The following is a 72,089-nucleotide window of genomic DNA, read 5'->3' on the forward strand; positions in this document are numbered from 1 at the left end:
CCTTTAAGGACCCTTAAAGGTATAGTTGATCACACTCACCTTGCCTCATTCCAGCTCCAGTTCATTTGGATTCTGCTGAAGTTTTAAATCCCTTCTTGAGATTAGGTTTTGATAGGAAGAGCCTGTAGGGATGTCATGGATCTGAGAGGGAAGAAGGTCTTCTGCGGAGGGTAAAGGACTGAGAAATTGGAGGTTATGGCTCTGGGAAACCAATAGCCCATCTCCCTGCCCTCATGTCACTTCCCATGCAATTAAGGAGTCAAGACGACGACCGTAGCCTAACCATCAAAGCACGTTCTTGGTGATGCAAGTTCACGGGAAGTCATATACACGCACTCCAATGGGAAGCGGCAGTTAGGGCCAGACCCATTCAGACCTGTCCTGAAAATAACCAGAGACCCGTGAAGTGGTCTTAGGATTCCTGGGACCGCCCTTCTGGGGTCTGCTCACTGGATCTGCTCTGGACAGCCCCTGGTTCTGCCCTATGCTATAAGCAACCTCTCAAGGTAATCCAGGCAAGAGCAGACCCAGCCCCTTGGGAGGAAAGGCCACCTCCCTGGTCTACAGCCAAAGCACTGAAGGAACCCTGTCTGCCCTTGACGCCATGAAGACGTGACCCCACGAAGCCCTGGATGGAATCTCCATTGGTGGACAGAGCAAATATCCTGAGACAGTTTTCCTCACCTTCTGGCTCTGATCAGGCAGCAAGAGTGTGTGTTCTGACTTGGTCAGAGCTCACGCCAAAGAGTGGTTCTTACACGTTAACTCTGAGGAGACCGTTTCTGATGCTTTGCTGCCAAGTGGCCTTGAGAAGATGAAGAAATTACAGCATCTTCAGAGTCTGCTTTTAACTTTCAATGCAATGACCACTCTCTAAAACAGGGAGGCAATGTGCTCTCACAGGAAAAAGCCATGAACAAGGAGTCAGAAGACCTGAGTGGTTCTACCACTTAAGATCCAAGCATGCTTCACAACCTGGGTGTCGGTTTTCTAATCTCTAAAATGGGAATATTCGTGTTAAGTCACTTCAGTCATGTCCAACTCTTAGCAAACCCCATGGACTGTATAGCCTGCCAGGCTTCTCCGTCTGTGGGATTCTCCAGGCAGGAATACTGGAGTGGGTTGCCATGTCCTCCTCCAGGACGTCTCCCCGATTCAGGGATCAAACCAGCTTCTCTTATGTCTTTTGCTTTGATAGGCAGGTTGTTTACCACTAGCGCCCCCCTGGGAAGCCCCAAATGGGAATAGGAATACATATTTTAGATGTTCATGGGCTAGTTTTGAGGAGCAAATGAAACAAAAACATGAGCCTTTGAGGTAAGGGGTAGTAGGTTTTTTTTTTAACTTTAGGCCACGTGGGGTCGTCATTGCTGCAGGGACTTTATTTGTGGTGCATGGGCTTCTCACTGAAGTGGCTCCTCTTGTTGAGGAGCACGGGCTCTAGAGTGTGGACTCAGTAGCTGTGGTACTCAGACATAGTTGCCCTGCGGCATATGGGATCTTCCCAGAATAGGGATCGAACCTGTGTCCCCTGCAGGCAGATTCCTAACCACTGGACCACCAGGGAAGCCGAGAAATAGTACTGTTGGCTGCAAATCAGCTGGACTCCAGATATCTTCTGCAGATGCTTCCTCCAGATATCTGCTAAATCAGGCCACACAGGCCTGCATGCTGTGGTCCACATGGGTAGATGTGGCTGTGGGACTCTTTCAGCCCAGTTTGGGGCCCTCCAATAGGCAGCACTGCCTGCTGCCTCATCTCTCTTGCTGGTTTTGTCCTGTAGAAGAGCCAGTGGGGGCTTCCAAGCAGGAAAGGTTTTCATGGTTTCTGCCATGAGCAAACCAAACTTTCCTGGGCTGAACTCCGAGCCCCACGTTGTTGGACAGGATCGAAGACTGGCCTTTATCTCTGTGACAGATACAGCCTTTAGAGTCAGTCAGGCATTTTATTGTTTCCCCAGTGATGACATGGTTGGAATTTAGCCCATGTCTTTGTAGTATTCACTGCTGTTGAATTAATAAGGGAAAAAGCGAAGGAACTGCGTGCTGGACAATGAAAGCTGAGTTCTTGGGGCTTTACAAGCTCCCAGCAATTCTCTTTTGGTTGGAAGATAGCTGTGCTAGGAAGGGTTGAAGATCCTTTCTGATCTGGCTGCTGGGTGTGGGGCAGGGGTGGCATATAAGTCCCTGGTCATCTCCTTGTTAAAGCTCTCTTATGTGAAGCAGGCCAGCACCAGAGGAGGGTCTTTCTGAGCCTCTCACCATCTCTGAGTGGTGGCTAAGCCAAATTGTTTGCATTAGGACTGGAATTCAGCCAAAAATGCATCAGTTTCACACTGAGAGCAATTTTGAGCAGGGAAACAAGGATCAACAGCTTAGAATTCTGGCTCTCCAGGAGCTACAGGAAAGGATATTGAATGTAGCCACATGTGTTTGTGACCCGGGGGGAACTGTGATGACCACTCTTAGGGAGGTACCCACAATGTGTGAAGGGGGATTTAGAGCTTGACTGCAGTCTTAATGCATGTCCCCAGGATTCCTATGTTGAAGCATCCTCAGTGTGATGGTATTAGTAGATGAAACCTTTGGGAGGTGGCCCCTAATGCCTTTAGGGTGGAGCCCTCATGAAGGAGATTAGTGCCCTTATCAAAGAGACTTCAGAGAGCTCCCCAGCCTCTTGCAATATGTGGAGATACAACCAGAAAACCAGAAAGGGGCCCTTACCCAACCATGCTGGCATCCTGATTTGGAATTTCAGCCTTCAGAACTGGGAGAAATAAATGTCTACTGTTTATGAGATTTCTAGTCTCTGGCACTGTGTCATAGCAGTCCAAATGGACTAAGACAGGTATTGTCGAGAGAGTCCCAGGGGTCTGATGGATGATGAGTGGCTACACGGGCCCAGGGCTGCACAAGCACACCTATGGTCATGTATCTCCAGAGTCTCACATTGTGGCCACCATGAGCTGGTAGCCTGAGAGCATCATTTTATCAGTCTGGGTTTGAGGCCAATCTCCATTTCATAGGCCATATCAGATGCATGCCTGGGATGACCACCTGCCCTGGAAGACTGACCCAGGGACTGACTCTAAGCCTGTCACCCTCCAGTGCCTCCTCTGACTTGAACGAGCCTGTGTCCCAAAGATGAGGGCACTCTTATTTAGAAAAAGAAGAGAAAAAAATAGAGATCATCAGAAGTAACGTTTCCCCTTCCTGGTCATCAAAACTTCTCTTTGTTTGTACCCTTTGATGTTTCTCTGGGTCACAGTGGAAGTTGTGTCCATGCTCGCTCTCTTTTTTTTGTTTTGTTTTGTTCTAAAGTGTCTTTCTTTCTTTCTTTTTTAGCCACACTGCATGGTTACCACACTGCATAGCCACCACACTGCATAGCCACACACACGCATCTCACTGCGTGAGATCCTCGTTCCCTGAAACACGGTGGAAGCAGTGGAAGCTCGGAGCCTCAACCACTGGATCTCCAGGGAAGTCCGTGTGATCTCCTCTCATCCACCCCCACACCGGCACCCCCAGTTTCACTGTGTTGATCCCCTTAAACATCTCCTCTCTCCCAGGTCTTTAGCCCTTTCTCCTGGGCTAGTTTGTTTTCCATCTGCATTTAACATATTCAAGTCTCATTCATTTAAAAACAAAAAAAGCCTCCTTCCTGCCTTCACGTGCCCTGCCACTGTCCCTCCCACCTTCTGGAAGGCGGTTTCTGTACCTGCCCTCCCCACCACGTCGCCCCCAGGTTCTCACCTGGGCTCACGGCTCTCCGGTTTGTCCATCAACCACGCGGCCAGCGCTGCTCTCATAGCAGCACCAAAGGCCCGTCTGTAAGAGCCACTGTGTCCTTTCTCAGCGGACTTGATTCTTTTGACCTGTTTTTTTCCTACTGAAAGAAAAAACCCCTACTCTTCCCTTAAATCTTCTGGCACCACACACGTTGCTGGTTTTCCTGGGTCTCCATTTATTTTTCTGCTCCATCTCCTCTCACCAACTCCTGTTCTTGTGTCCTGAGCTCTCTTCCCTCTCCTTCTCACGTTCACCTCAACTATTTCCTGTAGTTACACAAAGTAAAACCCACCGCCTGCCGCAGATTCCAGCCTGGACAGCTTGCCTGAGCTCTGCTTCCATGTTCCTAGACTCCTGCGGGGAGCACGGGGGCCGGCTCCCTCTCTGGGCTGGGCCTCAGCCGACAGCATGGTTAGTAACTCTGTTCCTCAGAAACCTGACTTTGTGAGGAAAATGTGGGGTGCCTGGTGAGCACGTGAACATTCCCCTTGAGCCCGCATTTTCTCCCTCCCCTTTCTCCTCAGTCTTTACCCTTACCTTCCCGCCATCTTCAGTGTGAGTGTCTCACTCACACACACACACACACACACACACACAGTCACTCACACTCACGCTCTTCTTGTCTGGAATGTTCTCCTCAGAGCCTTGCCCCAACTTTTCCATTGTCAGGTTGCACTGCCTGGGGCAGGTCCCATCCCCTCTCAGAACCTCAGTTTCCCCACCCGTTAAACAGAGGAGGTGGACTAGGGGTCCACTGGGGTCCCTTTCTGCGCTGAAGTTCCTTAACTTCGTGGTGAGCTGGAAAGTCACTGGAGGACACGGACTCTGCCCTGTATACCACTTTGGTGCCCCTGCCAGAAACCACATAGAAACTGCAGTCTAGGTCATTGCTGATTTTGTTACTGTGACAGTCTGGCCCATCACAGGGACTAAAGGTCTCCCTTGCTGGGCTGGTGGTGGGTGTGTGACCGTGTTCTTGTCTCTTGAGCCGTGCATCTGTCAATAGGATGTGTGCATATAGAGATTTATTTTAAGGAGTTGGCTCATGTGATTGCAAAGACTAGTGAGTCCAAGATCTGCAGGGCAGAGGCCAGCAGGCTGGAGATGCAGGGAACAGCTGCTGGTCAAGCCTGAAGGCAGTCTGCTAGTAGAATTCCCTCTCCCCGCCTGAGACTTTGTTTCTGTAATCCCCAATTTCACAACCTTTCCCACCAACTTTCATCAGCTATCAGGCCTGATGGTGTGGGTGAGACTGAGTGCTTCTGTGGCATTGCCTCCCAAGCCAGAATGCAAGTCATCCATTTCAGGAATTTTTCTCCACGTAAGTAAGCCTCTCTGTGGGTGACTCAGATCTAGGAAAACTCATGAGCGGGTGAGATGTCATTTATAAATTTCAAAGTTTCAGTACCAGCCACGTGGAAGCAGTGCTTTCTTCTGTGACCTTATACAACCTTAAGTCAAAAAAAAAAAAAAGGATAAGAAATTGTCTCTTCTGACCAGGCATTTTGCCCAGGGCTATCGGTCCAAGCCTGACTTTACAAATCACTTTGCAGCCTGTTGTTCAGGCAAAAAGAAGCTCCAAAGAAAATAAAATAATGGTTTAGTGACCTTGGGTTCATCTTGAACAAGCCAGAGGGTGATTGGTTTCCACACTGGCAGGTGAGGTTGGTTGGCGCACATGTTAAACAGGAGGAAAAACAGCATTCAACTTTCTGTCGTCAAGTATGTGTAATAGTTGATTTTGCAAAAACAAACAAAATTCTAGAAAAGAGGTCCCATGGGGTAATGGAAGTCACCCCACCCCAGGTAATCAAAGGGGTGGCCAAGTGCACCAAGCAGGATGCTCAGACTGTAAGCTGCTTCTCTCAGAGTAGGTCTGACTCACCCATTCCATGTTCCAGGCCCAGGGTCTGTCTTGAGAGGACTGTCTGTGGCCTTGAACAAGAGCGTCATCAGTTTGCAAGGAACCCTACTTGAATCCAGCAACTCTAAACTCAGGGAGGGGAATGCGGCCTGAGAACCCCAGGAGAGCTTGTTGGACACACATACCCCAGTTTCCCCATCCCATGTGGTTCTGACTTGGCGGGACTGCAGCAGGGCCCCAAGAATCTGCATGTTCCCTGAGCTTGCTGAGGGATTCTGCCACCCAGCCAGGTATGGGAACCAGGGTCCTAACCAGTGCAGAGGGATTGGGGATGGAGCACTGCTTTCCAGATTGGCCTGCTTTCTGTTCCCTGGCCTCAGCGGTGCACCGTGTGTGTGCTCTCAAGAGCATGTGGTCATCAGAGGTGCCAGGTGTTTGACCCACCCTCCCCACAGTGAAGGACATCCACATGCACCCCTGCCTCCCCAGTTCTGAGAATTTATTAACTTCCATGTCTTTGGCTAGAGTGGGAGAGGAAGCTCCCCTGTACACACACCTGGGCCTTTGAGCTCTCCTCCTCCATTGCCTGCCCTTCCTCCTGGGGTCCTGGGGGACATTCTGGATATACACCAGTGGGGTGGGGTGTTCTCTGACCTAGATGCCTGTTCTGGGACTAACAGTTTTGATGTCAATAGGTACCGTAAAATGGGTCATAATATTCCTCTTGAGAGAAAGGTGCTGAGTTAGCTGAGAGTCAGGCCAGCTCAGGACAACTGCCTTCTCCTCCCGGTCTGTTCCTTTCCCTGGGAAAGGTGTGAGTAATAACAGGAGTGGAACTGGCAAACTCAGCTCACTCTCATCAGTGATGGGGTTGTGTGCCCAGGCGGGTGAGTGGCCCTGAGACAGAAGGGAAGGGCCCAGGGGTGGGGCACTGCTGGGAAAACTCACATGGGCATTTCTGCTCCTCAGGGAGCCCCAGCATGATTCCTCAACACCCCACCACACTCTGTCCTCTGGCCTGTAGGTTGGAAGCTGCCACCTCCCCTTCCACTCATGTTCTCATCTCTGAGCCCCTCCTCTGCCCAGAAGACGAGCACACAGCCTCTTTTTGTTAGAGGAGCTCTCTGCCCTCACGGCAGCCTAGGGCAGAGGAGCCCGATCGCACACCGGGTCCCACACAGGCTGCCCTGTGCTTGGCAGCCAGCTCCTGACTTCCTTCCGAGACAGCAGGCGGAAGCCCCTGGACAGAGCTCATCAATGACCCGCTATCCTAACCCCGGGGCCCTCTGTGTACAAAGATGTAACAGCCCTCCCTTCGCCTGTCTTTCCAGATCTTCTTTCTCGCCTGTGTGGTCTACTATTCCACTGCCTTTTTAAAATTTTTAAAAATTTATTTGGCTGCCTCGGATCTTCACTTGGATCTTCTCGTGGCTGCCCATGAGATCTTCGCTGCATTACGTGTGATCTTTCACCGTGGCGTGCTGACTCTACTTGTGGCACATGGGCTCCAGAGCTCGCAGGGTCAGTAGTGACGGCTGGCGGGCTTCAGTTGCTCGGTGGAATGTGGGATCATAGTTCCCCGGGCAGGGATTGAACCTGCTTCCCCTGCCTTGAAAGGTGGATTCTTAACCAACGGACCACTCGCAAAGTTCCTCTGCTGGCTTTTCCAGCCTCCCCCTCTGCTTCCGCTTTGGATGGATAGCGCATGCCTGGTAGCTGCCTTGCTTTCCGATGGGGCTGACTCAAGGCGCTGCCTCTCAGATGAACCACCTGAGTTAACCATCCATCCTCCACTCCACTCCCAGCCTTGTTCCTTATCCTGGCCCCATCTTTGGCTCTTGCTCACCTGGGTGGGGGAGCAGACATGGACAGATGGAGCCTGGCTGGGGAAGAGGGAGTAGGGAGCTCTTTCATGTCTCTTGGACACTCAGCCTCCTTCCTGCCTCCATTCAACAGCCCTGTTTTCTGCATCCTTCACATGCTCTCTGTTTAGGACAGCCTTGCCTGGGTCCCTTGAGCACTTACAAACTGTGTGTATTTACAGGAAAAAAAGCTTCATGTGGGCACAGTCTATTGTCCTAATTACATCAAAATGGCAGGACGTCTGGTCCCAGCAGTCACTGGTACCCTGCATTCTGATGGAAATTCAACCGGCTACTGACTTCTGGTGAAACACTCCTGGTTTCCCTCTGCTCTTGGAGGCATTGCAAGCAAAGTTTCCATCAGTGTGACAAAAGCCAACGGAAAGAAGAGCTCTCTTCTTGGGAAGAATTCTGGGTGTTCGAGAAAACTTTGCTCTGACCAACACAATACATATATTCTTTCATTTGTCCTTTCATCCACTGATTCCCAGTAGACCTTTTAAGTGCCAATTCTAGGCAATACACAAGCCATGGAAGCTTACCATCTTGATCAGGAGATAAGACAGTGAGACAGCATGGCAAATCAGCATGCAACTAAATGTCCTCCATTCTTGGTTTGAATCATGAATTGAGGAGGTAAGAGAAGGATCAGTCAGTCAGTTCAGTCACTCAGTTGTGTCCAACTCTTTGTGACCCCATGGACTGCAGCATGCCAGGCTTCACTGTCTATCACCAACTCCCGGAGCCTCCTAAAACTCATGTCCATTGAGTCAGTGATGCCATCCAACCATCTCAACCTCTGTTGTCCCCTTCTCCTCCTGCCCTCAATCTTTTCAAGCATCAGGGTCTTTTCCAATGAGTCAGTTCTTCACATCAGGTGGCCAAAGTATTGGAGTTTCAGCTTCAACATCAGTCCTTCCAATGAATATTCAGGACTGATTTCTTTTAGAATTGACTGGTTGGATCTCCTTGCAGTCCAAGGGACTCTCAAGAGTCTCCTCCAACACCGCAGTTCAAAAGCATCAATTCTTCGGTGCTCAGCTTCCTTTATAGTCCAACTCTCACATCCATACATGACTATTGGAAAAACCATACCTTTGACTAGACAGACCTTTGTTGACAAAGTAATGTCTCTGCTTTTTAATATGCAGTCTAATTTGGTCATAGCCTCTCTTCCAAGAAGCAAGTGTCTTTTTTTTTTTTTTATCATTCTACAAATATTTATTAAGCACATGGGATAATAAAATAACAAACAATTATATTTTCTTAGCTCCCTAGATTCACAGAGTCTTGCCATAAACTGGAATACCTAAAGCTGAGATTACAATCTTCATTTTACAGATGATGAAACTGGCTCAGAGAGTCTGAGTGACTCACCCAAGTGACACACCTGATCCCCACTTTCATAACCAGGGCTCCAACTTAGTTCTTTGATCTTTAGTTCTATGCTTTTTCCTTTCTATCACAGGTAGGAACTCAAAACAAACACACATAAAGGGTTAAATAACAATTCAGGATAGCAGTATAAGCAATATCAAAAGACAATATAAGTGCCAAATGACTGACATAGGCAATAATTACTGTAGGAGTGACCAGGAAGGTCACTGTGCAAAAGAGTCAGCAAAGAAGTCCTCAGAGGAAGTGGGACTTAAGCTTGGTCTTGGGTGTACATGCTAAGTTACTTCAGTCATTTGGAACACTGACTCTTTGCAACACTATGAACCATAGCCAGCCAGGCTCCTCTGTCCATGGGATTCTCAAGGCAAGAATACTGGAGTGGGTTGCCATTTCCTTCTCCAAGCAAGTGTCTTTTAATTTCAGGGTTGCACTCACCAACTGCAGTGATTTTGGAACCCAAGAAAATAAAGTCTCTCACTGTTTCTATTGTTTCCCCATCTATTTGCCATTAAGTGATGGGATGGTAGGGTTGCAAGTACTCTATGGGGGCTAGTGGTCCTCCAGGCCCTGGGAGGAATGGAAGAATTTAGATATGCAGAAGAGAATGTGGAAGACTTTCCAGGAAAAAGAAAAGAGCAAAAGTGTATTGTTTTGCAGCAAGCAGAGGGTGTTCTGGGGCAGTGGAAGGAGCTGGAGAGAATGAACGTTGGCTCCAGCTGCTTCGATGGATGTAGCAGGCATGTGGGCCCACACCGGCCATTCCTGACCTTGTCTGGGAATCGCTTTGGTAACCAAGAATGCATAAAAGAAGCTTCCTGGGCCTGCCCTCGCCTCCTCCCATGCCCTGCAAGCAGGCCTCGTCCAGACCACTCTCATGCACCAGCAGCAGAGGTAGCAAAGAGACTGGAAAGGCAGAGCTGTTTGATTTCCAAGGCCTTCCGATCCAGCCAGGTGGAAGGCAGCCAGGGAGGCAGCAGCTGGTGACAGCCTGCCTTACTGCCTAGATAGCAGGCGGCTACCCAAGGGAACAACTGGGCAGAAAGGGGGGTGGCCGGTCAGGGAACATGGGCCAGTGGAATTCTGAACAAGGTCAGAGTCCAATCTGGTACAGTGCTTGATTACCAATTTAAATCTCGTCTTTCCTCCCAGGGCGGCTGCCACCCTTGCAGAAGAGGCCAAGGCTGCCACAGGGGACATTTGCATTTAAAGAGGCCAAGTGCCCGGCATCCTGGCAGGGCTGAGGCCTGGCCTGCACGTTCATCCCAACACCAGGAGGTTGCATGCTGAGTATGCTCCAATTTTGCCCACATATGGATGCCCACTTGCTTGGGGGGAAAAGACTCCAAATTCTTCTTATTTCTTCCAATCTGAAGGGGGATCTTGGAGTGTTGCAGAGTGGAGGCAGTGGAGTCTGGAAGCTGGTGATCGGATGGTTTTCTTAACTGGCTCTGGAATGAAATCCTAAGGGAATGGCAGGCCGTGGATGACAGGGATAGTAAAGGGGCTAAACTGGAATAAGGCTGGGGTGGGGGAGAGGTGGAACGTGGCTGATAGAATGAGGCAAGAATCTGGGTTATGGGACTACCCTGGTGGTTCAGGGGCTAAGCCTCCATGCTCTCAGTAGAGGGGGCCAGCGTTCGATCCCTAGTCAGGAAACTAGGTCCCACATGCCACAATGAAGATGGAAGATTCTGTGTGCTGCAACTAAGAACCAGCATGGCCAAATAAATAAGTAAATAAATAAATATTTTTTAAAAAGAACCTGAGTTACAGTGAGGGTCCAGCAGGTGGATTCGACAGCAGTGTGGATTGATTTATTCTGGGCACATGATTCAACTTGAAAGAAAGCTCCTCTTCACGTCTCTTTCCTTGGGGCAGCTAATTCGCAATCTTTATCTCCATCTGGGAAGCGTTAGGAAATTTTAATGCATGATTACTAATGCCCCAGAGATTCTGCTGCAGCAAATCTATAACTTCTCTCCTTCCCCATCAAGCGCAGCATCTTGGCCTCCATCACCACCACCCTAAGGGAAGCGGGGAAGGGCTGGACAAGCCCTCCTCACTCCCATGTGCTACAGACACCCTGGGCTTGGTCTTCCTGCGACCCCTTTACCATTAAATCAGCTTGCACTTATTGCATCCCTAGGTGTTGGCGGAAACTTAGGCACACAGCTTGAAGTCATGGGTACCTTTGTGTTTGCTTTCAGCTGGACAGGCTGTCCATGAGAAGAGGGAGGACACGGTGCAATGGGATTGTGACATCAGGGTTCTCAGGGACAAGGACCTTCTCAGAAGATTTGCTTGTCTGCCCTCCTCAAAGGGAGAGCCTGGCTGTGGTTGGCTTTGGCTGTGCGCTGGGCTGGGGCATTAGGTTACCCAACACCCTAACACCTGTGCCGGGGAGCCCATATCTGCACATGTGCATGCACGCGCACACACACACACACACACACCTGCTGGAGGCACCCAAAGGTACATTCTGTGTATCCTGCAGCCAAGTGGATGGCCAAGCAGGTCTGGCTGGCCCAGACTCCATCTGAGCACTCCTGGGACTCGGGCGCACTGAGGCTTTGCTGTGAGCCTCAGGGCTTCCTCCCTCTTCCCCTTCAGCTGGCAATGGTGTGTGGGGCGGTGGTCAGAAGTTGATGTGACAGGAAGTCCCTGCTGTCTGAGGGCAAGGAACAAGGAATACTGGAGCCCAGCTCTTCAAAAGCACATGGGCCCTCTAGGCCTCCAGGTCAGGCTGGGGAGGCTCAGAGCTCCCTTGGGTGCTGGTGGGTGTCTGGGGCTGGCAGGGACCCCAGGAGAGAAGTTGCTTGGAGATGCACACTGGCTAAGTGGGCCACAGATGATCTTTGTTGGACACATTTCCCACATTAAAAAAACCCAGCCATACCCAGCCCATCTACCCCTCACTTTGGAAGCGGCAGGAAGCTGGTGGGCACATTTGGAATCTCCAGGTTCCCAGATTCCAGCAGGCAGGACACCCTACTGTCCACCTCCAGTGTCCCGTCCAGCCTCATCCGCCTCTCTGCCCTCACTCAGATCTGCCTCTCAGACTGACCTGCTCTCTGCCCACCTCTCCCTGCTCACCTGGATGTTCCAAAGGCCATCGGTCCCAGGTATCAATCACCCCACAGGTGTGGTGCACCCACTTCCTCCTCAGACACCGATCACATCCTACCAGCCCATCTAGGTCCAGCTCTGGGAGCCTTCCTCGGTCAGAAGCGGTTTCTATGCATTTCCCAGAGAGGCTGCGTCGTAGCAGTTATCCCACACATCATCAAGCTGACTTCGGAGCTCACAGAAGGCGCTGACCCTGCGTTTCTCTCCTTCCGCACCTCATAGCACACAGCTCAGAGTCTTGTCCATGGAGGTGTTCACTGACCTCATGGACTGTACAGGCCAGGATACTGGAGTGGGTAGCCTTTCCCTTCTCCAAAGGATCTTCCCAACCCAGGGATCGAACCCAGGTCTCCCGCATTGCAGGCAGATTCTTTACCATCTGAGCCATAAGGGAAGCCGATATATATATATACATATACATATATATATGTATATATATCTCAATATATGCAGTTTACCATTTTAATCATTTTAAGTGTACATTCAGTGTATACTAAGTACATTTATAATGTTTTGCGGTCATCACCACTATCCATTTTCAGAATTTTTCCATTATCCCAAACAGAGATTCTTCACAACGTAAATAATATCCCCCCTCTCCCTCCTCAGCCCAGCCCCTGGTGCCCTCTACTCCACTTTCTGTAAACAGCGCAGGTACACCAGTGGGATTTTGGCAGGCTGAGAAACAGAACTCTCAGCCGGTCATTGAGGAGCCATAGGGATGCCTGTTTTTGCTTAGACTCTCTCTGAGTCTCACTTTCCTCACCTGAATGGTAGAAACAATGATACCATCCCTGCCTAAATCAAGATTTTGTCCTGAGAATTGAAAAATAACACAAGGGCTTCCCTGATGACTAAGTGGTAAAGACTCTGTTTGCCAATGTAGGAGACTTGGGTTCAATCCCTGGTCTGGGAAGATCCTACATGCCTCAGAGCAACTAAGCCACTGGGCCACAACAATTAAGCCTGTGCTCTAGAGCCTGGGAACCGCAATTACTGAGCCCATTTGCCACAACTACTGAAGGCTGAGTGCCCTAGAGCCTGTGCTCCGCAACAAGGGAAGACACCGCAGAGACGCCAGCTCACCGCAGCGAGAGAGCCACCCTTGCTCTCTGCAACTAGAGAAAAGCTCGAGCAGCAAAGACTCAGCACAGCCTAAATAAATAAACAAAATTATCTAAAAAAAAAAAAGACACAACTAATACATTTATATTCAAGCATACACACCTTTCTAGGTTTATACCAAAAAAATTTTTGTGAATACATTGATATGATGTAAGTAAAGTTGTGTTTTATATGCTCTAGGAAAGTTGTCTGTTCAGAGAAGTTTCGTAATTAACTTTTTTGTTACGTGGGTGACTCTCGGCCACGTGTCTGCTTTGAATGTTTAGCTTTGAATACTTGTTTCTTTCTTAGGACCAGCTGCATGGAACACTAGCTGACACTGACAGGCTGACTTTAGGAAGAAAGGATGGTTGACTGAACGTGGCAAGGAAGTGCTCAAATGGCAGGCTGGTGAGAAGACTTGTTAGAGGCTGGGACTTGTCCTGCCCCCCCCAGCGCTTTTCTATAAACAGGATGAGTGGACTGGCCTTCCACCTGTCTGGGCGGAGGCAGTGTGAATCTTTGCCAAGGTGAGGAGCCAAGGTTAGGTGCATTTTCTGGAGATCTGTGCCTCGTGGGCCCTTCTAACAGACTCCAGAACCTTCCTGGGGAAGCTCAGTCTTTGTGATCACACAGTGTAAGCACACCTTTCCTGCATGTCTGGGAGCCATGGGGCCATCTTGGAAAAGTTGGGAAAATGTGTGGGGTGTATCCAGGCTGGTTAGCCAGTGGCTGGATTTAGCCTGGCTACATCTGGGTTTGCTTTTTCTTCCCTGGAGGTTTGTCTCCTCCTTCTCCCCCTCCTTTTCCCTCCCAAGACCGTGGGTGCCAGAGGAGACCCAGGAACAAGTAAGAAGCAAGCCCCAGACACAAAGGCTGTGGGCAGGGCCACCACATGAAATGAGGCGGCCCCCCTTTAAGCAGCTGATTGCTCACATGGGCGGTGCAAGCCAGACCCCTGGGCCAGCCCGATTCCCCGCGGTTCCCGTCACTCACCTTGCTGCCGGTGTCCGGGCTGGAGCTATGCTGGTGGGCACAGTCAGCTTCCCGTGCTGGGCCCAGGCCTGGAAAATGTCAGCCTGTGGCCGGCTGTACGTAAACCACCAGCCACTCCTGGGCTGAGGACACTTTTCCACTCACCTTGCTCCAGACTTCCAGGGCCTGTGTCTGTCTATGTTTATGTCTTGGTTTTGTGAATAGAGTTTCCTTCCTGAGGAAGCCTGTCCTTGGGGGCCACCTCCTCCCCAGGAGATGAAGGTCTCAGCCATCACACCTGAGCCCTTCAGAACATTCCAAACCTTCTTAAGGAGGTAGCCAGGATCTAGAGCAGTGCTGGGTGGGGGCCAATAGTATGGGCCCAGGGACGGTGTGATTTGAAGGAAGGAAGAGTCCCCTGACCCAATACACCTGCCCTCCCCTATGTTGCTGAAATTTCTACCAAGGTGTGACTCAGGGGGAAGTGGGGATGGTATAAATTGGGATGTTGGGATTAACAAAGTTATACTCTTATGTATAAAATAGATAACCAATGAGAACCTACTACAAAGCACAAGGGAAACAAAAGGAAGGTACAATATGTATGTAGGACACACATTAAGTTAACCTTAAAAATACATTCCAATATATTAGATGCAGACAAATACTGCTTGATCTCACTTTTCTGAGGTACCTAGAGTAATCAAATTCATAAAGTCAGTAGTACATTGATAGATGCCAGGGGCTGGGGGTGGGGGGTGGGGAGGGAGAATGGGGACTTAGTGTTTTAATGGGGACAGAGTTTCAGGTTAGGAAGGTGAAAAATTCGGGAGGTGGAAGACGGTGAGAGTTACACAATAATGCGGATGTACCTAGTATCACTGAACTCTGCAGTTACATGTGGTTAAAACAGTATGTTTTTTTTTTTTTATTTTTTTATTTATATATATTTTTTTCCAGTGGGTTTTGAAAACAGTATGTTTTATATTGTGTGACTCTTACCACAATGAAAAACGGTAAGAAAAAAAGTTACAATGACAGTAATGGCAGTGTTTCTTGTTTGAATTGTACTTTCTAGGTTTTATTAGCTCTTTCAATCTCCACATCAGCTTCAAGTAGGTGGGTCAGGAAATGTTTCTGTTCTTTCATAGATGGGGACATGGGGAAGGTCAAGGAGATTCCAGTCCAGGCAGGCTCGAACTGGAATCAGTCGTCCTCGGTCCCACCCTCATTCTGTCATTGTCACCATCAAGGAAAACTGGTGTTCCTTGAACTTAGTTTCCTGATTTGAATGTATTTTGTGATTTATAAAATTCTTTTCATTTAAATATGACATATCAGTTAAAGGCAGGCCTTGATGTACTGATATTCTCCAAGATAAGGGGCTAAGTACAAATGGTAACACATGGAATGTGGGTTCAGTCTGCTGATATTTAAGTTTTTTTTTTTTTAATGCCTACATGTGTGGTGAGAGTTGCATAACAATGTGAATGTACTTAGCGCCAGTGAACCACACAGTTAAAATGGTTAAAATAGTAGAATAATAATAATAAAGTCCTGAACAGCTAATTAAAAAATGACTGTATGTCTACACACGTTTGATTGTGTTTGTGCACCACCAGCGCTAGGAAGATACACAGGGCATGGCTCACAGGGGTGGAGGGAGGAGGGAGAAGTGGAGAGTGGCAAGAGGGAGCAAGTCAGGGGTTTGGAGGCTGACTTTTCTATTTCTTTGTACTTTTTAATTTTCTATTGTGTATAAACAAATTTTTTTTTTTTTTTGCCAGGAAAATCTGACTTTTTATTTCTTAAATACTGTGAAGGAAGAGGGGGGAAATGGTCCCCTTATGATGGAGGGCCATGGAGCTAGGGATCGTCAGCAAAGGCCCTCTGGGCATTCGGGAAGCGCTGGGGGCTGTAGTTGGGGTCTTCCTGCAGTCGCTTTTGTATATCAGCCCGGAGCTGCTGCCTGTAGCTCTCCTTAAACAAATTTTTAAAATGAAAATATTTTATGCTGGAAGTCTTGCAGTTGTTTTTTTTTTTTTGGAGCCAATGGGATGATGTAAATGATATAAGACATTTTATGTACATAATGAGATTATGACTATTACTGTCTAAGGGGGTTCCTTAAAAGCTGTTACCACCATTAGACTTGACAACGTTGTGTTACTGGAAAAAATACAGGAACTGAGATGTAAGTTAAATTTGGCCTCTGGTTTTCTCATCTAAAAAGTTAGGGGAGTGAGGGGGAATCATGTGAGTTCTGAGAAATAAAATGAGAATGTGAAAAACCAGATGCAGCATTCTGCATGCCATTCTCCCTTCTCGAGTCTTGTGCCAGGTGGACTCTGGAAAACGTTCTGTTTAAAGTAAATTTTGACATCCAAAAAGGTCTCAGGGCAGTACTACCCAAAAGAAATAAATGCAAGTCACATGTGTAAGTGCTTCCCTTGTGGCTCAGCTGGCAAAGAATATGCCTGCAATGCGGGAGATGGGTTCGATCCCTGGGTTGGGAAGATCCCCTGGAGAAGGGAAAGGCTACCCACTCCAGTATTCTAGCCTGGAGAAGTCCATGGATGGTATAGTCCATGGGGTCACAAAGAGTCAGACACGACTGAGCGACTCTCACTTTCACTCACAGGTGTAATGTTAGGTTTTAAAAAAGTACAAGGCTTCCCTGGTAGTACAGTGAATAGGAGTCCATCTGCTGATGCAGGGACATGGGTTTGAACCCTGGTCTGGGAAAACTCCACATGCCGCAGAGCAACTAAGCCTGTGGACCACAACTACTGAAGCCTGCATGCTCTAGAGCCAGCGAGTTGCAACTGCTAAAGCCTCTGCACCTAGAGCCTATGCTCTGCAAACAAGCGAAGCCGCTGGAATGAGAAGCCTGTGCATGGATGGCAACTGGAGAGTAGCCCCTACTCTCTGCAACTAGAGAAAACCTGCATGCAGCCAGCGAAAAGCCAGCACAGCCAAAAATAAATAAATACAGCAGTGTATACATGTCCAAAAAAAAGTTTTGAAGAAGTACCAAGAAATAAGTGACATTCATCTTAATAATATATTTTAATTAACTCAATATATTAAAAATGTAGATTTAGCATGTAGCCAATGCAAAATTATTCATGGGATATTTTACCTTGATTTTCAGGCTGAGTCTTTGAAATGTGCATGTAATTTTCACTTACGGCACATCTCCAATCAGACCAGCCCCATCTCAGGCAATCAATATTAGCCCATGTGGGCCTAACCCCTGCCCTACGGGAGGGAGCAGACAGAGGGTGTGGGCTCTTTGCCAGAGATGACTCGATGGGAGGCTCTGGATAACTCAGGTAACCCTGGGTTGCCCAGTCCAGGCTGTGGTTAGGTAACAGGAGCACAGAACGTGCTTGAGTAAATAAACAGGGAACTGTTATAGTCTGCCCTGTGAGGTTAGTCTCCCATCATCTCAGGAAAGGTCAAGTACTTAACCGCAGCAAAGTGGAAAGGGAGCTGGACAGGACGCGAGGGTGGGAGTCAGGGAAAGGACCGCCCCTGTCTCCGTGTGACTGCCCACTGCCCGCTGCCCTGGCCTGTCTTCCCTCCTCCCCAGTCTTTGCTGTGAGCCCTGCATCAGCCTGAGCCCTCATTGTGCTTCCCTGGTCTAGGCCTCCTCTCCCCACACTACACACTGTTCTCTTTTCATGGCCCTGGGTCCTTCCATGGGCTCATTCCACAGCCCCAAGAGCTCCCCCGAGCTTGCGTCTTCCCAGCATCTCACTTGGGTCTCCCATCTCCTTCCTCGCCACCCTTGCTCCTCTCACCAGGTGCCCTCATTCAGCTCCCCGAGTCAGAAACCGGAGAACACAATGTGGCTTCTCTCCTTCTTCCCACTTCCAGATCACCAGCAAACCCACTGACTGTCGAGAGTTACCAGTACTTCTCACCGAATTGCTGTGAACATCCGACTCTGTTCTTAGATGGAAGGGTCTGCCCTCCATCCCACAGGCAGCACATCTCTCAAAAACTTAAATTTTAAAATGCTCCCACCTGTCACAAATGTCCCTGGATGAAGTCCAGGGTCTATGTGTGTCCCCTGACTACCTCTGAGAATCTCATCTCTCTCCGCTTCCACCCCTGCCCTCTGTGATGTGATGAATCATGACCCCCTCAAGTTCATATCCCCTGGGAACTTCAGCACATGACTTTATTTGGAGGTAGGGTCTTTGCAAGTGTGATTAAGGATGGAGATGAGCTCACTCTAGATTAGGTGGCCCTAAGGCCAATGACAATCGTCCTTATGGGAAGAAGAGACACAGAGAGAAGAGGCAGAGATTAGAGTCATGTTTCTACAAACATCAAGGATGGCCACGACCCCCAGAAGCTAGGAAGAAGTGAGGAAGGATTCTCCCTTAGAGTCTTCTGAGGGGAGTTTGGCTCTGATGACGCCCTGATTTGGAGTTCTCACTGGCAGCACTGTGAGCAGATCAATTTATGTCATTTGAACCCACCGTGTTCGTGCTAATTTGTCACGGCAGCCCTAGGAAACCAAGGCACTGTTTCTGTTTCAGCTGCAACTTGCAGTTACTTGGGTTTCCTTGTACTCACTCTTCCTTCAGGGCTGCCCGGCCTCCCTTCCCCTTCAACCCGACTCCTGGAAGCTTCTTGATGTGTGTTCTCAGATGGGTTAAGTGTGTCCCTGCTGTGTCCCCGGGGCACATTGCCTCTCTGATTGCCTGAGTTCCCCCTAGGCAGGGAGCCCTGTGAACCCAGGAGCGTCTGCAGGACCCGTGTCCTCTCCCCACCAGATCCACCTGCAGCAGATCCTGAGTGTTTACGGGAGGACTGAGCGCTGCTTCCTCTGTCGGGCATTACTCTTTGTGGGCATCATTTCTAGTTATCTTTGCTAAAGTTTTGTGAGTTAGATGTTATTAGTATTTCTTTTCTTTCTTTCTTTTTTCTTCTATCTTTTGGCCTCACCATATGTAATGTGGGATCTTAGTGCCCTGGCCAGGGATAGAACCCAGATCTCCTGCAGTGAAAGTGCAGAGTCCTGACCACTGGACCACGAGGGAAGACCTATTAGTGTTTATTTTTCAATTCAAGACCTGAGTGGCATGAAGTTCTATTTATAGGCTTTGTAAATTATTTGTTTATTTTTCAATTCAAGACCCTAAGGGCCCCCAGGGCTGACCTGAGTGGCATGAAGTTCTATTTACAGGCTTTGTAGTCCACAGGAATTTGAAAACTTATTTTGGGCGCTACTCAGCCTGCTGTCAAAGAAGTATTTTTCACTGTGTGCACGCTCAGTCTTGTCCAACTCTTTGACTATAGCCTGCCAGGCTCCCCTGTTCTTCACTTTCTCCAGGCTCCACTGTCCATGGGATTCTCTAGGCAAGAAAACTGGAGTGAGTTGCCATGCCCTCCTCCAGGGGATCTTCTCGACCGAGGGATCGAACCCAGATCTCCCGTGTCTCCTGCATTGGCAGATGGATTCTTTACCACTGAGCCACCTGGGAATTCGAAGTCCAAAAGTCAGACTTTGCCAAGGAACGTGCTTTTGACATCCAGTAGAAAGAGATGGTGGTCATCACTGGTGGGCAGAGTGAGGCCAAGGGAAGAGCTCCAACCTGGAAGTCCCATCACTAGAAGACACTGGTGTGCAAGTGCTCGTCTTGGTGCCCACCCCTCCCCTGCCCCCCAACACCCCCCTAGGCCCCCTGCATGTGCTTGTGATTGTAATCTGCAGGAACTGAGCTCCAAGTTAGGAAGCCTTAGGGGAGTCCAGGCCTCCCTGCTGACCTGGGCAAGTCCTTTCATCTCTGAAGCAATCATCAGCCTTCTTCACCTCCTCCAGACCAACTGAAATGGAATTTCTAGCTTAGGGTCCATGTATGTGTTTTTAAAGGTCCCCTAGGACATAGGTCCCCAACCTCTGGGCCTCAGACTGGTACCTCCTGTCAGATAAGCATTAGATGAGAAATAAAGTGCGTGATAAATGCACTTGGATCATCCCCAAACCACCACACCCACCGTGGGTCTATGGAAAAACTGTCTTCCACAAAATCGGTCCCTGGTGTCAAAATAGCTGGGGATGCTGCCCTAGAAGATTCTAGGGGTGGAGAATCAATGGAAGGAGGGGGGAACCTGGAAACCTTGGGTGCTTAGATAGGAGGGAACTCCCAAGGGGATAGAGGGTGAAGATGGGAAGCCACAGAAAATGTAGGCGAACCTGGCTGAGTTGTAATTGTGCCCTGGGTGGGGGTGGGGGTGGGGCTGTCACAGCTTCTTGCAGAACATTCACAGACACTTGCCCCCGGGGCCTCTGTAAACCGTCGCACTGACCCAGCCCCCTTCACTCCCCTTCCCAACAGGAGTGCCTTACCAAAGGCTATCACCCAGCCCTCACCTTGGCCCCGGGTGTCTCCAGGCTCACTGGACACTGGACCTGATTTCTGCCATCTGCACGCCTGTCTTTCCCTGGAGTTTGAACTCCTCCAGCCTGAGTCCACACCTTCTGCTCATACTAACCTTATCTTAATTGATTCTACCCACGTGTGCCCTGTCTGTCGTGCGTTTTCTGCCCTAGAGATCTGGGCAGAAGCCTATGGTGCCAGAAAGCATAGGCCTTGGAGGCCCCACACCTGCCAAGAATTTTCACTTACTGGCAATGTAATTTGGAGTGAATGATTAACCTGGCTGCCCAGTCTCCAGTTCCTCATCTATAAAAAGGGAATAATAATACCTTCCTCTTAGGGTTGTTGTGAAGATAAGATGAGGCAACGTGGAGACTGTCCTTGGCATATAGTAGGTGATCAATAAGTTTGTGTTGATTAAGCAAGCAACTGGATAATCACTGCCATAATTATAGCTCCGATCAGGGAGTACTTGCTTATTTTCTCCTTTAATACAGTCAGCCCGTGGGGTGTCATTAGGCTCATTTTACAGATATGGAAAAGGAGATTCAGACAACTTATCAAGTCCTCAAGGCCCACTCCTCATAAGAGGCACACCGGGGGCTCCCCTTAGATCCTGCAGTTTCTCTGCTCCAGGGCTCCTTGGCTGGATATGAGAGAATGAGAACAATTGCCACTTTGGGCTCTCTTCTTGGGCCGAGAGCACAGTCGAGGTTCAACAAGCTCCCTCCTGGGTCTTTCTGATAGAACTTTTTGATAGAGCTCGAGCTTGGCGAGCCTGGCCGACGCTGCCATCTGCAGGGAGCGGGGAAGGGTCTGTCGTGTGTCCGCGGGCTCTGGTCATTTGCAAAGTGGCCGGGCTGTGTCGTGTTCTGGTGCGTTCTCCTGTGTGATCGCACGCACAGCCTTCCGGCTCACGTTCCAGCCGAGGTGGGGCTGGGCACGCACTGGGCCTCTAGTTTCCTCTTGGTCTCTTTCCACGAGGGCATCAGGGCTGCCAGTGCGGTCAGGCCCATCTGTTTTCTGCAGCAGAGCATGTTGTTGCATTGTCTCAGGGCGGGAGTGGCGAGAGGAGGGAGGCGTGATGGGGTTGGGACATGAGGAGACAGCAGCCAGTGCGCCTCCGCTCAGGCTGGTCCGAGGCCAAACTGATGGGAGGCCCATTGGAGGATCCAGAATTCAGAGTCTGGGAAAGGCGGCTGTGGGGTCTCCGGGGCAGGAGGCAGGGCTGGCGCTGGGGTCTCAGCCTCCCTTCCGTGCAGGCTCTGGTGAGAAGCGGGTCGCATTGCCAAGCTGCCGTGTCCAGGCTGGGGCCTGGCTTTCTGGGCCAGGAATTCAATCACACCCTGTGTCCCCCATTCCCTGACCTGGTTCCCCAGGTTTGGGTCATAGCTGCAGAAATAATCTCATGAGTTTTGCTTTGTTTTTTTTTTTTTTCCCCTTCAGATTTTTATTTAGAACATAAGAGATGGCCCATCTCTTTTTCTCTGCTGCCCTGGCTGTGCAGATGGTCCCATGGTGTCTGGAGGGAGGGGTGCCCCAGCTCTGCCCCCCGCAGCTCCCCTCACGCTGCCCTCAGTCCCTGGTAGAGGGGTTGGGGGGATGCCGAGGAACATGCCCAGGCTTCGAGCCCTTTCCACGTTCCCAGCCTCTCTCTCTGCTCCCAGACCAGACAGGCTTGCTGGAAGTTGTGAACAGTGGGAGCTAAAAAGGGAGGAATCACACCCCCGCTGGGCTTGAGGGAGAGCTCACAGGGATGGAGGGTGAATGGAGCTGAAGGGGAGGAAGACGGGATCCAGAAATATCTCGAGGACCCCTTAACCCTAGGCCTCAAGTCCCCCTTTCTCCTGGGGAGTTGCACTCAGGTATCCCTGGAGAGTCAGACAGCCTACTTCCTCTCTCTCTGCCTTCTCCTTGCCCTGCCGGCCCAGTGTTCTTGGGGAGGCCTGGGTGCCTGGGGCTTCTTCTGTGGCCAGCTTAGCCCCTCAGACAGGCCTCTGGGGCCAAAGCTAAGCTGATGAGGCCTGAAGGCCTGGGGCCTTCTGAATGGGGCGAGTGTGCATGCTAAGTCGCTTCAGTTGTGTCTGACTCTTTGTAACGCTATGGATTGTAGCCCGCCAGGTGCCGCTGTCCAAGGGATTCTCAGGACAGGAATACTGCAGTGGGTTGCCATGCCTCTTCCTTCAGAGGATCTTTCTAGACCCAGGGATAGGACCCATGTCTCTTAGGTCTCCTGCATTGGCCGGCGGGTTCTTTACCACTAGCACCACCTGGGAAGCCCTTTGAATGGGGAGGGGAGCTCAAAGAGGGAGAAGAGGAGGAAAGAAAAGCGGGCAGTCTGATCTGGTGATTTAATTAGTTCCAGGAGTCCGTCTGGCTGCACAGAAATACACACGGAATGAGGCTCAGCCTCTGACCCCGCTCTGCCTGTGTCCAAAACGGCCGGTAGGAGCTTCGATCAAGGGCAGGGGACCATACAGTGTCTACACCAGCAATTACTGCGGAAGAGATAAGCAGGTGTGTGAGGATAGTCATGTGTGCTGATTTTTTAATTGCAAGGAAGGAGTCTGGGGGGTCTTGGGGAGGGTCCTCATTGGACTCACCTGGGGTCACAGGGAGAGGGCAAGTGTCACTGAGATATGTTGGGGATGGGGAGCTAAAGTCAGAATGTCAGATAACATAACGAAGGAGCAGTCGGGGGTGGGGGAGGGGGTGGGGGGGTGGGGGGGTGGGGGTAGTTTACCTGCAATGAGCCTCATGTCCCCAGACCTTAGACAGAGAGGGAGGAAATGGAAGTCTCTGCCCAGGAGCCTATCTACATTCTAAAATAACTTCTATGACACTCATGGTTCTTAAAACACTTTCACTTTCATCTGAGTATCTCATCTTGAGCAGACAAGCTTCTTGAAGGCAGAGGTTCTTTGGATCCTTGGGGGTCACAGGAGTGTCAGCCCAGACCTGCATGAAGGATCAGATCGCGGTGTGATAAACCCCAGGTGTGTGAAGCCAGGGAACCCAGAGGTTTGAAGTGAGTCTAAAGTTTAAGAACAAGGCCACATTCTTCACTATAAATTTTATCTGCACAGATAACGTTGTTGTTCAGTCGCTAAGTTGTGTCTGAGTTTGCAATCCCACGGACTGCAGCATGCCCACCAGGCTTCCCTGTCAATCACTAACTCCCGGAGTTTGCTCAAACTCATGTCCATTGAGTCGGTGATGCCATCCAACCATCTCATCCTCTGTTGCCCCCTTCTTCTCCTGCCCTCAATCTTTCCCAGAATCAGGGTCTTTTCCAATGAGTTGGCTCTTGGCATTAGGTGGCCAAAGTATTGGAGCTTCAGCTTCAGCATCAGTTCTTCCAATGAATATTCAGGGTTGATTTCCTTTTGGATTAACTGGTTTGATCTCCTTGCTGTCCAAGGGACTCTCAAGAGTCTTTTCCAACACCACAATTTGAAAGCATCAATTCTTGGGCAACAGCTGGGGTGTTTTTAAAGCACCTTTATTTCAGCTGTCTCTTATCTCTTCTACTTTCTTTCCATTCCTTTCCCCAGTGCTGTCTTGCTTCTTCTTTTTTTTTTTTGTTCAATTTTAACTGATTTTTGCTGTGATAAAATTTTTACTGTGATAAAGTCACAGTAAAAATTTAAATTTAAAATACAAAATTTATAAGTTTATGGCATTAACAACATTTACACTGTTGAATCTCCCTTACAACCATCCATCTCCAGAATATTTTTTAAAATTGAAATATGGTTGATTTACAGTGTTGTGCTAGTTTCTGGTTAGTACAGCAAAGTGACAGATATAAATAAATAAATAAATACATTCTTTATCAAATTCTTTTCAGTAGTAGGTTATTACAGGATAAAAAATTGAGGTATAGGACTTTCCTTGTGGTGCAGTGGACAAGGATCTGCCTGCCAATGCAGGAGACCTGGGTTTGATCACTGGTCTGGGAAGATTACACGTGCTGTGGAGCAAATAAGCCCATGCACGACAACTTCTGAGCCCATGCTCTGGAGTCCACAAGTATCAACTACTGAAGCCCATGCCTAGAGCTTGTGCTCTGCAACAAGGGAAGCCACTGCAACGAGAAGCCTGAGCACTGCAAGGAAGAGAAAGCCCAGGTGGCAACGGAGACCCAGGGCAGCCAAAATTAAATAAATAAATGAATTAAAATTTTAAAAATTGAGGTATAGTTGTGTATAATATTATATAAGTTATAACTGTACAACATAGTGATTCACAATTTTAAAGTTTATACTTCTTTTATAGTCATTATTGGTTATATTCCCTGGGTTGTACAATATATCTTGAAGCTTATTTCATTCATACTAATTTGTACCTCTTGATCCCCTACCCCTATATTGCTCCTCCCCACTTCCCTCTCCCTACTGGTAACCATTAGCTTGTTAGCTCTTCTTTTTTATTATATTCACTAGTGGTATTTTTTAGATTCCACACGTAAGTGGTATCACGCAGTATTTGTCTTTCTCTGACTTCTTTCGCTTAGCATGGCACCCTCCAAGTCCATTCCATGTTGCTGCAAGTGGCAAAATTTTGTTCTTTTTTATAGCTGAGTAGTGTGTATGTATATGTATATATATACATATATATATTAGTATGTGTGTATATATACACCAAATCTTCTTTACTCATTCATTCATCTATTGATAAATAGTTGGTTTGCTTCCATGTCCTGGCTATTGTAAATAGTGCAGCTATGAACGTTGGGGTGCATGAATCTTTTCAAATTAATGTTTTCATATATACCCAGAGTGGAATTGGTGGGTCATATGGTAGTTCCATTTTTAGTTTTTGGAGGAAACTTCATACTGTTTTCCACAGTGGCTGCACCACTTCCCACTAACAGTGTAGGAGGGTTCCCTTCTTTCTACATCTTTACCAACATTTTTTATTTCTTTTCTTTTTGATCATAGCCACTCTGACAAGTGTGAGGTGATATCTCATTGTGATTTTGATTTATATTTCCCTGATAATTAGCATCCTGTTGGCCATCTGCATTTCCTCTTCAGGAAAATGTCTATTCAGTTCTTCTGCCCAGTTTTAAATTGCGTTGTTTGGTTTTTTGATGTTGAGTTGTATGAGCTATTTATACATTTTGGATACTAGCCCCTAATCAGCCATATTGTTTGCAAATATTTTCTCCCATTCAGTAGATTTTTTCATTTTGTTCATGGTTTCCTCTGCCCTGCAAAGGCTCTTAAGTTTAATTAGGTCTCATTTGTTCATTTTCACTTTTATTTCCTTTGCTTTGGGAGACAGAGCCAAAAAAAATATATTGCTACAATTTACATCAAAGAGTGTTCCCTCTCCAGAACAATTTTATCTTCCCAAAGGAAAATTCTATACCTGTTAAGCAGTAACTCCACATTCTCCCCTTCCCCCAGCCCCTGGCGATCACCGCTCGACATTCTATATGAATTTGACAACTCCAGGTGCCTCATGTAAGTGAATTTATACAGTTATTTTCCTTTTGTGTCTCATTAACTCTTTCTGTTGGCTTTAGTTACATTCACGCAGACCTGGTCTCATCCAACATATATCTATTAGGTACCTGAAGAAGTAACCCCACTTGCTGTTCCCGGGGCAGGTCAGATTATGGCTCCACAGAGGGCAAAATCAGGTGAGAATGTCACTTAGAGGATTCTTCCTGACAGGGCAGGCTGACGGGGTCTGCTGAGACTGTGTTGTAATGAGTTACCATCACTACTTATATAAGTCCATGCGTGCTGGTTTGGGAGCACACGCGGCTTACTACTTTTGTCCCCATGGCCTCCACCTCACCTGAGCTCCACCAGTGTTTGTCGAGTGGGTTGATTGCAGAAAATGACCCTCTAGTGAGAACCTTAACAAGGAAGAACAATGCCTCCAAGATTCTGGTGTGAAGTATGATTATCCAGTAAGAACTCATATCTGATCTGGGCACTTGCCCTAAAATACAAATGGTGTCAAAATTAGACATATCTAGGGCAACCAAAATATTTTCCCATATATTGATGGGAACCAATGCCTTAAAAAAAAAAAGCATAAAACCTTTATTCACATGAGATAAAGAACAGAGTCACTCTAAGATCAAAATCTGGTCTTGATATATGAATTTGCTATTCATTTTCCTGGCTATCGACTTGCCCGAAAAACTGGGTGTACCGCAAACTTTTTTCCCTACCACGTGACACCTCGCGTCTATTTTCATGTCTCTTTCAGCCTGAGGAAGTAGGTCAAAAGTAGGGGAATCAGGTCCGACACAAAGAGTGTGAGGTGTTGGCTGAAAAGTAGGGGCCGAGAGGAGGATGTGTTTCCCGCAGGGGAGCTTCACTACCAAGAATTTCTACCTGAGACCACTCCTGGTCCACAGATGTGGGCCAGATGCCAGCAGAACCTGAGAGGTGGCCCCTCGGTCCTGGGAGAGCTGCCTGAGGAGGGAGGGAGGGAGGTTCCCGGGGTGCGTGCTGTCCTTCCTGGGAGTCCAGGTGCGTAGGCACTTTGATCCGGATGACTCATTAGCCCGGGTGAGGCTGGGGAGAGACTGGGGCAGCACACGGCCAAGGTGCACTTCACGTGCTTGCTCTGGGCTGGCAGGCCTCTCTAAGAATGACAAGCAAAGAGTCGATTACACAGGACTCTGAGAAGATAGACGAACTCCCCTTTACACAAACACACAGGCAAGTCAAACCTAGGGCTTCTAATTGTCCCCCCTGGCCCGGACCCAAGGCAGCAGTTTGGACTATCTTTTTCTTGGATTAATCTGGAATAACTGCCCCCTGTATCTCCTCTTACCCTCGTTTCCCCAACATACTCTAGAATCTAGAGGCCCGACGCTGCCGATGTTATGGGTCAGATGATTCTTTGCTGAGGGCGCTCTCTGTGCCTTGTAAGGTGTTGAGGAGCCTCTCCGGCCACTACCCATTGGATGCCAGCAGCGCCTCCCAGGCTGTGATAATGAAAAACGTCTGTCCGTGTTGCCAAATATCCCCTGGGAAACAAAACTACCCCGACTGAGAAACACGTATCTCCTTAAAACATTTAATGCCATGTGTCAGCGTCTCAGATTTCAAACGAGTGGCCTGATTTTGATTAAAGATCAATTCAGAATGAGGAGATAGCAAGAGTGACTAGCAAACAGTGCGTGGAGCAGAGCACGGGGAGACCAGTTCTACAGTGAACGGGTCTGCAGCCTAGGGCTCATGGTGCTTCTGGAGACTTAGACTTGCAACCCCCCAATACAGCAACATATAGCAGTCTTCTTCTAACTGTGCAGGTGGGTGACTAAGACAAGGATCGGAAAGCACCAACCAGGGCTGGGAGTTCTTTGGAGAAATTCGCATGGTGGTAAGTCCAGTGTTACTGTTAACCCAAGTTGTTAACTTGTGTGCTTGAAGCACAGTGAAGCCAAACAAACCGAAACGTTTGAGTTTGGAGCACAGCAAGGTTTAGTGCAAGGCCAGAAAAGGAGACGAAGTGGCTCATGCCCTGGAAAGCTTCAAGCTCCCGGAAGGGTTTTGGCAAAGCACTTTTGGAGAGCAGGTAAAGGGGTGGAAACAGTGGAAATAGTGACTGACTTTATTTTTGGGGGCTCCACTGCAGATGGTGACTGCAGCCATGAAATTAAAAGATGCTTGCTTCTTGGAAGAAAAGTTATGACCAACCTAGACAGCATATTAAAAAGCAGAAACATTACTTTGCCAACAAAGGTCCATCTAGTCAAGGCTATGGTTTTTCCAGTGGTCATGTATGGAAAGACCATGTGAGATGTGAGAGTTGGACTATAAAGAAAGCTGAGCACCAAAGAATTGATGCTTCTGAACTGTGGTGTTGGAGAAGACTCTTGAGAGTCCCTGGGACTGCAAGGAGATCCAACCAGTCCATCCTAAAGGAGATCAGTCCTGAATATTCATTGGAAGGACTGATGCTGAAGCTGAAACTCCAATACGTTGGACACCTGATGCAAAGAACTGACTCATTGGAAAAGACCCTGATGCTGGGAAAGGTAGAAGGTGGGAGGAGAAGGGGATGACAGAGGTTGAGATGATTGGATGGCATCACCGATGCAATGGACATGAGTCTGATTAGGCTCTGGGAGTTGGTGATGGACAGGGAAGCCTGGAGTGCTGCAGCCCATGAGGTCTCAAAGAGTCAGACACGACTGAGCGACTGAACTGATCTGAACTCCAGTATACTTGTATACTTGCCTGGAAAATTCCATGAACAGAGGAGACTGGTGGGCTACAGTTCATAGCATCATAAAGAGTCAAACACCACTGAGTGACTCAGCAACAACAGGTACTTGAGGCAGGAGCTAAAGCAGAGGATATGGGGAAGGCCTGTCCCAGGAAGGCCTCATGGGGTCCTGCTTGGTTACATTAAGCGTTTTGACTATTCTCTGTCCCATAGTCCCCACACTCCTTTGAAATATCCCAGAAATCCCATATTTGTGTTTCTCAGCCTGTTTCTCACCCCTGGGGGTGGAGGAAGGAAGGGGAGCACTTGGGTTGGACCTTGTGAGTTGCATTCGGTACACTTCCCTTTGAGGTACAGCCCAGCAGTGAGCCTGGCCGGGGCCCTGCTGACCTCCTGAGATGGGGGACCATGTGACTTGGATTGAAAATGGACAAGAAGCACATCCTGTGTTCCTGTGTCCTCCAAGGACACAGGCCCTGCTCACCTAGACGTTCCTTTCGTTGTAGACATTCTTGCGTTAAATGGATCTGGAGTGAAGAGGAAAGAGCTTTGCCGGGAGTCCAGAACCTGGAACTCCAGTCCCAGCTTCGCTACTTCCCCTCTCTGGGTTTTGCTTTCATTATGTGTAACACAAGAGGGCTGGACTAGACGGCCTCTGAGTTTACGCTGGGCTGAGACATTCCCTAGCTCTGGACGCGTCTGCAGTTCTTAAATGGCCCTCAGGGGGCGTGTACTGCGTGGGTCTGCAGAAAGCGGTACAGGCAGATGGTGTCCTCCAAGAGTTCGGATTCTGAATCTGGGTGCTTAAACCATTAAGGATTTGGGGCCAGACTCCAGGAATCTGAACCCTTACAAGTTGTGTGATCTCTCTAAAGTTATTTACACACTTAGTTTCTTCACCTATAAAATGGACCCAAATGTTCTTAGAACAATGCCTGCCAAATAACAAATTCTCTGTATGTGTTAGCTCCCCTAGGGTAAAATGACTGGTGATTCGCACCCTGTGGACTGAAACTCCAAAATATCAAAGCAGGACAATTGAGAGAGGAAGCTGGCCCCTGCCCAGACCGAAGATAAGAGACCAAACATTTCTTATTCTCCAAGTCAGGAGATCCCTCTGACTTCTCACGCACAGAAAGGCTCCCTAGAGGTCAAAAGGGGAGTGAAGCTAACTGATGCTCACTACCCATAGGCCTCTTCAGTGGAACCCATCTTTGCTAAGAAATGTGTGTGCACACATGGAAAGACTCTGAGATTTACCAAATATGGATGCTGAGCCAGGCAAAGCAAAATGACTGGCCACAGGAAACCTAGAGGAAATGCCCCATATAAGTGACTTAAACTGCCACAAGGGTGCGACTCTGTCTATCCACATATACTCTACTTTCTCCCTCTCCTAATAAACACTCTTCTGCTTGTTAGGTTCTTGCCATTTCTGTCCTTTATTGTGCCCGTGTTAAAATGGCAAAGACCTAATAGAAGAAATTAAGAAGAGGTGACAAGAATGAAGAACTAACTATACAGAAATGACCCAAATAACCACAATGGTATGCTCACTCACCTAAAGCCAGATATCCAGGAGTGTGAAGTTAAGTGGGTCTTAGGAAGTGTTACTAAGAACAAAGCTAGTGGAGGTGATGGAATTCCAGCTGAGCTATTTCAAATCCTAAAAGATGATGCTGTTAAAGTGCTGCACTCAGTATGCCAGCAAATTTGGTAAACTTAGCAATGGCCACAGGACTGGAAAAGGTCAGTTTTCATTCCAGTCACAAAAAAAAGCAATGCCAAAGAAGCTAGCAGAATCCTTCAAGCGAGGCTTCAACAGTACATGAACCAAGAACTTCCAGATATGCAAACTGATTTAGAGAGGCAGAGGAACTAGAGGTTAAATTGCCAACATCCATTGGATCATAAAAAAACAAAGAAATTCCAGAAAACCATCTACTTCTGCTTCATTGACTACAATAAAGCCTTTGACTGTGTGGATAACAACAAACTGTGGAAACTTCTTTAAGAGATGGGAATACTAGGCCACCTTACCCGCTCCCTAAGAAACCTGTATGCAGGTCAAGAAGCAACAGTTAGAACTGGACATGGGACAATGGACTGGTTCAAAATTGGGAAAGGAGTACCTCAAGCCTGTATATTGTCACCCCACTTATTTAACTTCTATGCAGAGTACATCATGTGAAATGCAAGGCCTGATGAATCACAAGCTAGAATCAAGATTGCCGGGAGAAATATCAACAACCTCAGATATGCAGATGATACCACTCTAATGGCAGAAAGCAAAGAACTAAAGAGCCTCTTGATGAGGGTGAAAGAGGAGAGTTAAAAAGCTAGTTACAAACTCAGCATTGAAAAAACTAAGATCATGGCATCTAGTCCCATTACTTCATGGCAAACAGATGGAGCAAAAGTGGAAACAACGGCTAATTTTATTTTCCTGGTCTCCAAAATCACTGTGGATGGTGACTGCAGCCACAAAATTAAAAGATGCTTGCTCCTTGGAAGAAAAGCTATGACAAACCTAGGCAGTGTATTAAAAACCAGAGACATTACTTTGCCGACAAAGATCCATCTAGTCAAAGCTGTGGTTTTTCCTGTAGTCATGTATGGATGTGAGAGTTGGACCATAAAGAAGGCTGAGTGATGAAGAACTGATGCTTTTGAATGGTATTGCTGGAGAAGACTCTTGAGAGTCCTTTGGACAGCAAGGAGATCAAACCAGACAATCCTAAAGGAAATCAACCCTGAATATTCATTGGAAGAACTGATGCTAAAGCTGAAGCTCCAGTACTTTGACTATCTGATGTGACGAGCCAATTCATTGGAAAAGACCCTGACTCTGGGAAAGATTGAGGGCAGGAGGAGAAGGGGCGACAGAGGATGAGATGGTTGGATGGCATCACCGACTCAATGGACATGAGTTTGAGCAAACTCCAGGAGACAGTGAAGGACAGGGTAGCCTGGCATGCTGCAGTCCATGGGACCACAAAGTGTCTGATGTGACTGAGCAACTACACAACATCAACAACAATAAACACTCTACTTACTTCAGTATTTTTCATATTTGTGGGGATTCTTTTTCTGTAAAGCCAAAGAGTGAGGGCCTTGTCACTGATGACTGGTCTAATGTTTAGGATTCAGTGTTCTCAACTGTTGTGACCCACCTCTGACCTCAGTCTCTGGCCGGTACCGAAGTCCTTTAAGCCGCTGCAGGCCGAGGCCACCAGAGATCAATACTATGGTGATCAAACCATAGTAAAGATGTAAACAAAATGCTGGGAAATCTAGGTGAAGGATGTTATCCAAGCAATCCAGGGAGGCTTGTCTGTGTGCATCTCTGTGGCTTTAACCAAAGAAAAGACTCAGAAACCCGGAGCATCCAAGTAAATCCAGTTACCCTGCATCCTATGTTGCTTTTCCCAAGCCAGTGGGCTGTCTTCCAGAAGTGGGAGGCTTGGCTCCCCAAGTGTTCTTGCCAATGTGGCCTGGGTCCAAGTTCTCTTGAGGTCACTTCAGACTCCTGGAGCCTGAACAGCTGTTTTTGGGGAAAAAGCCAGCTGTATGTTGAACTGATGGAATTTCCTAGCATTTTAATTGTTAACGGGGAACAAATAGCTGGTGACTCAGAGAAATAACATCTACCACTGGTGCTGAAAAAACCTGAAATTTCTGTACAACATTGGAGAATACAAAGTCTTAACTGCCTTTTATACCCAGGGACAACTCAGAATCAAGTCTTGAGAACCGACAGAGACGACCTGAATGATAAGGCGCCAATGGATATACAAGTCCCAGAGAAGAGGTGTTGGTACCCTGGGCAGGCTATTACTGAATCTTACATTTCTCTTGGGGTTTTATTTTTGGGGGTGGGGGGGGTTCCTTCTGGCAAGTACATTGAATGTAACTATCAAGAGCCAAGACAAGTCAATTGGGAAAAGGTTAGTCTTTTCAACAAATGGTGCTAGGATAACTGACCATCCCATGTAGCACAATGAAGTTGGACCCCACCTCACGCCATATACAAAAATTAACTCAAAATGGATCAAAGGTCTAAAAGTATGAGCTGAAACTATAATACTCTCAGAAGAAAATCTAGGGGTAAATCTCTGTGGCCTTGGCAGAGACAATGGTTTCTTTGCTATGACACCAAAAGTAAAAGTGGAAAAAATAGATGAATTGGATATCATTAAATTAAAAAAAAATTTTTTTGCTTCAAAAAAAGACTATCAAGAAAGTGAAAAGACAAACTACTGAATAGGAGGGAATATTTTCACACGAAAACTTGTTCACAAATGTTCATAACGAAATTGTTCACAATAATCTATTATAAATAGATTTTATAACTTGGCTCTATTTTGGAAGGGCCAAGAAGTAAAAAGAAATCAAATGCTCCTAAGAATGGATGGATGAAGAAATATGGAATATCCAAACAATGGGACACTATTCAGCCATAAGAAAAGGACTGAGACATTGCTACATGCTCTGACATGGCTGAACCTCTAAAACATTTATGCTAAGCGTAAGAAGCCAAACACAAAAAGCCATGTATTGTGTGATTTCATTTATACGTAACAACCAGAATAGGTCAGTGCGCAGAGACAGAAAGTAGGTTAATGGTTGTAGAGGCTGAGAAGAAGAGAGAAGGGAGCGGGGTGACTGTCAAAGTGTACAGGGTTTCTTTTGGGGCTGATGAAAATGTTCTGGTACTAGACAGTGGTAATGGTTGCACAATCTGGGGAATATGTTAAAAATTGCTGAATTGTACATTTTAGAAGGGTGAATCTTGTGGTTTGTGAATTATACCTCAAAAAAAAAAAAAAAAAAGCATAGCTATCATGTGACTCCTCTCCCCTTGCCTATCACACCTTTCCACTCATTTCTTAGTCTTTTTTCACTTGTATTACTTTCAGCCAAGTATTCCTGTTCTGTACTTTGTGGGTGATAATTTTTAACATGGCAGAAATTTATTTTATTTTTTCCCTGCTACGTTTCATCTTGTTGCTTTAACCTATCTTTTTGTCTTTACAAAATCTTATTGAATATGTAATTCGGCATATGAAAAGTCTGTGCTATCTTCAAGTTATGTATCATCTATACATTTGACAAATGTGTATCTTTCACTAAGACTTTGGTTAAAAAGCATTGACTCGGAATTGGTCGTGGACAGATGAGGCATTTTATCTTAACAAAAATGTTTCTTGGAAAGTGGTATGTATGTGACAATTTTGTTATCTGAAGTGATTGGGAGTTTGCTGATTCTCACTCTTGTTGGCTTATTTGAATTTTGCATTGTGAGTTCATGTTTTGCAGAGTTTCATCTGTGAAATTCCTCTGCAGTCTCTGGAGAGCGGTGTGGCATTTGAATCTCACAGCGATTTCAGCCTGAGTTAGTAACCTCTTATGTAGGGAGAGGTGGGGGCTTACTGGATCATGCAGGTAGTATAAATTTGAATTCCAAATCTAGATTAATGTAGGGCCCTTGTTATAAATTGTTAGGGGAGATATTATTTTCTATCAGAGCTCTGAACAAGTTAGATAAGCCACCTTATTATCTCTCTTTGTAAGTGAGCAGATTGTTTTCTCTGTCACTGTTTTTTTGAGGGGATACACTTTAGAATGTCTTGGCTCTATGTGGGAGTAATAATTCCAACGCATGATGGCTTCAGGCCTAGCTCCTGTCTCTGTTAATGGACATTAAATCTGAAGCTTCGGGTCTCAAAGCTCTCAGCACGCCCCCCTCACCCCTGTCCTACCTCCACCCCACCCAGAATGGCCACAGCATCACTCTTACCTCCTCCTTTGGTTTCTCTTTTCTTCTCCTTTTTTTGGCTGCAAGATTTTCCTTTTTTTTTTTTTCCAAAGTAAAATCTCAGCTAATATGTTTGAAGGGATGCTCATTATCTTTTATCTAGAATTTCTAGGTGTTTTTATAGCAAGAAGACATCTAAGCTTTTGAATCTATTGCGCTACCAGAAATGTACGTTTTCACATTGATGATAAAATTCTTGCCTGTTAAACTGGCAAAGATTTAACAGGGGCATATGTGAAAGTGAGCGACGGACTTATATATAGTTGATAGGAGTATAAATTGGTACAACAATTCCTGAGAGAGTTCGGCAAGTAGTTATCAAAAGTGTAAACACTTTGCAAGCCTTTTTTCCAGGTAGGTCCATTTCTAGGAATTTGTCCTATTGAAATCACCATGGATGTGTGTCAAACTTCAGCTACAAGGATATTTGTCAGAGCATAGTATCTCCTAAAATTATAAACTGTATAAATACCCCAGGCAAGGGAAAAAAAAAACCAACAGGAAAAATGAGGAATAAGGGACTTTCCTGGTGGTCCAGTGGTTAAGAATCCACCTTGCAATGGAGGGTACGTGAGTTCAGTCCCTGGTTAGGGAACTAAGATCCCACATATCAAGGAGCAACTAAGCCCATGCACCACAAATAAGACTCAAGAAACCAAATAAATAAATAATTTTTTTAAAGGAGGAAGAGGAAGCACTTGCATCAGGAAATGAACTTTCTGAGAAATCTCCAACAAACTGCTTGGAGCTCCTGGATCAGACCACATTTTCTGGCCATCCCTAGTTATAAGGGAAAATGGAAAGCAGAATTTTATTTGGGTACAAAACTAAGGTTTTTCTTAATAAGAAAGAAGGGAGGGATGGACATCATAGCATCTGTTTATATCTATCTATCTACCTATCTGGGGGCTTCCCAGGTGGTGCTAGTGGGAAAGAATCCACCTGCTAATGGAGGAAACTCAAGATGTGGGTTCGACCCCGGGTTGGGAAGATCCCCTGGAGGAGGGTGTGGCAACCCACTCCAGTATTCCTACTTGAAGAATTCCATAGACAGAGGAGCCTGGTCCACAGAGGAGCCAGGGTCACAAAGAGTTGGACACGACTGAAGTGACTCAGCATGCACGTATGCAGGCGTCTATCTGTCTATCTTTCCATCTGTCATCTGCCATCTACCTTTCTACGTCTGGAAGGATCAACATCAACTTGATTTGGTGGTCATTCCTAGCTGGTAGAATTGTAAAGATAATTTTTACTTTCTTATTTTCACATATTTAATATTCCAAGTTTACTTTCTGTAAAGCTGTATTATATTTATAGAAAGAAAAAGTCACTTAGAAGAGGTTCTAGCTGTTAAGAATGGGATGGCACATGGTGGGGACAGGATCAAAACCAGGTGTGGTGCCAGAGAAGCTGTGAAGAGCAGAGAACCAAAATATCTCAGGAGGAGAGGGTGAAGAAAGGTGATGGAGACACAGCTTCTGTAGTCTGTGGTGGAATTCTGACTGTTCTTGCTGGCGTGTTGCTTCTTTGGCTTTTAATTTAAGGAAAGTCAAAAATGTTGCCTGATGTCTTAAAGTTGCTGCCTACAGCCTAGTTGGAATTTTCAGGGCAGGAGGAAGGACTCTGCAGCCTTTATAGGCAGCCTTGCCCATGGAGGGAGAATATCTCAAATATGCGTGGATTTTGCTACAACCCTTGCAGCTATCTGAAACTTTGTGTGACTTCTCGGGTTAGCTCTTAATTTCGTTGATGATGTTCTAAGACCTTCTGGTTAGACCCAGCCTCAAATAGCAGACAAAAGTGTCTTTTCTAAGAGGAGTAGTTTGTTAGTTGCTCAGTCGTGTCTGACTCTTTGCGACCCCATGAGCTGTAACCCACCAGGTTCCTCTGTCCAGGGAATTCTCCAGGTAAGAACAGTGGAGTGGGTAGCCATTTTCTTCTCCAGGGGATCTTCCTAATCCAGGGATTGAACCTGGGTCTCCTGCATTGCTGGCAGGTTCTTCACCATCTGACCACCAGCAAAGCCCAAGAGGAGTAGGCCCTATGGCTATTAGAATCATAGCAGCTGCCTGGGCTTGAGTCTGGACACAGTGTGCTGGGAATTTAAGAGAAGCACAATTTATTCTTTTTACCTGGGATTATGCTGCTGCTGGCTACTATTTATTGAGTATCTACTGTATTTGCTCATTCAGTCCTTAAAACCACTTCACAAGATGGGTCCTTGTTTTGTTAATTAGAAAACCAGAGCTCAGACGGGTTAAGTAACTTGTCTAAGAGCACACAGCTAGGACAGTGGGAGAAATGTGACTGCAGGTTGTCTGGTTTCACAGTCTATACTCAGAACTGTTAGTTTCTCTGCTCTCAGTGTGGCTGGCTGGCTCCAGACTGTCCTAGATTTAGTATGTTAAGTCCCACATCCTGAGAGACTCCTCAGTTCCAGGCAAACCCAGATGGTTGGTCACCCCAGCTGCTCCCTTTCTCTTCTCCAATCCAAATCCTATCATAGTTGAGAGCTTACTTCCAGTCTTGCCTCTTTTCCGAAGGCCTTCCTGACATCGCCCCCACCCCCCGCCCCCAGTCCCCTTGGGGAGCTCCTTTGGCACATGGTTCTCCTCCACTGAGAACTCAGTGCTGGCTGTGTTCTTCACACGTGGATGCCTTCCAAGCTCGCCTGGCTGACCCGGCAACCATGGACACGTAATTAGCACCAAAGGAAAAAATCCTAGTGCAATTAATGAGTGAATGAATGATTAACATCACCTAGAGCAAAGGCTTATTGAGTACTTCCTGTGAGCAGGCACTGCAAGGTGCTGTAGGAAGCAAATAAGTGAGTTTTAAGTAAATGAGTAACTGAGGCATGAGAATTAGTGAATTGCAGCCTGGGTAGTGGCTTGTGCTGTTAGTGATGTCAACAAAGATGCATCAAGGGATGCTGCATCCCGAGCCTGATGCCTAGGATAGCAGCAGTGGTACCCATAGCAGCATCGGCGCTCTGCTTCAGTAGGTCCCATAGTTTACAAACCTTCTCCCTCACATGACTTCACACCTCTGCCTCCCAGCAGACATGAGAGAGAAGCAGAGGAGACATGTACTGCCCCATTTTCTAGGCAAAGAGAGTGAGTCAGAAAGATTCCTTGAGCGACTGATCTAAACCCGTGAGTGCATAGTGGCAATCCTGAGCCACATCCAGGCCACCACTGTGTCCTGTGGTCTGCATAACTTTCTAAATAATTGAATTGCATGACAACATTTAGAGACGGGGAGATTGCACATAAAAACCTGCATTTTCTGGTTTCTCTTGACTAAATGGAAGATGTGATGTCCCTTGTCGTCACTTGAGATGAGGCATGGACTCTCCTCTAATATTTCCAAGACCATCCTGCCTGTGTTACCTGAGACACCACAACGAAGAGACCAGAAAGTCAGGAAACTATCTCCAGCGCCAGAAGATATGTGGTTATAGGAGCCTGAGGACCCCAAACGTTGTTCTATGTTTCAAATGATCAAAAACACATATAGAAGGAACGGCCACATCTACGAAGGCTCTGCCCACCCCTTTCCCTTTCAGGAATCTAGATCTTGTCCTTGACTTGTCTTTTTCTGTCATCGTTGTTTCCATCTCCCATCTAACTGGCCAAGTCACAAAGCAAACTTTTGACTTTTTCCCCAGTTAACCTTATCATTCTGTAAATGGCAAGTCCATCCTACAAAACTCTGGGGTCATTCCTGACACTGTCATACATACCTGGGCAAAGGTTGGCTCTGCCTCAGAAATAGATCCTGAAGCTGCTGGATCTCCTGCCCACTGTAGTAGCTCCCTAATTGTTCTCCCTGTTTCTACCACTCCCCTGCTGCTGTCTACTCCCAAATGCTGCACAGAGGGATTCTGTTAAAATATAAATATATATATAATATGAAATATAAATATATATAAATATATATATAAATATATATATATTTCATTTATATATATACACACACAATATAATATAAATAATATAAATATAAATATATATTTATAAATATATAAAATATAAATGAGATCAGGGTCTTCCGCTCAAAACTCTCTATGGTTTGCCAACAGAAGAAATATGCTGTCCCTCGTGTGGCCCCAGGCTACTTACTTCACCCTCACTTGCACATTCATTCTGTTCCAGCCAGACTTTCCCTACCCCACCAGCTGAGCTTTGAATACAATAAGCATATTATAGCTTGGGGTCTTCAAACTTGCCGCTGATTTCAATTTTCTAAGGCTGCATAACAGCTCATTCCAAAACTTAGTAGCTTAAAGTAATACTAATCATCTTATTATCTCTTACTGCTTCTGCAGGACAGGAAACCAGGAGCAGTTTAGCCAGGGTGATTCTGGCTCCTGTGTGTGCACTCAGTCACTTTAGTCGTGTCTGACTCTTTGCGACCCCACGGACTGTGGCCTGCCCGGCTCCCCGTCCACGGGATTCTCCAGGCAAGAATACTGGAGTGGGTTGCCATGCCCTCCTCCAGGGGATCTTTCTGACCCAGGGATGGAACTCGAGTCTCTTAAGTCTGCTGCATTGGCAGGCGGGTCTTTACCACTAACACCACCTAAGAGGCCGGTTCATGGCCCTCCTCAATATTACAATCAGATGTTGGCAGGGGCTGAGTCATCTGGGGCTTGGCAGGGATGGGGAGTCTACATACAAGAGGGCTAGCCAGTTAGTGCTGGCCACTGGCAGGAGGTCACAGTTCTTCACGTGGACCTTTCCATGGGTATGCAGCAGGATGTTTAGAGAAGTTGGAGGTTGGATTCCTTCAGAGTAAAAACCGAGAGAATAAGGTGGGAGTTGCAATGCCTTTTACACCTTAGGCTCAGAAATCACCTGCCATCCCTTCAAATGGATTCAATTGGAGCCACAGAGCTGCACAAGGATGTGAAATCAAAAGGCCTGGATTGCAGCCCATTCTGAGGGAGTCTCTGCCTGGGTGCTCTTTTTTCAGTAACCTCAGGGCTGTAAGAAAAATATGGTCTTTTCTACCAAAGAGAAAGATATAAAAAATCATGAAATGATCCATATTCATTTTTTAAAATAGCTAAATAGAAAGATGTGTATATATATATATGTGTGTATATATATATATACACACATATACACACACACACACACATATATATATATACACACACATATACACACACCCATGTACCCAGCTTGTGAATAAGATTTCTAAAGATGGCAGCTCATTGCCAGTCCTTTGGTCTCTTCCCTTCCTGGTTCCCCTTCCTCATAAGAACAATTTTGCAGGCTTTACCCTGGACATGCACAGGAAACTAAAGAGGTGAGGAAAACAGTTAATATAAATCCTCCACTCAGAAGCCTACAAGTTTTACTCATGGCCCCATTCACTGATAAAAAGACTTCAGGAAGATTGTTAACCCCATAATACTGAGCCAATGAGGAACTGCGGAAAGGACTTGTGTGGGCAGAAAATAAAAACCCCATTATAATGATTCTGGGTGTGCCTGCCAACCAGACACCTGGTCTCACAAGACCCTCATTAAAGCCTCCTCTTCCCGCTTCACCTCCTGTCTCAAGTCCATTCTTTGAGTTTGAGCTGGTGAGCGTGTTTCTCACAGGGCTAACTTCATGTTTCCTTAAGATCCTGGTTCTTATTTTCCTTATCAGAGAGGTCTTCATAGACTGCCCCTTATCAATGAACACCTCTACCCTCATAACATTCTTATCCTGTTTTACTTTCCTTCATAGTGCTTATTATACTTGAAGATTTTCTATTCCTTTGTATATTGTTTTTCTCCAGTAGAACGAATCTCAGCCTTTAGACCAGTGCTTGGTGCATAAAAGGTAGTCAATACTTTTCAAATTAATTAATAGTCTATATGCATTAAATTATTCATTGGAATAATTCATTGAGAGGTAAAGAAAACCTTGCCTCTTTCATTACACTTCATCGCATCATATCAAGGGCACGTGCTTTAGCCCTGCTGATGCTAATCTTGATCACTTGGTTGAGATGAGCTTATCAGGTTTCTCATCTGCAGTTACTGTTTTTTTTTTAAATATTCTAATTTATTTATTTGACTGTGTCATGTCTTACTTACCTCACTTGGAATCTTCAGCTGCAGCCTGAGGGATCTTTAGTTGTGGCATGTGAGATCTAGTTCCCCAATGAGGGATTGAACCTGGGGCCCCCTGAACTGGGAGCACTGTGCCTTAGCCACTGGACCACCAGGGAAGTCCCTGCAGTTACTGGGTTTTTTCCATTTTTCCATTTTGTACTTGTTGGAATTAAGTCACTCTGTGCAGCTCACAGTAGGGGTGTGGGGAGTTCTGCTCCACCTCCCTGAGGATGGAGTATCTACATAATTAACTTGAAATTCTTCTGCCCAGATTTGTCTCTTTCCCTTGTTTATTAACTTAATCATTCCTTTATATCATCATGGACTCACGGATATTTATTTTATACTTTGGATTGGAATGCAATCCTACTTCATTTTCTTGCTCTAATTGTCCCAGCTCTGACCATTGGGACCTCTGTCAGCTGGCCCACAGCAAGCTAGATCAGCAAAAGAGGGCACGAGAAGGGGAAGTATTTTTACTCTCAACATTTCTCCATCCATACTTGTGGGGTTTTTTATATTTGTTGAGCACTTCCCTATTTTCTGGTGCTACAAGATGCTCCAGGCTCATCTCATATATTTCTTGCTCCAACTTTTATGTTCTGTAAAGAGCCCTGGATCCTTTTACTGGAAAATGACATCAGAAGACAAGATATGTAAATATATTTCAAAACATGCATCTCTCCCCATTTCCTCAAGCACTACCCTGGTCTAGGCCACCACCTCCTTGGTGGCCACCTGACCAACACCCAGGGTGTACTGCCTCAGTATTTTCTGTTCCTTCCTCCCCACCTGTTCTTTTCCTACTGCAAGCAGAGGCATTATAGTAAGTCATATTGTGTTGGCCAAAAACTTGGTTCAGGTGGCCAAAGTATTGAAGCTTCTGCTTCAGCATATTATTTTATAATAACTTTATAGAGTATAATCTATAAAAATATCAAGTCACTGTCTTGTACACCTGAAACTAATATATAATAATATTGAAGGCAACAATACCTCAAAAAAAAAAAAGTTCGCTCAACACTCACAATGGCTGATGCCCTCATGATTTCTGCTTATTCTAGAGCTTATGCATCCTTGAGTCTCCTCTGGCTCCAATTTCCTGCTTCTTCTGAGCTCTCTGAATCTTCCTTTGTCTCTGCTCCTTCCCTTTGACCCGTCCGCACCTACTCTCCCCCGCTCAGGGAAGCTTAATGTCTTGCTCTAGAAAATTTAACTGGCAATTCAGGGATTTATATAAGGGGAGTTTTATTGCAGCATCATACAGTGCATAAATTAAGACAGAATATTCATGTCTTTATGGCCCCCACCCCCACCCTCTCTGCACCCCCATTGTTCCTGCCACCCACAGTGTTGCTCAGCTCAAGCTCTCCCCAGCCCCTCCTCATTCCACCTTAGGATCTCAGGCTATTTTCCTGTGAGGAAGTTTGGTGCCAGCAGGTAACATTTTTCCTCATCCCTCTACCTTCTGTTCCAAGCACAGTTTCACACAATGCTGCCCACAGCCTTGGAGCTCCATCCACATTAGGTGGCCTCTGAGGGGCCCAGGACAAAGTCAGGGGAGAAGGATGAGGAAATTTTCAAGCCAGGAGGGAGCAGACAGCTTAGCCTGACTCCCTGCCCCAGCATGGAAATCCTTCCTGGAACCTGAGAGCTGGCACAGAGGCCTGTCCCAGTAAAGGATGCTTCAGGGCTGGCTTGAGAGTGAGGGTCATGTGAGACCTCTCTGTACCTCACAGGGCTATTGAGGGGTCAAGTGACATCATGGATAAGAAAATGCCTTATAAAACACCATGTAAATACAAGAACTTGTTGTAATATGGTTTTTATGGGGAAATATAATTTGAGTTCCAAACAACCACTTTCAGATGAATTTTTGGAACATAATTGTAGTGGGCATCTGTTGTTTTGGGTCTGCCGCATGGCCTTTTCCCCTTCTTCTGATAACAATCCCACCCACTCCTTTTCCTCTGAGGAAGTCCACCTCCTCACCTCTCAACTTGTGATACTGCTGGGGCTGCCATTGCCTTATTCTACTGCCGGGACACAGGGATGAACATGTGACTCAGGTTTGGCCAATCACAGCAGTTGCTCCCCTCCACTCATACAATGATTGGTCCGTGGGATCCATAACCCTTAAAGTCTGGCCAATCACTGTTCTTCCTGGATATTTTGACATACTGAAGCGAGCAGAAAAACCCTTTCCTTCTGCTGGTGGTTGCTTAGCAGAGGTGACTAGAGCTATTGTCAGTCTTGTCTTGTCCTGCCCCTGTTCTGTCTCCCATTGCCCCTTAGAGAAAGCCTTCCACAGTAGCAAAGAAGAAGACTGACCTGGGGGTTGATGCTGGAAAGCTGAGTCAACAGGAGGAGGGAGGCTCCCAGCCCATCTTTGGAGAACCTGGCCTTCATCCCTGAGACAGATCACTTTCCTGTCTCCGGAAGAACACATCCCCTTCTTTCCTTCTGCAAAGCAAACTTTATGTCTCTTGTATCCGAAAAAAAAAAAAATCCTTTTCAACACAAGTTAACCTATTGTGGATGGGAGGTGAATATTCATGAGTTTCAGGCTACTTGGTGTGTGAATATCTTCCTTGTCCAAAGAAATTTGAAAGGTCTCACGGGCAGGAGACTTGGGCTTGACACAGGTTAGTCAGCTGACAATAAAGACAAGGTTATTGAATTAAACTGAACTAGTGATCTTTACAGATAAAGCCTGCATCCACCTTACTTCCTTTCCAGAAAGCCTTGGGGCATAAAAAGTAACATATAATAGATGCTAAATATATATAATTGAGTGCATCACTGAATAGATTCATAATTAAATTAAGGAAAGCTACATGTTCATTCACTCTAAGTAGAAGCAATTCTATTCACTACATAAGCTCAAGAGGCAAGGTCTGCATGCTGTGAGGAAGAGGAAAGGGAAATTGGAACTTCTTTTTCTGTTTTGGGATCTTGTTTTGAACATTGCTTAAAAGACTGGGTCTTATCCAGATACTGGTAATCATTTCTTGAGATTTCTGCCAAGACAAAATGTAAACTGTAGATTGGACCAGTTAACTGGAATGTGGAATTTGAGGACACAGAGGGTATGTAAAGGGGTGCAGTTTCTGGATAAAGGTGGGGGCACCAGCTGGCAGGCAGCCCAGCACAGCTCAGTTTTTGAGAAATCAGAGCAACAATAACATAACATGACTTCAGGAAGCAAATGCAGCAAGGACTAGAGAGAGACAGATGGTGCAATTCAGGAGCTAAGATGATACTCGGGAATTTTAGATTGCTTCACCCTATTAGCAAAAGTTAAATAAATACATTTCAATTAAAATCTGGCATTATGAACCTAGATTTATCCTTTTGTTGAAGGTTAATAAAACATATCATATAATAGGCTTGTGAATAAGTTTTCCTTCATCACAGAAGCTGCAGAGGCCCTTCTGCTCACAGGATAGGCTTCCTAGCTCACTCTAGGTCTGAGCAAAAGCTAAATGATGGTCAGAGGAAGCAGACAGAGCTGAAATACACAGCACTCTGAGGCTATTGGTTCTGGTTCTGATCACTTGCCTGCCCAGGGACCTTTTTCTACATTTTTCTCATCTGCCATTATAGAGTTGTTTCTAAGATCAGATGAAATAGTGGATGATAATAGATTTTGAAGACAGTAAATAACTACAGAAATATAAGATCTACATAGAGAGAGGGAAAATAGATCCTAAGAGAAAAACTATGAAGTCTCAACTAATATAAGCCAAAGCCAGGGTCTGAACAATAGAGAAAAGAGGATTTTAGAGGACCAGTATTGTCCACCCTGGAGAAGGGCATGGCAACCCACTCCAGCATTCTTGCCTGGAGAATCCCAAGGACAGAGAAGCCTGGTGGGTTACAGTCTGCTGCTGATGCTGTTCCTAAGTCGCTTCAGTCGTGTCCAACTCTATGCGACCCCATAGACAGCAGCCCACCAGGCTCCCCTGTCCCTGGGATTCTCCAGGCAAGAACACTGGAGTGGGTTGCCATTTCCTTCTCCAATGCATGAAGGGGAAAAGTGAAAGTGAAGTCACTCAGTCGTGTCCGACTCTTAGTGACCCCATGGACTGCAGCCCAACCATATCGCAAACACTTGGACACTACTGAAGTGACTTAGTATGCCTCCAGCATTGTCCACCCAGGAGGATGCTGCTTTTTGCTGGCCTGTTGGAATATGGGTTGTTATTAGGATCCAGGCAGTGTTGAAAGGGTTAACAACCTGGACAGACCCTAGAGCCAGACCATCTGGGTTCAAATCCTAGCTTCACTCATCAGCCACACAACTTTGGGTGGGACACAGGGGAGAGAGCTCAGATGCATGTTTCTCAGGGGAGAGCTCCATTGTTAGGGTCCCAAGGCCATTGGTGACCCCCACAAAACTTCAACCACTGGTCCTGAGTGCCTTCTAGCTCTGACGTAAAGCCGCTCTACCCTTCTGTCACTGGGAATTCCCTGCTCTTTCTCTCAGAGCCTTTCTGATAACTCTGCTGCCTTCCATCCCCCTTCTTCCTCCATCCAGCCCCTCCCTTCTCCCCATGTTCATGACTTGAGGGGATTTTCCTGGGAAGTCTGAGTGCACTTCGTAAACAGCCAGCTGCTCCATGACTTCTTCCCCTGTGCGCACTGTCAGCTGTGAGCAGATGGCACTGGGGAAGGGGGGCAAGTTGGAAGAGTGTGGCTGGGGAGACACAGGTTGAGGGGGGTCTGGATCCCACTTTCTGGGTAGTTTCAGTCCTAAGCTGGCTTTGCTCATGACCCTTCCTTGCTGGTGGCCTGGTCCTTGTCATCTTGGGCAGGGCCAGAGATGCCAGCAGCATCTTGCCCAAGATCACTCTGCTAGATAGCAAATATATATATTTTTAATTTTATTGAAATATAGTTGATTTACAATGTGGTATTTAATTTTCTGCTGTAGAGCAAGTGACTTAGTTATGCATATTCCTTCAATCATAAGCTGTTATGATTTATCACAAGATGTTGGATATAGTTCCTTGTGCTATACCATAAGATCTTGCTGTTAACCCATTCTATATGTAATAGTTTGCATTCACTAAGCTCAGTCTTCCAATCCTTCCCTTCTTGCCTCCTGACAGCCACAAGTCTGTTCTCTATGTCTGTGACTGTGTTTTTGTTTTGTGGATATGTTTATTGGTGTAATATTTTAGATGCCACATATAAGAGATAGCATATGATTTTTATCTTTCTCTTTCTGACTTACACTTTGCTTAGTATGATAATGTTTAGTTGCATCTGTGTTGCTTTAAATGGCATTATTTCGTTCTCTTTAATGGCTGAGTAACATTCCATTGTATGTGTATATACCACATCCTCTATCCATTCATCTGCCGATGGACATGTAGGTTGCTTCTATGTTTTAGCTATTATAAATAGTGCTGCTCTGAACATAGGGGCACATGTATCTTTTCAAATTATAGATTTGTCTGGGGGTATTTCCAGCAGTAGGATTGCAGAATCATATGGCAACTCTATTTTTAGTTTTTTGAGGAACCTCTGTACCGTTTTCCATAGTGGCTGCACATGTGTACATTCCCACGAATGGTGTAGGAGTGGAGAGCGAGGATCCCTGCTGCTGATGAGCTGGGGGAAGAGCCTATTGCATTCTGTGGCCGCACTAGGACTCAACTCAGGACCTCTGCATGTCACGTGATCAGACTGACTACTCAGAGTCCCCCATTGAGAGCTTGGCTCTTGACCAAGGAAATCTGAACCTTCAGTTGGACTGGATCAAGAGTGGGAAAAAGGGAAACGTTCCAGTCTTCTGGATCCAGGTAATACATGTAGAGGAGAAGGAAGGGAGCCAGGGTGCTTGTCAGGCTCCTGCTCCACCCCTGGGAAATTACAGCATGCAGACTAAACACCCTCAGAAAGACATCAGGGACAAAAGAAGCCCTAGGTGTAAAAAGACAATTATTTTCATGGTGGGTAACAAAAGTGTAGCTAGAATAACATGGAGATCAAATTGTACATTGTGTTAACTTATTTGACAACCTAAATACTTGCATCACCGACTCAATGGACATGAGTTTGAGCAAGCTCTGGGAGTTGGTGATGGACAGGGAAGCCTGGCGTGCTGCAATCCATGGGGTTGCAAAGAGTCAGACACAACTGAGCAACTGAACTGAACTGAAAATACTACAGAAGAGATGAAAGGAAAAAAACCCCAATAATCCTGGGACATCAAAAGTAATTATCCTTCAATTAAAAAATAATTAATAAAATAAAAATATGAATATTAAAGTTGCCATTTACTAAATGCTTTTTATGTGTAAAGTACTATATATAATATAAATATATAAATACATATTCACATATGATATGTTTTTTGTATGTATTATCTCCCTTATTTCCCACCCATGAGGTATTAGTTATTATCACCATTTACAGGAGAAGAAATGAAGGCTTGAACCCAGGTTGCAAATGGGCCTTCCAGAGGTGAAATATAAAATGTATACAAGTACAAGGATGCCCCCACAGCCCAGCCCGACCTTTCTTGGACCTGCTTTCACGGCTCTTAGAAGTCGGTTAGTAGAGTCTCCAGCCTATAGCAAATCAGACGGTGATGCTGAGCGGGCAAGTTGCACGGTAAGGAGAGAAGATGGTGGACAGCCCAGCAGTGGAGCAGTGGCAGCAAGTCTAAGAAAACAGACGTAATAACCAAAAAAGCAGAGCGAGCTGGGCTAGTCAGCCTAGGGGAAGAGTACAACTTTGTTCACAGCCTCATCCCTGTGGGCAGCCCTGGGTCACAGACCAGGCTGCAAACACAAGTTCAGTGGAATGGTCCTTGCCGTTGTTCACGGCCCTCACCGTTGGTTGTTCACGGTCCTATCATTGTTCACGGTCCTCACCGTTGTTCACGGCCCTCACCGCTGTTCACGGCCCTCACCGCTGTTCACGGTCCTACCATTGTTCACGGTCCTCACCATTGTTCACGGCCCTACCATTGTTCACGGTCCCACCATTGTTCACGGTCCTCACCGTTGTTCACGGTCCTCACTATTGTTCACGGTCCTCACCATTGTTCATGGTCCTTACCATTGTTCACGGTCCTTACTGTGAACACATCTCACTTTTTATAATGGGCAAGTGTGTACATTTATTGAGGAGAGTCTCCTGAAAGCTGATTTGAACACAGAGGATGTGGAAAGATGGAGGGCTTGGGAGCCAGGGGTGGATGAGGGGTGCCAGCAGGAGGAAAGGTATAGACGTGAGAGTGAGGGAGGCACCCCAGGTGAGCCTCCAAATTTTGCCAAGGGTTCTCTCTGACTGTTCATCCTCTGGTTTGCCTACCCTCTGCCTTCTGCTCCCAGATGACTTTGCCCTGTGGGACTTTGGACCATGACGTCCTCAGGGAAAGGTCAGTCCATTAGCCAACACTTCGGGCTTTTGTGTTTCAGATACAGGACATCAAGTCTTGCTCCCTACTCTTCTGCCATAGCACCACCCCTGCAAGTTCACATCCAGGACTAGGCCAGCCCTACTGTTTGTGAACTGAGCAACTCACAGGACTAATAGTAGGATTTTTATGAGGACTAAATGAAGTGATGCATGCAAAGTCTTTAAAACAGTGTCTGCCACGTAGGAAACACCCAATAGATATGAGTTATATTATTTCCATTGGGGCTGAAGGCTATGGTACTTGTGACTATACTGAGCAGACATAGCTAATGTGGTTGTGTCCATTCTAGAGGTAAAGAAATTGGATAAGCAGGAGAGAGGGTGGTAATAAGATGAACATATTCTGAAGTCAGGCTTAAGGAAGCTGGTGGCATCATTTAATGCCCATAATCAGAAACCAGAGCTTATGTTCTCATGTTTGTGCTACTCCAAAGATTCACACCATCTCCTGGAGTGAATCAGCTCTATCTTTCTAATCTGAAATCAGAAGGAAGCCATCTACCTCCTTGGGTGGTGGGAACAAGGAGTAGCTGGGAGCCCGAGGGCTTGAAGATCCAAGAGATTTGTTGAGTATGTGTCTCCTCTTGTCCATGATTAGCCTACACATGATCTAAGATGTGTGAAAAAAAAGGGATACTGCCTCTGTAACCAACAGAACTTGGAAGGCTGACCGAAAAAGTACATGGGATGTCAGGATTCGGGGCGAATGAGGCTTTGTACCAGATCAGAGCGGTGTTTTTGAGTTAAATGGTGAACCAGAGACTTCAGGGGCTTAGGAGCTCAAATAACATTTTAGGAAAACCACCACCACAAAATATCCAGGAATCTTCCATAAAAATAGGTGTTAACTAAATTAGTCAGGGTTCTCCAGAGAAAAAGGACCAGTAGGATGTCTGTATCTGTATCAGTTTCTATCTAGATATCTATCTATCTATCATGCTAAGTTGCTTCAATCATGTCTGACTCTTTGCAACCCCATGGACTGTAGCCCATCAGGCTCCTCTGCCCATGAGATTCTCCAGGCAAGAATACTAGAGTGTGTAGCCATTCCCTTTCCCAGGGGATCTTCCCAACCCAGGGATTGAACCCAGATCACCTGCACTGCAGGCAAATTCTTTACCATATGAATCACCAGGGAAGCCCTGTGTATATATAATGTGTACATACACATATATATGTGTATATGTATATGTATTTATAAACACACATATATATTATTTTTCAGATTCTTTTCTGTTATAGAATATTGACTATAGTTCCCTTTGTTGTACAGCGCATGGATGCTAGGTGCATGCATGCTAAGTTGCTCCAGTTTTGTCCGACCCTTTGAGACCCCATGGACTCTAGTCCTCCAGGTTCCCCTGTCCATGGAATTCTCCAGGCAAGGATGCTGGAGTGGGTTGCCATGTGCTCCTTCAGGGGGTCTTCCAGACCCAGGGATCAAACCCGCATCTCTTATGTCTTGTGGCTTCTTTACCACTAGTGCCACTTAGGAAACATTTATTTTAAGGAATTGGCTCATGAAATTGTGGAGTCTGGTGAGTCCAAAATCTGCAGGGCAAGCCAGCAGGCTAGATAACCAGGGAAGAGCTGCAGCCCAAAGACCATCTGTTGGCAGAATTTCTTCTTTCTCGGGTAGATGAGTCCCTGTTCTGGTAAGCAAGGCCTTCAACTGATTAGGTGAGACCCATTCACATAATGGAGAGTCACCTACTTCGCTCAAACTCCACCAATTTAAATGCTTTTATTTAATTACTTTTTATTGGCTGTACTGTTTCTTCATTGCTGCATTGCTTCATTGCTTCATTGCTGTGGGCTTTCTCTAGCTGCAGTGAGAGGGCTTCTCATTGTGGTGGTTTCTCTTGTTGCAGCACATAGGCTCTAGAGTAAGGCTCAGTAGTTACCCTAGGGTATGTGGAGTCTTCCTGGACCAGGGATCAAACCCATGTCCCCTGCATTGGCAGCTGGATTCTTAAATCAGTGGGCTACCAGGGAAGTCCCACCAATTTAAATGTTAATCTCATTTTAAAAACACACTTGCACAGAAACTTCTAGAGTAAAGTTTGACAAACTATCGGGACATTGTGCCCCAGCCAAGTTGGCACATAAAATTAATCATTGCAGACTGAAAATGCATGGCTGAGGTTACTGGTCTGTGGAAGGACTCTCTTGGCTGTGAAAGGCTTGGGAACATGAGAGTAGTCTCTGATGAACTTCAGGTGACCTTGTGTTTAGCCTTTCACTGGGTGGGAGATAGGAGCACATTTCCCTCATCTGTCTTTTAAATGTCCCAGTTCATGTCCTTTCCTCTTGATTTAGGATGGCAACAGAAACCTGAGTTTGCTCAGTAAGTTGTCCATAAAGTTTCCATCTCTTTCCTGAGCTTGAAGGTACAGTGCTAATGAAGTCTTTGGAAACTGATTTTCTCTGCCAATATAACACATGGCCACCACTGAACAATAATTTTATGTGTATGTCCACCCCAACTGTGAACAATGTGGTCAGTGTTGTGAATTCATGAATAGAAGCCCTGGCACTATTACTGCCCGGTGCCTCAGCTCCCAGGCGGGGGAAAATGAGCCCTTCTTTGGGGCAGACATAGTGGAACAGTCTTAGCAATTCTACTCACAGGGCTGAGGGTGGAAATGTCATTGATAGATAGCAACACAAAATGAACTGCTCTGAGGGGTTCTCATGACCTTATAACTCCTGAAACCAAGCTTGGAATAACTCTCCAGTGTCGCCTGAGGGCCCTAGGGAGCAGCATAGACAGTTTCATAGAGGGCAGGTTCCTGGCCAATCAAAAGGTTTCCTAAGAAGGATAAAAGCTGCATGCGAGAGGTGCTGATGCAGTAAACATCCGATCACTTCAAGAGCCAGTCATGTGGCTAGGAGAACAGCATCAAGCTGATGGTTTCACCAAATGGTCATTTCAGTGACCACAGAGTTGGCTCTGAGCTGGGTCTTTCAGCCTGAAATTCACCAGTGAGAGACCCACCAACCTCTCTCTCACCAACCCCTCCATCAAAGCCTACCCAAGAGGCTTGGTCTGGCCCCTGGGAAGCCCTCCTTTAAGGCTGGTGTGGAGGGCAGACCTGCCCCCTGTACTGATGGACAGTCCCATTTGATCAGGCATTCATGGGGCAGGGTTATATTTCAAGAATGACAGGGTGACCCGAGGACCAGGAGACGGTGGTTACAACATGCTCTGGAAATCAGAGGATGTACTGCGCGCCCCTCATGCCCACCTGCCATTGTTATCCTCTTTAAACCAGCGTTCACCATCTTGGAGTGCTACCCTCTGAAGGCTGTTTCTTCATGTGGAGGGCCCGAGAAAGGCGTCTGCCCTGTACACACAGCCAGGCCAAAGGCCCCATGCTTGCTTTGTAAATATTGACACAATTTACAGTTAGTCCACTAGTTCCTTGATTATGAACATTGATCAGACAAATTGACTACTGAGATCTGCCAAACAAAAGAAGGGGTTCAGGTATTTTCGGTCATGCAAAAGAACAGACTTAGCATCTGGTCCAGAGAAGGACACAAGGTTAGTGCCTTGATTACAGGAAAATGATGTATCAGTCATGAAATAAAATTGCTTATTTGCTCTTGAGAAATAGCATAGTTTAAAGAATTGATCCAGATCTATCTGGATGGGTTCTGTTCTGTTTGAATTTGATCTTTTGATTCTGTTCAATTCCATGATTTGAATTGTTGGATAGCTGTTATTTGGAAAGGAATAAAAAAGAAAAGACAGTCTGCTCTCCTTCCTTAAGGAGCTGATAGACTTATAAGAGGTAGTGGACCGCAGAGGACGAGTTAGTTGGACAGCATCACCGACTCAGTACATGAGTTTGTGCAAACTCTGGGAGATGGTGAAGAACAGGGAAGCCTGGTGCGCTGCAGTGCATGCGGTCACAAAGAGTCGGACATGACTTAGCGACTGAACAACAGTGTGTTATGCGTACATGCTCACTCAGTCGTATCTAACTCTTTGTGACCCCATGGACTGTAGCCCGCCAGGCTCCTCTGTCCATGGGATTCTCCAGGCAAGAATACGGGAGTGGGTTGCCATTTCCTCCTCCACGGGATCTTCCTGACCCAAGGATCGAACCTGCATCTCCTGAGGCTCTTGCATTGGCAAGCAGATTCTTTACAACTGAGCCCCCGGGAAGCCCGGTTGCTGTTATAGAAGTCATTAAAAGAAAGAGAGAGGGAGAGAAAGAGGAACATAGAGCTGAGTGATGCTTCATTGGAAAGATGAGTCTTGAGCTGGTCACTGGGAAACAGGACTTGGCTGGAGGAAAAGCATGTGCGAGACACTCTGGACTTAGCAAATGCTGCAAAAGCCAAAATGTGGAGGGGGATGAACAGGCCTGGGTGGGAAAGGGAGGCTGGGACTCAGGCCAGAATATCCAGAGTTGCGCAAGAATTTTATGGAGAAGCAGTAATGCTGAATGTTAAAGTGGCATTGATACAAGAGTCCATAGTGATAAAAATAATCAAATAAATGAATAAAAGCAGAAGAGACAAATCTTCCTTATAGAAGTTCAAACAATATAGGTTAATATTCCCACCTCCAGGAGCGAGGAACTGAATCTACTCCTGCTCCTACCCCCTGTGTGGGCTAGACTTAGAGACTTCCTTCCAGAGGACAGATACAGAAAGAGGAAGTAGTTGCCTCCCACCGTGGGGAAATCTAGCAAATGCCATCTTTTTGTTTTTACTTAATTAATTTAGCCGCGTGTTTTCTTAGTTGCAGCATGTGGGCTTAGGTGTTCTGCAACATGTGGGATCCTAGCTCCCTGATCATGAACCTGCGTCCCCTACACTGCAAGACAGATTCTTAACCACTGGACCACCTGGGAAGTCCCTGGAAAACACCATCTTAATTAGGTCGTTAGGGTTGCTAACCACTAGTGCTATAGATGTCACATACCCCCTTCTATGAGTCAGGGTTCTCCAGAGAAACAGAACTGATAGGATACAGAGAGAGACATAAGACGAGGTCTATTACAGAAATTGGCTCATGTGGTCATGGAGGCGAGCAATCCCACAGTTTGCAGTCTGCAAGCTGGAGAATGGGGAAAGCTGGTGGTGTAATTCAGTCTGAGTCTGAAGGCCTGAGAACTGGGAGGCTGATGGTGTGAGTCCCAGTCTCATTCCAAAAACTCAAAAACTACGTGCGCTGACACTTAAGAACAGGAGAAGATGGACGTCACAGCTCAGGCAAAATGTAAATGCACCGCTCCTTCACCTTTGTGTTCCATTTGAGCCCTCAACAGACTGGTGATGCCTACCTGTGCTGGTGAGGGCCAACTTGCTTTACTCACTGACTCAAACACTTACCTCATCTGGAAATACCTAGAAATAATGTTTTATCAGCTCTCTGAGCATCACTGAGCCAAGTCAAGTTGAAGCAGAAAATTAGCCAAGGAATGCCACAGGTTGCCAGCAAACCACCAGAAGCTAGAGGACAGGTGTGGCACAGAATTTTCCCTCCTCCTCTCAGAAGGAACCAACCCTGCCGGTACCCTGATCTCAGACTTGCAGCTTCTAGAACCATAAGACAGTCACCCAGTTTGTGGTGCTTTGAAACAACAGCTCTGGCCAACCAGTACGTCGAGAAAACAAAGCCGCTGCACTTTTCCACGTGAATCAGTAACTGGCCTGAATCTGCAATGACCAAAGCATCCAAAGAGAGTCCTACTGCTCTAAGAAAGCTCCGCAGTGAAGCCCCCCATGGCAGCGCCTAGAGGGCACAGCGCCCAGTCCTCAGCAGGAGCCCCACAGAGAATCCTGGAGCAGGCGACAGGGCGGTGTGTCCGGGGGAGCCTTCCTTCTATCCTGCCTCTGACTGCTTCGCGCCTTTGTTCTCTGGGACCTGTGCTGCCTGTAACCACAGCCTCTGCCTGCTTTGGGCTGTTTGTCTCTCTGGCAAAAATTGGGAAGAAAGAAGATAGCTAAGTTATGAAAGAAAGAAAGTTTGGGTCTGTAAATCTGACTTGTCTGATCTTACCATGAATTAGTGGAGAGTTGACAGTATCAACTGGGAGTCCTTTTGCGTTTTTCCTGGAGGAAATGGGGCCACATTTGCTAGGCCGACTGCTTAAGCACCGTCTGTGGAAGCCCTATTCCACCTCTCCCTCAATGAATCCCTACAGACATCACTCAGTTCTTTCCTCTGGGTCTCTCAGGCATCCAGTCACATGCATTGTTGGTGTCAAAGCCTTCTAGAAAAAAACCAACCAAATAGTCTTGGTCTATCCGGGCTGCTGTCACAGAACATCATAGACAAGGCATCTTACCAGGACAGAGGCTGGACGTCTGAGGTCAGCGAGCCAGCACGGTTGAGCCCTGGTCAGAACCTGGTGGCAGACTGCTGACATCTAACTGTGTCCTCACATGGTAGAACGGCTGAGAGAGCGGTCTGGGATCCCTTTTATAAGGGCACTAATCCCATTCACGAGGGCTCCACCTTCATGATGTAATCGCCTCCCAAAGCCCCACTGGCTGATACTATCACATTAAGGGTTAGGATTTCAACGTATGAATTTTCAGGGGGACACAGACATTCAGACTATAACCATATGAGAGAGCAACCCCTCACCTCCAGGTACCAGAAGGAGATCCACTGAACCAGACTGGCCCGGGCTGAGATGGGGCTGCTCAGCAGACAGAAGCAGAAGGGCATTGGGGTAGGTTGGTGAGATCTACCAAAGGCCAGTCTTCACTTACAAATGTCATAGAGTGAAGGAAAAGCCACAAGACCTAGAGAAAAAGAGACTCGGGCAAAGGTGGGGACACTGAGGGATGAGAGCAATTGTGGTCATAAACCAAAGCAGCAACGGGCCAGGTGCTCAGGTGGTGGTCCCAAGTGAAGTTGATGGTGATCATGGTGACCATTAAACAGAGAACATCATGACTCCACTGATCTGGGGAGAAAGGGGATGGACAGTTACCCATGCTGTCCCTCACCTGGGAAAGGATAGAAACACGTCTGATTTTGATGCATTCAGTACAGCTTCTAGGAAACACCAAAATCACCCAGGGTGTTTTAGCAAGATGATGCTTGGATTGTGCCCCAACACACTGACTCACTGAATCTCTGTGGAGTGAATGGGGTTGGGGTTAGGGTATTCCTGCTACACAGGATGGTGTCCACGTGTCCGCTTGCAGCTGTAGCTAAAGAACATGGTGATGGCTGATGCTTACAGTAATGGTCTTAAATGATCAGGAACAGATAGTGCTCTGTGTTGATCCAGATTAGAGGAGGATAGGATGGCAACCTGTACATGGTACTTTACCATTGGCAAAGAGCTTCTGCATAATTGCCTCATTTCCTTCTCATTAAAATCTTGTAAGGTATAGATGTTTATATCATTGCTTTGTAGAGGAAGTCACGCACCTTGCATAAGGTCATAGACTAACAACTACTGTGTTTTCTGTTCCCAGATCTTTCTATAAAACCCTATCTGGAACTTCCCTGGTGGTCCAGTGGCTTAGACCCTATGTTCCCAATGCAGGGGGCCCTGGTTCAACCCCTGGTCTGGGAACTAGATCCCATATGCCAGGATTAAAATGTGGTGCAGGCAAAGAAAGAAAGAAATATTAAAAACAACAACAACAAACAAACCATATCTGCAAACAAGTATCACTATAGAAAAGTTTGTATTAAAATCATATTTCCTCAAGGGTTTATTTATGCAGACCCACTGCAAGACCCACTGTAAGCTCCATAATATATCAAATGTGGTGGTGGCGGGGGAGGGGGGCACCCCCTCAGCTATCTGGTAGACCCAGTTAGCCTGACGGTCATTCCCCATATGCAACAGCTTCTCAATAGCTATAGCTACTGCAGTTTTACTGATAAAGTCTCCCTGGAAAGTGAGTGGAGGTCATTTTCCTCTTTCTAATCAAGCAGTGGCCCCCATATCATCTAGAATCTTCTAGTTCTGGTCTGTTCTCTCCAGCCCTGAACATAGCTCCTGACTGATCTACAGATTCACGGGGATGTGTTAACCTCTCAGATGCTGTCTTCATAGGGAAACTCGGCAGGGAATTTCCTCAGCTCTGATATTTACTTAGTCTGGAGAAGGCCTATTTATTTCCTACTTCTCAGAGCTCTAGGGGGAATCCCAGGAGTCTCAGATGAGGTTTTCCCTATGATGGCATTTGTATTTGGGTCAGATGATGACATTACCAGGGAGAAGGGAACATGCCTAAAGCAACTACAAGTCAGTGAATGAACTCATGGTGTCTCTCACCTAGCGTCTAGGATGTGTTTCCAGTGTTCTGGGTTACAGCATACCTCCTTATCAGATCTCAGAACCACGAAATGTCTGAGCCAGAAGGGAATTCAGGGCTGATCAATTCCAGTTTTATCATTTCATTCTTGGGAACATTGAAGCCTGGGGAGAGGAAAGACTTTCCCAAAGTGGTTTCAAGGCAGGAATAGGGTTAGAATTCAGATCTTCTCAAGGGTGGGTTCCAAGTAGCTCACCTACACTGGGTCCCACCATCTCTACCCACCTGCTTGTTTGCTTAAACTCTGATGAGGTAAAATCATTTTCAGCAGGAGCCTTCAGATGGGAAAAGAGAGAAGAGCCAGTCTGGGCAAGCCCTACTGAATCAACCTTGAGCTGAGTTGTCCCAGAATCATGCTCAAACCTTATCTAAAAAGTAACAATGTTGATTTCTATGGGATCAAAGAACAATAACCACTTGAAATTCAAAACCCACACATAAGACAGTGCTACGTACTGGTTTGTGCCTGGATTCACCTTGTCAGCCATCCACTTCTGAGATGTGCATGTGTGTATAGATATTCACCATGTCCCAGGCTGGGGCAACCTTTATAAACCAGATGTGCAAATTCCTGGGCTATTAACCTGATTAAAATTTTCCAGATGTAGGTGCCTCTCTGATTTGGAACCATCCAACAGAGCAGGAAGGCTGCCAGGCAGATAGTCGGAGGCTTACCCATAATCTCTGCCAGAGTCTACAATGTGCTGTTTAAAGCTAGTTATATAACCTCTCTGGGCCAGTGTTCTTCTCTATGCTGGGGCTTATGACACTTGTCTTACAGCGGTTGGGAGCAAGTGAGGACATGGTGGAGAAATGTTTGGAAAAGAGTAAGTACCAGTAACCCAGATGGGTGGGTGGGTCTCGTGTTCATTTTGATGTTCTGTCCACTTCTTGATGATTAGCTCTGGGCAGAGATAAGACCTGATAGCTCTTGCTAAGAGCCTCTTCTCAAATCAAAGGTTTGTTGTCTTTCCTGAAAGCTTTACAGCGTGGAGGACGATGGTCTGATTGGAACCTAGATCCCTAGGCACTGGAGCAAGTAGGTTAAAGATCAGAAACCACTGCCTGCCAGACTCCAGGGCAGGACACTGGGGCAGCTTGGTCTCAGGTCCTGGCTCATGCTGCTCCCCCTGGGAGGCTGGGAACCCCAGAGAAGACTGTGAGTTGGGAGGAGTGATTTCAAGGATGCAGGGTAAAATGTACTGCCAATGTGGGTCTCCTTCCTGACTTGATATACTTTGAAAATTCTCACTTACAAATGTGGTTCTTAGCGACAAGGATATATTATACAGCATGAGGTAATAGAGTCATTATTTTTGTCAATTTAAAGAAATCCAAGTATAGTTAATTTATAATTTTATAAATTTCTGCTGTATAGCAAAGTGACTCAGTCATATGCGTATTCTTTTCCATTATGGTTTATGATAGGGTATTGAATACAATTCTCTGTGCTATGTAGTAAGACCTTATTTATCCATCCTGTGTATAGAAGCTTATACCTGCTAAACCCAGCTGACCACTCATCCCTCCCGCCCCCAACCCCCTCCCTTGACAACCACCCGTCTGTTTTCTGTGTCCATGATTCTGTTTCTGTTTCATAGATAGGTTCATTTGTGTCATAGTTTAGATTCCACGTATAAGTGACATCATACGATGTTTGTCTTTCTGTTTCTGACTTCCTTCACCTAGTATGATAATCTCTAGTGGCGTCCATGTTGGTGCAAATAGCATTATTTCATTCTTTTTTATGTAGAGCCATTATTTTGTAATAACTTCAAATAGATGGTGATCTATCAAAATATTGAGTCTCTGTGATACACACATGAAATTAATATGCCACTGTAAATCAACCTTACTTTAATTTTCGAAAAACACTATACTATGTTAAAAGCAACGTGGTTCTTGGCTCCCATTAAAGCTTGAATCTCCTTGGAAGCCATAAGCCCAGACACTAGTATGAGTCACATACATTTCAAGTTAATGAGTTTGTTAGCTCCTTTTTGGAGTAAGAGATTAACAGCTGGGGAGAAGAGAAAGGAGGTAGGAAGAGCTAGTAAGAGAAAGGGGAGAGAGAGGAAAGGGTTGGGGTATGAAACTTTGACCAAGGACAGAATTGTGCTCTTGTTAAAGGTTAGTAAGTTTCTGGCCTGAAATAAAGCTTGGGGAGAACTTATAACTTGAAAATGGTCACGCTCTCCTGTCTCCTTTGGATCCAACAATTTGGAGTTGACCAAATTTATTTTGCTATTTTGCTGTGTCCATTAATTTGATTTCCAAGATACACTCTTATCCATTTTGAGGAAACATCAAATTCCTTTTCTCCTACTAAATTCTCTGTGTATTTAGTGCATGCGTGGTAGTTTTATAAAGTGTGATAGCATGTTGATTGATGTTATCACACATTCTGAATTAATTCCCAAATGTTTTTCTCCTTGAGATTCTTGTTTCATTACATAATATCTATTATATTATAATTTTAAGGTGATACTGATGATGGTAATGGTGAATATGACAGTGCTTTAATTAACAACTTCCTAATTAACTTTTTTTGAACAAGTTTTTTGAGAAAAAATATTTATTTTTTTGTTTTGGCTGTGTTATGCAACTGGCAGTGAAAGTGCCAAGTCCTAACCACTGGATTGCCAAGGAATTCCCGAAAGGCTCCCCCCCACCCCCTCCATTTTTGGCTGTGCTGTGTAGCTTGTCCGGATATTGGTTGTTTGAGGAGAAAGATTGCTTGTGGACACGTGTACTCTAAACACTCACTACTAACCTAAGGGACTATTAATGAAATTTTAAAATATTTAAAAATATAAAATATATATAAATATAAATAAATTTAAAATATTAAAAAATTTAAAAATCATCCATATATTCACCCGTCCATCCATTAGTCAGTCCCTTGTCAATATATCCATCCATCTGAGATCCAGAAGATATTTGTTAAGCACCTACTGAGTGTACCCAGCACGTCTGTAGCCACAATGAAACCGCCAGGGTAAGTTCAAGACTGGTTGTTCCCACATGACCCAGAGGCCTTACTAGATGGTCATTTACCCACAGGCTGTGGACTCTGGTTCTTGTGAACTTCAGTAGTTACCAGGCTGACCCTGGATAAAATTGTGAAATGAGAGGTTCAGAATATGTAGATTCTGGTCATTGGCTCAACTCCAGGAAGAGATGTATGGGCAGAGAGCAAAATATAATCAGGATATAACCAAGCCCCTTCTAGGAAGACTTGGTCATGGAAGGCTTGGTCACCTTAGGCAGGAAGAGAGCTGTCTTCACACCTAGACTGATGCCTGCAGTTAAAGCAACAGGGGCATGGATTTGGAAAGATAAACAGGAAATACCCTTTTGTTTCTAAGACGGGTCTGTGGATTCAGGGTCAGACACAGAGGTTTCACGTCATTTCACCAATTAGTCATAGCAAAAATCTCAACCAAATAAGTAGGGGACACAAGAGGAGGAAAATACAAATTTAGGTCCCTGCTCATGAGACATCTAAGATCTTACTGAGGTGCTCCATTTTTATAGAGAGAATGATGCAAGGCAGGATAGAGTCAAGTATGCCGAGTGTATGCAGACAGCAATGCTAGAAACTTCATTTATAATAGCTTGGGGAGAATGACATACTTTGGGACAAACTTTATGAAGTTTATTCTAGTTAAAAACATGCAAAATCTAAATGAGGAAAATATAAAGATACTCTTGAAAAACACAAATGTAGACTTTAACAAATGGAAAGACATTTGCTGTTGAATAGGATAACAACGTTATAAATGTTACGTCAGTTCTCCCTTTTTTGTTACTTTTTAAAATTTAATGAAACCACAACAAAAACACAAACAAGCTCTTTATAGGATTAGACAAGTTGATAAGTAAAATTCATATAGAAAAAGAAGCATACAAGAGCAAACAGGGAAACATTAAAAAGTAAAACTCCTGAGGGAAGTAGCTCCATTGGGCATTAAAACATATCACAAAGTGGCCGTAATGAAAACATCATAATATTGGTGCTGGAACAGACAAAAAGACTAGTGAAAGAGAATAAAACAGACCAAATACTCATGGAAATTTAGTATATGAGAGAGGTAGTGTCTCAAATTACTAGAGCAAAGATGATATTTTCTAATAAATGGTGCTGAAACAACTGGAAAAAGATAAAATTAGATCTATACCTTACCCCATATGTGAGAGAAAATTCCAAATGGATTAGCAATCTAAACCATAAAAGTACTGGTAAAAAAACATGGATGAATTCCTCTTAACCTCAGTTAAGAGGTTAACTCAGTTAACTCTGCCTCAAAGCCCAGTCACAACAAAAGAAAACACGGATCAATTTGACTAAATTGAAACAAATCAAGTGAACAAAAAACCCAGTCAAGCACAAGGCAAAAAATTATCATAAACAGCTGTAAAAATAACTAATAGGGGGAGAAAATATTTGCACCATATACTATAGACAACAGGTCAATGTTCCTAATTCCTGTGTGTGCTTGTGTGCTAAGCCACTTCAGTCGTGTCTGACTCTTTGTGACCCTGGACTGTAGCCTGCCAGGCTCCTCTGTCCATTGGATTCTATAAGCAAGAAATCTGGAGGGGGTTGCTATGCCCTCCTTCAGGGAATCTTCCCGACCCAGGGATCACACCCAAGTCTCTTATGTCTCTAGCGTTGGCAGTGGGTTTTTTTTTTTTTTTTTTTAACCACTAGCACCGTCTGGGAATCCCTCCTAATACTTGAAGAATTCCTAAGGAACAAAGAACCAAAAATCCTTACAAAATTAGGGAGAAGTTGCAAATATATATATGCAAATGCTATACTCTAGCTAGCAAATTTGTTTTCCATGGGGTATAAGATAGCAATCTTGAAACTACTTTATGGCTGTACTAAGATTGAACAAACAAGTGAAACTATTGTGGATAATGAAAGACACTTTCGTTCCGTTTATGATTTTTTACTGCTCAAGAAGAGTAATAAATAAGGAAAGGTGGAAGGTTAGAATGAAATACACACACACATCGAAGGATTCAGAAATGTGTGTGTGTGCTTTCCTCGGTCTGTCTGCTGAGAGGCCCTAGGAGAAAAGATACCTCCTTAGCAGTGAGTACACCAGATGTCCAGGTCTTAGTTTCTGAACACCATTCTCAAATAAAAGAAACCAGAACTCATTGCAGAAATGGTTGATTCCAGGGATGGGGCTAAAAAAAAAAAAAATAGAAAATTAGCCTGAAACATCTTACAGTGCCAGGAAGTAAAGAAGTACTAAAAACAAAATTTAGGACATCAAAGGACATAAGTGCCAACCTGAAGGTGTTCCTAACGCCAAAGGTGGAAGAAGTTTAGTAACCATGTAAATAATGATAGTAATCTATTATAACCCATGGAATAAAATAAATATCCTTTAGTTCATACTGCTATAAATAAATAACAAAATATTGGAGAAGGGACAGTTCTGTCCTACAGAATTCCAGTCAATAAACATAGAGAGAATGAAGCAAACAGAAGCTTGGCTTTGGGCAAAATCACACTCAGAGCTGTTAGAAGCAAGAAAAGAACCGCTGATGGCTGCTAAAATCAGTGAGCAAAAGTATGAGGACAAACACACAGTTTTCAGAGCCTCGAACTATCTTCTGATAAGGTATTCATTAATTACAGAGGAAAAAATGATAAGTTTACACCGGAGCAACTTACCATCTGAACCAAGTGGCCAGGATTAACGTTACCAGTGATAACACATCCTGACATCACGTGCCCCTGATGTGACGCACGAGAAAGGCGTGACATCATTTCTGTGGCATCCTTGCCAAAACGCATAATCTCAATCTGTTCACAAGACAACATCAGACAAACCCTCAAACTGACAAACTTTCACAAGCCAGAAGAGACTAAGCAGACATGAAGACTAAACACAGTGTGGAATTCTGGATTGGATCCTGGACAGGGAAAAGGACATCAGTGGGAGAACTTCTGAAATGCCACCAAGATCTATAGTTTAGTTGATAGGGCTGTATTAGTGTTAATGTCCTGCTTTTGATAATTTGAATGTTTGTGTCATGTAAAATTTAACATCAGGGGAAGCTGGGTGACCAATATATGGACATCTATATTATTTTCACAATTTTTTCATAATCTAAAATTGCTTAAATTTTTTTTTAAGACCACCTGTGTATTTCCTGTGTCAAAGATCCAAAGTCAGATAAACACAAATCCCTCATAGCTTCTCAAACTCCTCTTTGCTGAGTCACTGCACACAGTTCATTTTTGTATTATTCGTCCAGGTTGCATCCTCTACGTACTCAATCCTAGAAGACGTAAGTCAAAATGCAATCATATGCTAAACATTTTCACTTCCCAGCAATGAAAAAACTCTAAAGGAAAGCAAAATTAAAAGTCTGGAGGCAAAAATAAAAGTGCCTATTGGTTTAACTTCTTTGATGTGTGTGCTCTGTCACTTCAGTCGTGTCCAGCTTTTTGCAGCCCCATAGACTCTTTGGGGCCCCATGGACTCTTTGCGGCCCTATGGACGGTAGCCCGTCAGGCTCCTCTGTCCATGGGATCTCCCAGGCAAGAATACTGGAGTGATCTTCCCGACTCAGGGATCAAACTCACAACTCCTGCCAATGCAATTTCTTCAGAGATCAATACAGAGAAATTGCTTCTGCATTCCAAGGCCCCGGTGCCTTAGAAAGCTAAAGGCATTGGAATGAGACGAAATGAATCCTATCTGAGTCATCTGAATCAGCTTGGTTTCCCAAAACCTCTTGTGTAACTGCCCCCTGCTTCCTGATATTCTAGTAAATAATTACTCCTTCTGACCCCCACTCCCCGTAAATCTGCTCGCCATATCAAACGGGAAGCAGCTTTGTCATAATTAGCTGGCTGTAGCTAGAGTGGGGGCTAAAGTGAGGGAAAAGCTGGTGACAGGGAGGAATGGTGGGGACAGAACACCAGAAGGACCTTGGATGAAAGCTACGGGTGTCTGCACCAACTCACAGGAGCCTGGCAGGGTTCCTTCTGCCTTCTGCAGAGGTTCTGTGTGAAGGAGGTATGGTGGGAGTGGTGATGAAGGGTTGGGGGAGAGGGAAGAGAGGCCTGCTACAAACTGGCCAAGGGTCTCTTTGAGGGATACAGAGGTTAGGGAGCGCATGAGCCTTTTCAGGCGCATGGTCAGAATTACATACCCCTTAGCTAGTGGCCCTATGGCCACACAAACAGAGAGTGTCAGTGTCCTATCTGGGGTGGGGACCTCTAGGAAACTGACCAGGAACTCCACTGGGAAAAAAATGCCAGTGGCTGGACCATTAAATGGGCTCCAATCTGAGGAGCACCTCTGATTTGCTCCTGCAGGCAGGCGCATCCCCAAGTCCATCTCTAAAGACAAGTCAGGTCCACCAGCCTTGGGCCCAGACACTCCAGGTCACACGCTACAAGGTTCATCAGAGGCTCTGAAAGTCCACCTTCTGGCTTTGTTCCAGTGGATTAGTGGTGAGTGGATGTATGATGGGTGATCGATACTTTTAGGCTTATGAAGTGGCTGTCTTACCTCTTCTCCTAATAGATCAGTTTCAGTGGGAGAAGGCGTGAAGGAGGTCAGATGAGCACAGGCACTGTCCAGAGTGGGCATCCAGGGTGGACACTGGCACCCGGACAGCCTGCAGGCAACAGGGCTTCAAGAATGAGCTGGGCCTCCCTGGACAGGATGCAGAAAAGCACAAGTTCGGCCCAGGGCTGTGGTCAGACTTTGGCAGCATCTCCCAGTGGGAGGCTTCTTTGGGGGCTGTGTAATGGCCAGGCAGAGCCAGAGCATCCATCTGGGCAAACGCAGGAGAAAAGCGTTTCCACTACAGGGGAGATTCAGGCTTCCGGGGTTGGCCTGGGGCACAGGCTGCCAGATTATGGCTCTGGGCCTCTTCTGGCTCACTGCCTGGATTGTAAATAAAGTTTTATTGGAACATAGCCATGCTGTGTCCAGGTTTTGGTGTATTGTCCATGGCTACTTTCATGCTTAAATGGCAGAGGGATTAGCTGTGACAGAGGTCATGCGGCCTGCAGAAGATACATATTATATTGTACACCCTGGTCTAGGGCATATTGGGTTCTGTCTGTGCTTTCTAAAAAGATAAAATCCCCTCTCAAAAATAAATGCCTTGGGACTTCCCTGGTGGTCCATGGTTAAGACTTTGCCTTCCAATGCAGGGAGTGTGAGTTCAATCCCCAATGGGAAACTAAAATCCCACGTGCTTTGCAGCCAAAAAGCCAAAACATTTAAAAAAAAAGCCAAAACAACAACAAAAAAAACATATACCTTTCCTTTACTCCTTTGCCTTTTGCTTCTCTTCTTTTCACAGCTATTTGTAAGTCCTCCTCAGATAACTGTTTTGCCTTTTAGCATTTCTTTTTCTTGGGGATGGTCTTGATCACTGCCTACTGTACAATATCACAAACCTCCAAACATAGTTCTTCAGGCATTATGTCTATCAGATCTAATCTCTTGAATCTACTTGTCACTTCCACTGTATGATCGTAAGGGATTTGATTTAGGTCATACCTGAATGGTCTAGTGGTTTTCCCTACTTTCTTCAGTGAATGTTTATTGATGAATAAATGAATGAAAAAAATGAATGAATGTGTGGATAAATACATAATCGAAATCTTCTAGAGAAATCCACAAAAAGATTGTGTATGTTTGTATATTAAAGGAAGGTGCTACAAACCCACACTTCTGTCCTGGGGTTGGGAGTGCTTCTGAGCAGAAGCGTCAGTCTTGTTTCTAGTAGCTCCATCCCCATCATGGATTTTCCATACACATTCCTCCACCCCCAATCCCCACACACAGGGCCAAGGCCTAAATTCCCCAACATTGGGAGAGCCTCCACCCCTGCCCTGGTTCTGAGCCCAGATTCCAAGTTGTTAGGACTCCATGCTCTGTTGTGGGGGCAGTGAAAAGCTCAGAAGAAAGCCTTCTGCATTTCTTCAGCCAGTGGTCTTTTCCCCAAGACCTGCTTCCTCCTGAGTCCACATACGAAGTGCACTACAGACCATGCCGTTCTCTCTCCTCACCCTGAGCACCTCTGTCATTCCCCAGCTCAGGCCTTAAAGCTCGTCCGAGCACTGGCTAAGGACACAGGTGGTCTGCCTCCTCCCTAGCTTCCCCCTTAATCTCACGCTCACACCCCGTGATCTCAGAAGGCAGCACAGAGCAGTGGTGCTCAGGCAGTGAGGCAGGATCAGAGGAAACCCCCGCGCCTGCCCGAGTCCTCTCCAAACCTCAGCTGTAAATGGGAAGAGCAGTCACTTACCTCATGGGATTATAAGAATCAAACCGCCAAATAATAAATACCAGAGAGGGTGTGAGGAAAAGGGAACTAACTGTTCTACACTGTTGGTGGGAATGTAAACTGATGGAGCCACTCTGGAAACACTATGGAGATTCTTTAGAAGACTAGAACTACTAAGTGATCTGGCAATCCCACTTTTGGACATATATTCAGACAAAACTCTAATTCAAAAAGATACATACACCCCAGTGTCCTCAGCAGCACTGTTTACAAGAGGCAGGACATGGAAGCAACCTAAATGTCCACTGGCAGATGAATGGATAAAGAAGATGTAGTAAATATACACAATGAACTATTACTCAGCCATAAAAATCGTGAAATAATGCCGTTTGCAGCAATGTGGATGTACCTAGAGATGATCATATTAAGTGAAGGAAAATCAGACAAGAAAGACGAATATCTTCTAATATCACTTATCTGTGGAATCTAAAAAAAATGATACAAATGAACTTATTTACTAAACAGAAACAGATTCATTAGACATAGAACACAGACTTATGGAATGAAAGGGGAAAGGGGGAGGGAGGAATAAATTAGGAGTTTGGGATTAATAGACACACACTAGTATATATAAAATAAACAACAAGGATCTACTGTATAGCACAGGGAGCTATATTCAAGATCTTGTAATAACCTATAATGGAAAAGAATCTGAAAAAGAAAACACACACATGTATGGATACATGTATAACTGAATCACTTTGCTATACACCTGAAACATTATGAATCAGCCATACTTCAATTTTTTTTAATGGAGAAAAACTTTAACTAAAGAAGCAAATGGCAATTTACTATATGAAAAAATGAATACTATTCAGTCCATAAACTGAGTGAGCAAAATGATATATTTTCTTTTCCTTTAAAAAAGTAACTTAACTCTGTCTTCCAGTTTCTGTCCTAGATGGGGCAACCTGGAAAGCACATTACTCCCACCACTGCAAAGATTTTTTTTTTTTAAGTTGGAAAAATGACAAGTTGACAATATTTATTGAACCCATGGGAGAACTGAGGACAACCAACTAGAATGAAATCCAAGAGGAAACAAGTGCCCACCGGGAGAGACAAGGAGTGAGCATCAGCCGACACAGCTAGACTGCAGCAAGAATTCAGTCGGAATGCTTAAGAGACTAGTAAAGACAGAAAGTGTGAAGCCCAAGGGGGGATTTTCTTTCTCTCCAGACCACAAGGTTAGGGAGAGTCCTTGAGGAAGCACCTCTTGTGATCCAGGCGCAGGGGAAGTGGCATCTGCCGCCACAGGAGGGACACTGCCCGTCCCCCCGCCCCCGCCCCGGTCCAGGTGTTTCTCCCCAGTCCGTACTGTGGGACTAAAGCCTTAATCCGTAGGGTAAAGGGCAGCGACATCATAGCCATGGGAGGCATTATATAAGGGTGCACAATTTATAAACAATTTGAAGATGAATAAAATAACATACCTTTCGTTCATACACAAATTAATGCAGTGTTCTGAGTACCACCGTACACATGCATTTCGATTGCAAATGAGCTCAGCTTCAGCACTTCTGTCACAGCCTGAGAAAGTGAGAGATGCATTATGTGGCTAGGTTGATATTAATAGCAGTGACCTCCAGAACTGTCCCTCCCAAGAACACACACGACACAAGAAGCGACTACACAATAGTTTTGCTCACATCTTAATGGTCCAAACGTAGATCATGCCCGAGAGACTGGAAAATAGTGTTTGTTCTGGATGCCCACATGTCCTGCTAAAAATATCAATAACCAGGAAAGCAATCAAAAAATGGACAGAAGACCTAAACAGACATTTCTCCAAAGAAGACATAAGATGGTTAATAAAGACATGAAAAGATGCCCAACATCACTCATTATTAGAGAGATGCAAATCAAAAGTACAATGATTTATCACCTCACACTGGTCAGAATAGCCATCATCAAAAAGTCTACAAACAATAAGTGCTGGAGAGGGTGTGGAGAAAAGAATACTCTCTTGTACTGTTGGTGGGAATGTAAATTGATACAGTCACTATGGAGAACAGTATAGAGATTCCTTAAAAAACTAGGAATAGAGCTACCATATGACCCAACAATCCCATTACTGGGCATATGCTGTAAGAAAACCATAATCAAAAGAGATGCATGTACCCAAATTTTCATCACAGCCCTATTTACAATAGTTAGGACATGGAAGCAACCTAGATGTCCATCAACGGGTGAATGGATAAAGAAGTTGTGGTGCATATATATAATGGAATATTACTCGATCATAAAAAGGAACACTTTTGAGTCAGTCCTAATGAGGCAGATGAAACTAGAGCCTGTTACATAAAGTAAGTTGGAAAGAGAAAAACAAATATTGTATATTAATGTATATATATGAAATCTAGAAAGATGGTACTGATGAATCTATTTTCAGGGCATCAGCGGAGACACAGACATAGGAGCAAAGTTGTCAACACAGTGGGGGAAAGAGAAGTTGGGACAATTGAGAGAGAAGCATGGAAACTTACATAGTACCGTGTGTAAAATAGATAGCCAGTGGGAACTTTGCTGTATATTGCAGGGAGCTCAACTCAGGTGCTCTGTGACAACCCAGAGGGATGGGATGGGGTGGGAGATGAGAGGGACGTGCAAGAGGGAGAACCTCCCGTAGGTATTCATGTATACCGATGGCTAATTCATGTTGATATATGGCAGAAATCAACACATTATTTAAAGCAATTATCCTTCAACTAAAAATAAATTAATTTAGGTTCAAGAGGGAGGGGATGTATGTATACCTATGGCTGATTCATGTTGATATTTGACAGAAAACAACAAAATTCTGTAAAGCAATTATCCTTCAATTAAAAAAAAGAAAGGAAAAAATTAATTTTATAGAAATAACTGTAGAAAAGAGGATCTTCTTTGCTACAAAAGGGACTATTTTTCTGTAATTCCACTTGATTTTCCAATATTAATTCCACATTAATATTGCTATACCATTTTTTGATCAGCATTTGCATGGTATATTTTTCCCATTTCATTCTTTTCAACTCGTCTGAATGAATTTGCTTCAGCACAGTGTCTTGGTTATAGCATGTAGCTGGATTTTCTTTTCTTTTTTTCATTCAGTGTGATAAATACATCTTTAAATAAGTGACTCATATCCACTATATTTATTGCGAACCATCTTATTTTTGCTTTCTATTTGCCATGAATTTTCCCTTTTTTTTTCTTTCCTTTCCCTTTGTCAATGCTGTATGTTGAGTTGGGATAGAACTGTATAGGTCTCCGCCCCCTGCCCCTCTTTTTATTACTCTACTATTTGGGAGCTATTGGTTCTACTACTAATCATGTAACGATTTGCATTTAAATCTTAATGTCATATGAATCCCCTGAGGCAGGTGAGATGTCTCATGCTCAAAGATATTCAGACTTGGTTAGGAGCCCAGTGAAACTCCCTGGGATGTGCTTACTGGCTCTGAGTAGCCCACTTGGTGTGATGAATATACTCCTAAGTCAACCATTGCCGTGGGGATGGGAGTGGTGGGGCAGTGGTACCCTCCTTGGTCATGCCTGTGTCATGGACCAACCTGGTAGTCAGGGGGAGGGATTAGACTCACCCAAACAACAGAGAGAATTCATGAGAAAGGGGTGTTATTGACAAAAGAAGGGGGACTAGAGGTCCGCCCAGGAGGATCCATCCTAAATGCGTATATAAACAACAGAACTTCAAAATATATGATAGAACCGGTAGAAGAGGAGAGGTAGACAAATCCACAGTTGGGTAGAAAGTTCACAACTTTGTTTTATTTTTCTCTGCAACACTGGAAAACTATAGAGTATAATTAACTTTCTCTCGCATCCATGAAAAATTGGAAGATTAATAGTTCCTTGTGCTCAAGGGAGGGAAATTATTTTTTTTCCATTCCATTATTCTGATTTAGAGTTTAATGGGCCATAGAAATGGTTGCAAAAGGAAAAGAGAAACAGAAAGTAGCTTTAAGATTGAGCAACGAAGGGAGGGATTTCACCCAGAGGAAGAGAGGTCAAAGATGGGAGTGGAAGTGAGTCTAAGAGTGGAGCCACACACCACGGAGAGGCAGTGCTGGGAGGTGATGAAGCCTCACCTGACTTCCAGTGCGGACTCACTGCGGGAAAGCTTGGCAGGAGAATCAGTGGGGTAGGGGGGACCTAATGAACAGTCCTCTACTTAGCCTAAGAAATGGCAAGTTTAGTTCTCCTCCTCCAAAGATACAGGTATTTCACTGGAATTGTACTTAACCTATATAAACTTGAGAAAAACATTAGCTTTCCTGGTAGGTCAGCTGGTAAAGAATCCGCCTGCAGCTTGGGAGCGCTGGCTTTGCCGGCGGAGAAATGGACCAATTTTGACAAGATGTAGTACTGCAGCGTGCCTGATGGAATATGTTCAGCCATGACATCCGAACTTTGTAAGACGATCTCTGTGGAAAGGCTGGAAAAGCACAAGAATTTGTTCTTAAATTACAGGAATCTGTAGCATTTCCCATTAGAGTTATTGAAAAATGAGGGACTACAGTACTTGGAGAGACTCTACATGAAAAGGAACTCCCTTACAACCTTGCCAGAAAACCTTGCTCAGAAGCTTCCAAACCTTGTGGAACTGTATCTTCATTCAAATAATATAGTTGTGGTTCCGGAAGCCATTGGGTCCCTTGTAAAACTACAATGTTTGGATCTTAGTGACAATGCCTTAGAAATCGTTTGCCTAGAAATTGGTCGTCTGAGAGCTTTACGTCATCTTCGATTAGCTAATAACCAACTGCAATTCCTATCTCCAGTACCTCACTGTGGACTGAAATTGTCTATGGTGTGTGCCGCGCCACCTCTGCCAGCTGCCCAGCCTCAATGAGCTCTCCATGGCTGGAAACCATCTTGCATTTTTGCCACTTGATTTAGGTAGATCTCGAGAACTTCAATACGTGTACGTGGATAACAACATTCATCTGAAAGGCTTGCCATCCTTTCTGTACAACAAAGTCATTGGGTGCAGTGGGGCAACTAACCGTTTTCCTCCCTGCTGAGGTGAAGGCCATAGGGACAGAGAAGGATCACGTCCTGCCTCTGCAGGAGCTGGCCATGAGGACTCTGCATCACACCTACCGCGCTTCTCTAAAAGATCTGGACGTTCTGTCTCCAGTCCCATTGCCCAGAAGTCTCCCGGAGCTGCTGCACTGCCCCCGGGGCACTTTCACCGGTGCAGTGAGCCCACGTTTGCGGTCGTCTACCCCAAGCTCTTTCCCTTGAGAGAGACGCCAGTGGCAGGGCTGCACCAGGGGAGGACAACTGTGAGTTTTGTGGCTTACTGCTGCTCCACCCAGTGTCTGCAGACTTTTGACCTACTGAGTTGATAAACACTCAGGAGCCTCAGGAGCGGTGCCAGCTTGACACTGCAGTTGCCCGGTATCGCATACTGTGCGGCAGAGGGGTGGGGAGTCCAGCCAGGCCCAGCAGCCTGCCACACTCGGAGACTGCAGGACTCGGAAACGTCACGATCAAGCGTCAGAACTGGAATGCCTTCACCCTTCCCCCAAGTTGGAATATAGCCTCCCCCAACTTAAGAACCCTTGGTCGTCTGTATTTTTCTTTTTATGTGAGTGTGTCTTATATGCAGATTATTTAGTTTTGATATGCCTCCCCAAATCTAATTTAGAGCAAGTTTCATCTCTCTGAAGAACTATAATTTGATAATATAACCAAATTAACTTTTGAACATTAAAAAAAAAAAAAAAGAATCTGCCTGCAATGTAGGAGACCCCAGTTTGATTCCTGGAATGGGAAGATCTGCTGGAGAAGGAGTAGGCTACCCACTCCAGTATTCTGGCCTGGAGAATTCCATGCACTGTATAGTCCACGGGTTGCAAAAGAGTTGGACACGACTGAGTGACTTTCACTTCACTTTTATAGACACTAGTAATAAAGGAATACAGTAATCAAGTACTTAATGTTCAGGTCTGCCCTAGTTTACTTAACATTTGTAGACTAGAAGCATCTTTAATAATCAATCTTTTGTGAGCATTTTTACCCTTTGCATTTTTTAAAAAGTCAGTTCAATTTGTTTTCCAGCTTCATGAAATCACTGACTTTTAATTTAAATAACCTAGTTTGACATAAAGGTTTGAATTCTGCACTAGATATCTTTATTTTTTTAATACTTAAAATATAGTTGATACTTTCCTATGTGCCTTTAGCAGTTACTAAGTTTATCAATTCTCTGAAAGAAGTATTCTTGTGGGAAGGATTTTCATGTTTGACATACATCATGGTGGAGTTTTGATCTGTCTTAAAACATTAGAAGCATTTTAAAGATTACTGAGGATCAAATATTTACAGATTAAACAACTTGT

General features: G+C 45.4%; 1 long non-coding RNA gene and 1 pseudogene across 2 annotated transcripts; one reads left to right on the top strand and one right to left on the bottom strand.

The window, feature by feature from the left end:
• Positions 1–26,635: 26,635 nt before the first annotated feature.
• LOC122425622 lies at positions 26,636–38,970 on the bottom strand. The gene is made up of 3 exons (XR_006264932.1): positions 38,861–38,970; positions 38,287–38,427; positions 26,636–27,130 (listed from the first exon to the last, which is right to left on the bottom strand). It is a non-coding gene; the product is annotated as an uncharacterized LOC122425622 (long non-coding RNA).
• Positions 38,971–70,053: 31,083 nt separating this feature from the next.
• Positions 70,054–71,249, top strand: LOC122425589 (annotated as a pseudogene). Its single transcript, XR_006264921.1, has one exon. The product of XR_006264921.1 is annotated as a leucine-rich repeat-containing protein 28-like (transcript).
• Positions 71,250–72,089: the final 840 nt, after the last annotated feature.

Source organism: Cervus canadensis, chromosome 23, assembly GCF_019320065.1.
Source record: "Cervus canadensis isolate Bull #8, Minnesota chromosome 23, ASM1932006v1, whole genome shotgun sequence".
Classification (NCBI taxonomy): domain Eukaryota; kingdom Metazoa; phylum Chordata; class Mammalia; order Artiodactyla; family Cervidae; genus Cervus; species Cervus canadensis.